This window comes from Neomonachus schauinslandi, chromosome 1 (assembly GCF_002201575.2).
Source record: "Neomonachus schauinslandi chromosome 1, ASM220157v2, whole genome shotgun sequence".
In the NCBI taxonomy this organism is placed as follows: Eukaryota; Metazoa; Chordata; class Mammalia; order Carnivora; family Phocidae; genus Neomonachus; species Neomonachus schauinslandi.
In genome coordinates, this window is record NC_058403.1 from 58,504,927 (window position 1) to 58,577,015 (window position 72,089).

At 42.3% G+C, this 72,089-nt stretch overlaps 1 protein-coding gene and 1 pseudogene across 2 annotated transcripts; both read right to left on the minus strand.

Annotated features, from left to right (window-relative positions):
• Nucleotides 1-6,403: 6,403 nt before the first annotated feature.
• On the minus strand, nt 6,404-38,268 carry DRD3 (dopamine receptor D3). 2 transcript variants are annotated; one of them, XM_021692553.1, is made up of 7 exons: nt 37,999-38,268; nt 27,690-27,802; nt 19,331-19,473; nt 12,030-12,226; nt 7,907-8,042; nt 7,760-7,807; nt 6,404-6,600 (listed from the first exon to the last, which is right to left on the minus strand). In XM_021692553.1, the coding sequence occupies exons 1-7, from the start codon at nt 38,266-38,268 to the stop codon at nt 6,404-6,406; spliced, it is 1,104 nt and encodes a 367-aa protein (XP_021548228.1). The 2 variants fall into 2 exon arrangements, with proteins under 2 accessions (XP_021548228.1, XP_021548227.1); XM_021692552.1 differs by having other exon boundaries at nt 7,760-8,042.
• On the minus strand, nt 31,078-31,249 carry LOC123326893 (annotated as a pseudogene).
• Nucleotides 38,269-72,089: the final 33,821 nt, after the last annotated feature.

Here is a 72,089-nt window from a genome sequence, read left to right on the forward strand (position 1 = left end):
TCAATATGGGCCCTATGAGTCTGTGTAATTTGTTGGGTCATTAAAAATGGAATATTCCAGTCATGCAGAAATGAGTCCACGGCACTCTGAACTGGTTAAACAAACAACATTTGGAAGATTATATTCTATCCGGGGCCTCGTATTTTAACAGAAACACTAACATGGCTATATCCAGAAGAAATCAACAAAGATGGAGAGTGTTAAGACAATGTTACTTGGAGTAGAGAAAGAGGAATTGAGACTTTGGCAAACTGTCTAAATCCCACAAAGGCTGTCATTGGGGATATGGAATAGAAGTTTCTATGCTGGAGGAGAGAATAGGGGGCACGAAGGTAGATTTTATAAGAAGGCAGATTTTGGCTAAAAGGAGGGAGGAATTTTCTAAAGGATAACCTGTTACATGTCTTGGGAAGAAGTGATCCAGCTTTTTAATACAGCTAGATGATGATCATGGGTCAGGGATATTAGAGAGAATTTCTGCAATGACTTGGAGACTGGGATAAAATCCCTTCTAGCTTTCAAATCCCATGATTTTAGGTTGTGATAAATTGCAAACTTTTCAAGGGTCTTTAATATGGAGTCTTATGGAATCTGCTCAAAACATAATGCAAGACTCCATTATGTAAGTTTTTCTTAAAGGCAAAACACCATCCTTCACCTTAGCCCATCCGGAGTGGTGCTACATGAAGTAGGAGAACTACATGTTATTCCCTCAGCTTTCCTCAGCTCCAATGAGTTTGCTGTTGAGTTTCTTTTTCTTTTCTTTTCTTTTTATTTTATTTTATTTATTTTTTAAGACAACTAAGGATGGTCTTTGAACAGTTTTGACTTTTATTAATAAGCATGCTTATAGGTTTTTAGGGCTCAGAAGATAATTTATGTCCTTCTAGAATTATTTTTAGCTTGTCTTATCATAGCTAGGAATTCAGACTTATCACTTTTATTGATAACAAAGTTGAGCGCCAGGAAGTTTGCACACTTGACTCAGGCCACTAAAAAGACTATATGCCAAGGCTGGAATCTGACCTCTTACGCTTCTGAATGACAGAACTTTTGTGCATTACCTCAAGTCATCCAAGTTCCAAGTCCTCTTGCCTTCCAAATTGCTTTCACCATATTTTATGGATTGATTTGTGTCCCCCCAAAAGATGTGTTGAAGTCCTAACCCCCAGAATCTGTAAATGTAAACCTATTTTTAAATAGAGTCTTTGCAGATGTACTGAAATTAAGATGAGGTCACATCAGATCAAAGCAGGTTTTAATTTGATGACTTATAAGAAGAGGGAAACTTGGACATACACACACACAGCGGGGGAATACCATGTGAAGATGGAGGAGAGATTGGAGTTATTGCGCCCCACTTAAGGGACACCAAAGATTGCTGGCAACCACCAGAAGCTAGAGAGAAGCAAAGAAAGATCTTCCCCTACAGCTTTCAGAGGGAGCATGGCCTTGCCAACACCTTGATTTGGGAACTGGAGCTTCCAGAACTATGAGAGAAGTCTCTGTTTGTTAAGCCACACAGTTTGTGGCCATTTGATATGGCAGCCCTAGGAAATGAATGCAGTATATCCAGTGCACTTCTCCCAGGAAGGAAGAGATGGAGCAAGAGGAAAGGTGTTAGGCTCAGACATCATGAGGAACAAAGACGGAAAGTCTTGAGGAGTATGTGCATTCTGCTCCTCATTCCCTGGCCAGGAGAGGAACAGAGACCCCCATGTCACCCTTAGCAAGCACGAGTCTGCCATCAGCCTGGCATCAGATCTTGCTATACTTGGGCACGTGGTTGGGGGAGCAGGGAAAGGGTGTGCTGTTAGGGACTAGCCATTTGCCTAACAACTTCACTACAAATTCAGCCAAGTATCCTGGGCACATGTAGGGAATAAAAGACAAGAGAAAAATCAGATTTCATGTGGGAGGCTGAACAGATTGTGCCTGATAACATGAGACAATTAGAGAATCAGCAAAGAGAAAGAAAGATGGGCTGTGAACCAGATAGGAATAAAAATAGCTGCTTAGGGGGGATGATGTTGGTGAGGATGATGATGATGATGATGATGATGATGATGATGAGACAGACTATCAATGATAACAATCTCTCACATTTGTTAGAACTTTATATTTGGCAAAGCACTTCTAATTCATGATGTTGTCTAATTTTTGGCTAATGAGGAAGGCTACTGGGGTGGGTGGGGCAACAGGTCCTGGGACTTGTGCTTGGCACCGACTCCCAGGTTCTGCCTCTGTCAGTGTGTGCAACAGAGTCGAGCTGACGTTGGCATCACCCTCCACTGAGTCTCCGTGTCAGGAGGTAGTCATGGAAACTCACTCTCTTCCTAAGCTGATGAGGAGAGAATTAGGTAGAAAGGAGGAATCAAGTTAATTGCCTGTCATCCCCTCTCTGCTCTTTGTGTGTTGATTTAAATTAAGCTTTTTCAGTTTTCTGATGTCAGCAGATACCAAAGGATGAGAGCACAGGCCTGGGAGTCAGGACCTGCAGGAAACAGCCAATTGTGAGCAAATCCCTGAGCCTTTCTGCTTCTCTGTTTAGTTCTGACCCAAGCATTCAGGAAAACAAATCTCTTTGCCTGACCCCCCCACCCCCCCACCCCACCCCTTGATTTCTGACCCAAACTCTCTGAACTGCCTTCATTTTAACCATCTCTGACTCTACATCCATTCAGCCAGCCATTCCTCCTCTTGCAGAGAAAAGAGCAAAGAATCCAAATTGAATTCTGCATTTATTGAACTTCACTGTAGCTCAGAGGGAAGTAAATAAGTCAGTTAAGTAAGTCATCTGTGATGTGTGTTGCCCACATGGAGGGAAATGGAGGAAAGATCTAGAGGTTTTCTGCAAGTGGTATCACCACTAGCTCAGTTGTCACCTGAACAGAGCTGGAGGAGGTCTCCAAAGATGAGGCCCTTTCCTTTCCTGTCCTATGGGCTCTTCTATACAGCCAGATGGAATTATTTGAGATTCCTTGCATGCTCCTTGCTTGTTTACATCTTCAGCTCTTCAAAGTTTTTCTCTGCCTGGAACACCCTTCCTACTTTTTAATTATGTCTTAACCCTGACAATACTTGTCTGGGAAGCCTTCTTAGGGCTGAATATAGGACTTCCAAAAACTACGAATTCCCTCTACTATAGACAAAAAGCAGGTCATCAGTGTACACACAAATGCGGCCTCCCCACTGTACTACAAGCTTTGGGGGCAGGGACCCTGTCTCCCTCGATGATGTTTCCCAGCACTAAGTACAATGCCTGGCACCTAGGAGATAGTAAATCAGTATTTATTGAATAAATGGTTGATTTAATAAATGGGCCATGAAAGGAATTTTAGAGGATGGTGTTCTGGAAGAAGGAAATAGTTACTTATGATCTAGAGTTGAATGTTGGTTGTAATCTCTCTGGATTTCCATGCTATTTGCATTTCACCCAAATACTATGGCCAGCTCTGAGGCTTCTTTAGACCCCAGAACAGGTTTGCCCCACGAACTCTGCCCTGCTTCATTCAGGCCAATGTCTCTCCTGGAAGTTTTGGCCATGCTGGCTCTGAAAGCAGCAAACTCTGAGGTTAAGTGCTGGTTCATGGTGGGAACTACAGAGGTAGAAGGGGTAGAATGAAGAATCCCAGGATGAAGAGGCTGAAGAGAGTGTTTGGAATTCCTCTAGAAGGCTCTTCCTGGATCAGAAGAAAATTCTGGGAAGGGGATGTTGTCTCAGATTAGGAATAAGAGGCCACTGGGCTAGGGGAAAAGATGCCTCTCAGTTTAAAGATGAAGGTAACAGGATGACTTTCTCCTTGTATCTATCTGGAGTTTATAGTTTTTATAGAAGAGTTCAGTATATTGGCATGCTCGTCTGTCGGGAGCGAATGGGGACAATAGTTCTGGACTTCGGTTTCCTTTTATATAGATAAAGGAGAGAGTAGAACCAAATGCTCTCTAAGGTCTGTTGCCTGATTTTATACAAACAGATTACGAATTTGCTGTGTGACTGTTTTAGAAGTTGAACTTGGCAGGAGAGTGAGAGCAGTGTGTTGGGCTGGCTGCTTCAGGGGCCAGTTTAGGGGCAGAGGTGGCTCAGGTAGGCTGAGGCTCTTCCAGCGACCCTGGGTCCATTTTTTTTCTCTCCATCTTTTTCTCCCACCCCTTTCCCTCTCTGGTGGAAGGCAGTGTGTCATGGTGCTTGGTTGGACGGGCTTGCCAATCAGGTAGACGTACACTCGAGTCCCAGCTCTGTCACTTACTGTGTATGACCTGGGCCAAATTTCTTGACCTCCCTTAGCCTGTTTCCTCACCTCCAAAAACTGAATTTATCTTTTTAAGGTCATCCTAAGGTTTTAATGGCTTGGTGGAAAGGAAGGATACACCATATTTGCCATCCTTCTTCCTCATAAATAAATTAATACTGACGCTATGTTTTTATTTTTAATTTTTTTAAAGATTTTATTTATTTGACAGAGACACAGCGAGAGATGGAACACAAGCAGGGGGAGTGGGAGAGGGAGAAGCAGGCTTCCCGTGGAGCAGGGAGCCCGATGCGGGGCTCAATCCCAGGACCCTGGGACCATGACCTGAGCCGAAGGCAGACGCTTAACGACTGAGCCACCCAGGCGCCCTGTTTTTATTTTTAGAACTCTCATTTTGACATGGAATTTTGTTAATTTTAACCCACTGTCCTATTTGTTTTCTGTTTATTTTGCATGGAAAAACCTAGGGATCATGTCCTCTTACTTCTTCAGATATGTAACAGTCTGAGTCCCCAGTTCTGCTTGCCACATAAACCTCTTGAGCTAGATGGCATGAGGTACAAGAACTAGTGGGCACACAGAATTTTCCCACTAGACTTACAATATGAATACTGTTTTAGGCAATAACATTTTAAAAATGCTGGCATTAAAAGCATTCAGGAGTAACAGGTGACTAAGTTGCTGGGGGTATATATTTGCTTCTTTTACACTTAAGGGTTAGAGGAATAAAGATGGGGCAAAGAAGCCTTGGATTCTTTGTTAAATTCTTGTGCACTTAAAAATTTTACCAGCATTACAGTGGGCATCTGTCACATCTATGCACTAACAGCCCTTCACAGTAAATTTACTGAAGTTCAGGATGATAACACCTCATAAATTATCCATAAATTGTATCTGGATTCTCTAGTCAATGAGAAATAGCTTCTGTACGTAAAAAGGGAAGTAGTGAGACTACTCAAGTTCCTTCTAAATGCAATTTGAATGACATCGACACATTATTCTATTATGTCTTTCATTTCAGTTGTTGGAGTGGTCCTGTTCAGGCTCTGCACTAGGCCTTTACAAAGACTGTCCATGTGATGTCTTTGGACAGCTACTCTGCCTGGTGCCCCCAGTTCTGAGGTCCTCTGACAGTCTAGGGGAGTCCCTACCACACTTACATGTAAATGAACAAACACAGGAGCTGTCTTCTTCATTGTCATCGATCCAGAGCCTGGGAGGTGAGTGGCACTTTGTAGACATTAAAAACTTAATGGGGTTTAGGGTCTGAGAGTATTGGGTCTCTGTTAAGCAGGAGATGAAGATGCCTTGGTAGGAAAACCCTATGGCGTTATGAAAAGCATATTGAAGGCATGTTATGAACCATATGGTTTAAACTGGTACTACAAGTGGGAGCCACCATTCCTTTTTCCCTTAACATCCTCATCCTGAATTACTCTGGAGTTGAGTCTCCGAGAATATGGGAATGGAGTCAGAGGGCCTTCTTAGTGAGAACTACAGTGCAGGGGTAGCAAGATTTGAAAGAAAGCCTGGGTCCCAATGTGGGACAATGTTTCACTCAGGGTGAGGAATTTCCCTCACCAATGACAGCCAGATTCTACAGAGAGGTAGAAGCACTGGCCGTCCCTTATAATTCAGCATACAGTGAACAAAAGGAATGACCAAATGGGCATGGGCCCACAACAGTACAAGGTCAGCCTGACAGTTTAATTAGAGGCTTGACAGAAGAGAGTGCGGTTATTCTGCAAGATGGTTTACTGGCTGAGATTTCAAGGACCCCTGGTGAGTTGACAATTATGAGATCTGTTCATTTTTTCTTCACTGTGATGAATCATGCCTCTGATGACATTTTTGTGTGTGTGTAGAGTCATGTTTTATCAGCTTCTTTCTGAATTATTGCTTGTCACTCGGGGACCTCCCAACCACTTGGAGATTGCCAGGATGAAGTCAGATTTTAGCTGGGGAGGTAGAACATTCTGTTTAGGAGGAAGCAGTTGGTTATACCTGCTACTCAGGGAGGTCCTGGCTCTGCGAGTCTTCTTCCTACCCCACGCCAGAGAACACAGCACAGTCTTTCTGAGCAGACCCTGGCCAGGGGCCCAATGGCCTGGCGGCTAAGAGTGGGCACAGGGAGCACGCTCTCCTCTCCTTCAGCAAGACAGGATCTTGAGGAAGGCTTTACGGAACTCGACATTGAAGGTGGTATAGATCACAGGGTTGAGGGCACTGTTCACGTAGCCCAGCCACGTGGTGGCGCTGTAAAGCTCTGGGGACACATGGCAGGCTTGGCAGTGGGTATTGAGAACGTGGGTCAAAAAGAAGGGCAGCCAGCAGACAATGAAGGCCCCTGGGTTGCAAAGGAAGAGAGAATCTGGGTCAGGGGTATGCTTACTCCTTTTGTTATAACATGAAAATGACTCATGTTTGTTTGCTTTGCGCCAGCCACCATGCTGGAATTTTACAGACCCATTTAATTTTTACACCAACCCTATGAAGTAGATGTGATGAGCCACTTCTTTTTTCTTTTTCTTTTTTTTTTTTTGGATGAGAAAGTTACATGCTTACATCTTTGATTCATCTCAGGCCTTTGTTCCTAAATCAATTTTCTAGTTTGATATTTAGGTAGCTCTTTACTAGTCTTTTCTACTTCTCAGTTCAGTTCAAATATTTATTTAATGTCTAGCCGTGTGAGACATGATCCTAGGCACCAATAGGGAAGAAGACCTTAAAGACCTGGCAGTTCCTGCTGTTGAGATTACATCCAGATGTTCTCATAAAGTCCCTGAGATATGAGAAAGTGAGGTTTGTCAGTGGCAGTGAACAGGATGAATTGCCTTCAGTAACTCTATATGCTATGTGTGACATCAATTTTTTTCTTTATTCAAATAAACTTTTTATTTTTTCTACTATAAAAATTAACCCTGATTTTGTACATCATGGAAAACTTGGTAAATATAGAGAAGTAGAAAGAAGAAAAATAACCACCCACCACTCAAAGACAATCACTTTTGACATCTTGGTGAATTAATTTTCATGTTTTTCTTTCTCTGTATTTGAAATAATCTAGATGTTATCACACCATATGACAGCAGTTTTTTGCATCCCTATTTTTTCACTTAATATTTTAGAATAAATAAGCCTTTATTAAATATCTAATATGTGCCAGACACTTTTGTTGAATTATTATCTTATTTATTATTTGATTTATCCATTATAATCTCACGTGATAGACAACAAACACAATGGATAAACACAGTTCAATTAGGTCACTTGCTCAATTTTGTATTTCATATTTTCAGCCCAGATCTGTTGACTTTTCCCCAGAGTTAACATTGATATGCAAACTCTTCTCAATTGTATCACAAACATTTATAAATATTACCGTTATTGGATTTCCATTTCTGACAAATGTGGTTCCTTAGTACCCTCTGCCAGCTCCACCAAACTCAACCTAACCCAACCAAATTCAACCCAACTCAACCCAACTCAACATGACCCAAACTCACCAAGCACAATGGCCAGCATCTGGGTTGCCTTCTTCTCCCGAAGTGGCACTCCACGAGGCTGCAAGGGCCCCAGCTTTAGAGATGTCGACAACCTGCCATTACTGAGTTTTCGAACCTCCAAGCTGAGCTTGGGTGCCATGGTGGGGCTGAGGGAGTTCTGAGTCCTCCCCTCCCTTTTCAACTCTCCGCCGGCTTCTTGGAAGCCTGATCGCCCCAAGGCAGTATCTTGGCAGATGCTGTAGTAGCGCTTCAGCTCCATGTGTGCCTGGCTAGGGGAGAGTGGCTGCAGGTGGGACAAGAGAGGGTCCTGACATTCCTGGGGATACTGTTTATCTTCTGAATGTTCCTGAAAAGGAAAGAGCATGCAAAGAAGTTAGAGGAAATCATCATTTTGTGAAACCTACTGAGGGCACATCTGAGAGTAGTGGGATCGTGAAAAGTTAAGGTACATGAAATCTGCTTCTGACTTCACAACTAAAAAACATCTACCAGATATAGAACATTTGAGAGTCACAGTAGTCCCTTGAGGAGGGTTGTATAGGACTATAGCCTGGCCTTTTTGAGTTAGAATGAGCTGGATATACAGAGGAACATGTGAAACGACGCTACTAAGATGTAAATCACAAAATCTGGAATGTGGGAAACTCTGTAAGACAAATGACTCAGGTTTTTTCAACAAATAAATCACAACAACAACAACAATCCCATTTACCAGTTGCAAAGTATGGGTCTTATTTGAATTTTGATTCAAATAAACCAGCTATGGAAAACTTACAAGACAATTAGGATAATGTGAACACTGATTGGATATTTAATGATATTAGGGAGTTATTTATTTGCTTAGGGTGATGTATTACAGTTATACATTTTATAAAGAATCTTCCTTAGAGAGTCTTACAGAAATATTTTTGCTGAAATGTTATGATGTTTGGGATTTGCTTCATAAGAATCCGATGGGCATGGGTGAGTGTAGGCGGGGAGTGCAGATGAAATGAAGTAAGATTGGCCATGAGTTAATTGCATGAGTTAATTGGCCATGGGTTAATTTTCTTTCTACTTTTTTATTTTTGAAAATTTCCATAATAAAAAGTAGAGAGAAAGAAAGAAAGAAAGAAAGAAAGAAAGAAAGAAAGAAAGAAAGAAAAAAAGAAAGGAAGGAAGGAAGGAAGAGAAAGAAAACCCAGGATTTTCACCTCAGCTTTCCTACTTATTTAGATGTATCCTTGGGCAAGTTAATTAAATGTCTTTGAGCCTCACTTGTAAAACAGGAAAGAAGTTGGGAAAAAATAGGTTTAGGATGAGTAGACCCTGAGAGTATGTGGACGTTTCTGGTATTTGGTGGGGATGTGTGTGTGTTCAACATCTGAACTTCCTTCCATGTTTGAAGAATCGGACAATGGAAAGTGTCAATCTCAAGTAGCAGAGCAGGACCCCTTAGCTCCCATTACTGAAAGCCATAAAAGCCATATATTCCTTCTCCGCACATCCCCACCAGTCATCTAGAGCTCTGGCACATAAACCAAGCCCAGCCCATTAGAGATTTGCACCTAAGACCTTGAACTGGAGCTGGTGAAGTAGGGAGACTTCAGAATTTGTCTAGCAGCGATGGCAGGCAGTGTCCAGTGTCCCAGGTCTTCCAACCTGATTCTTCCTTAGGCATGAATAGCATCGTCTGAAGTTATTCTCCAGCCTTCTCATTGAGTCTGAGCTACTTGGTATCCTTCCAGTAAATTTCTTTGTCTATATGTTAGTGTCAGCAACCAAGAATGCTCCCTACTCTCGCCTTAGTTCCAGGAATCACAGGGCTAGTGCACTGTACATACTCCGACACACTGCTGAATGAATCAGTGCAATGGACCTTTAAAACGATAGAGTGTTTTAAAAACTGTGCTCCACAGAGGTATTCACAGGGATTCCAGTATAATTTTAAAAATTTTGGTTTTCATTTTGATGGGGTTTTTAAATAATTAATATAAGCATATTGTGTGAATGGCCATTTATAACCAAGATTATGATTGTGCTGGCATCTACTAATCTTCTAAAAGTGATGATATTTAACATCAAATGCATTATTTCGGAAACTAAGGGACTGGGGACAAATTCTTGACTGTCCTTATGAAATCTCAGGTTTGAGGACATTGATCTAGCATAACTTGTCTCTATTTTACAGATGTGGAAATTCAGGCCTAAAGAAGAAAAGTGATCCTTCCCAGATTATATATCGGTGAGTGTATTTTTCAGCTCTCTGCAAACCCTCATCACTACCTCCATGACTGGCATGAAGAAACTCCGGATTTGTCTGGGCCTGGCTGGCAGAGCCCTCCACTCCCAGAATGTAGGACAGACCTATTTCTCCAAACTCTTGGCAATGCCAGCCTGTTGCCTCTCTATTCTCTCTTTAGTAGTCTCTTCTTTTGTCCTTTTGGCCTTGGAGCCTCCTCAGACCTTAGATCTGCTATAGGCAACTTGAAAATTCTTACCTATTAAAAAATCATTTACAGTAAGAATCTCTAACACATGAGGCCTGTCTAAAAAGTGGTTAATTAGCTGTACAGAGATGGCACAAAGCTCAGACCTTCATCATCATGAGTTCTTAAAATTTTATTCCTAATATTTACTTGGAGTTCAGGCAGAGGAATAGTGATCTTCTAACACCTCCATTCTTCACTCAGCTGGCTTGAGGAGGCAGGGCTGGCTTGAATTGAAAGGACAAGGATAAGGGTGACCATGAAATTGTCTTAGTTTTCCCCCATATGCAGTGGGAAATAGGACACTCGAAAGTCTCACATTAGCCTCTCTTCTCTGCTTTTCTTGGCTCTGCCCATGTGTGTTTCATTGACACCCTGTTCCCTCTAGGCAGGTGACTCTGGAGGGCATCCTCATCCCATGTCCAAGGGTCACAGGCTCCAGTCATTGGGATCTAGCTCAATAGTGATATGCTTTCTGCATATCACTTGGTGATTCCTATTCTAAAGCTCAAATCAGGATCTCATATCTGTTATATACAAAAGATACTAGTAAGGGATCGGGGCCATTGCATTTTGGGGTGGAAGTGGAAGCAAGTCAAGTCAGGGTGTTGAGAAAAGGTATCTTCTTTTTTCCCTCTAATCAAAGACATGGCTTACTTACCATTTGCCCCGTGGCATCTGATGTAAATCTGTCCCTTATTGAAAACTGCTGAATGGGGTGCAGCCTCAGACAGGAAGACTAGCAGTTTGAAGGAGAAACTGTTGTAGGTTAAGGTCTACGTGGATGAACCATATAGATGCCAATGTTTTGAATATCCTCAAGGTTTGTTCATATCCTCAGCTTCAGGTCCTTACCTCCTCTTTCACGGGAACAAATATTCTTGTTCTACCCAAACTGTGGGACTTCATCTTTGAGAGACTGACTCTCACTCAGGTCATTATAGGTTAATCTAGCCATCCAAATTGGACCTGCCTTCAAGATCAAATTCAGTTCTTACTCTCTCTGTGAAGCCTTTTCCTGAGCATTGACCTCTTCTCTATAGCCTCCTCGGCACTTCTATTTTGGTGCTTAATTGCCTTCATCTCATTTCGCAAACATCCCGGGGCTGTTAGTTAACTTCGGATAGAGGGTTGCTTTATCTGCTTGTCTAGATTCTAAGCTCCATGAAGGCAGAGGCTGTATAATATTCCTGCTGTCCCTTCCCTAGAAGATCGCAAGCATGTACCAGACACTGGGATGAGCAGACTTTCCAGCCCAAGCAAAGGGAAGATCAGTGCTGAGGCAGGTCTCCTTTTCAGAGCGTCAAAAAGCCCAATAACACACATCATCAGCTTTCCATTTCACAAGCTGGTCAGCACCTTGACACAGGGGCAGATCTAGTAAGGAAAAAAGCTTTCCATGGACCCCAGTGATTCTTGTAATAAGTGGTCTGCTCAAAAACCAATCCTCGGGACCTACCAGCAGTGCACGGTACAGAGGCCACCTTACAACGGCAGATCTGGTGTGACGTTTGTGCCATTGGCCATCTGGGGGCAATGGAAAACTTTGATGGAAAGCAGAAGAAGTCCAGAAACTATCCTATCACCTTGCTAAGCAATGTGAACTCTAGGGAAGACTCACAATGCCCTTTTTGGATTCGATTTCCTACTCTAAAGCGTAGCCAATACCAGCAGATTAGAAGGTGGGTGTGAGATGTGTGTCTCCAGTGGGGCAGCACGAGCAAAAGCAAGTGCTGCTGGACACAGGCTGGGAAGCTACAGGGCTGGGCAGTGTTCTCCCTCTGCCCCTCCGGGGTGCTTACTTGTTGAGGGAAGCCGGGTCTGACACTGATGCACTGACTGTTCTGTCGAGTGAGGATCCGTTTCCGTCTCCTCTGTCTCAACACCACGTAGATCCTGGCGTAGACGAGGACAGTCACTCCAAAGGGCAGGTAGAAGGACACCACTGAAGAGTAGATGACAAAGTCAGGGTTGGAGATGGAGCAGACAGTGGGGTCTCCTGTGAGAGAAAAGGGGAAAGCAAAGCAGTTTGCCAATATGAGACATCGGTGGGGAGCACACAATGTGGCCGCATACATGTGTGGTGTCTCCACCATTTAAGCCACACGGGGCTTTGGGAAGTAGGGGCTCCGGGCCCACCTCCCCTCTCACTGCCTCTCAGTTCACATGCTGCCTCATTGGTGGAGGCTTCCACCAGCTCCTTAGTCAGAAGTAACTCTTCCTTCCTCTGTGCCCCCCAGCCCTTGCCTTGCCTCTTCGGTGTTGTTAGCACACGCGGCTGCTTGTGAAGTTGTGGGGATGGGAGAGGTTATGTTGTCAGTTCCCTGAGGGGAGGAGGTCAATTCATCTTTGTGTTTCTCACAGTTCCCTTAAAAAGAAAATTACCCAGTGATTCCCTGCCCGACACTGCTCGGGCTGCAAACATGTCTGCCCTTGAAGGGCTCAGTCTGCACGGACGGCGATCTTCCTGAAGGCCGTGTTAAGTATCACAGAGGATTGTGGCCTGGGAGGCTGAGGGGAGTGTCACAGAGCAACAGGCCAGAGGCTCCTGGGGGCGAGGCAGCCCCCAGAAAAGGGCCTGCTGGTGTGGAGGCACTAAGGGGTTGTTGAAGGCAAAGAGAGGGAGGCTTCTTTGTTGAGAACGCCAAGCCTCCGATGTGAATCTGAGGTACAGGGCAGGTGGTGGCTGAATGCAGGCAATTCTGTTTATTGCGGAATCTCAGGACCCATCAGGGGTAGGATGGGGAGTGGGCTGTTAAGGATATTGTCACTGTGGACAATGTGAAATGAGGAGCAGCTTTGTCCCTGCTCTATGTCCTGAAATGCACCTGTCGCTGCACTTTAGAGAGTCCCTGTGGTTTTGCTGTTTTTGCTAGCAGATGTTGAAATTCCTCCAATGCCCAGAATAGGGCCTGTAACTCGCCTCATCTGGAAGAGAAAAGGGAAGAAAACTAATATCTTCCAGATGGTGTGCCAAGGCCTTTATACACATCATCTTACCTAACCACTGTGGCGACATTATGTGACGTAGGAGCCATCACTGACTCTGTCCTCACGCGAGCAGACTCAGGCTCAGAGAGGTTCAGTCAGTGGCCCAGCATCCCATAGCCTGAAAGGGGCAGAGCCTGGATAAGTTTCTCCGGTCATTCTGACCTTACAACCAGTGTTCTGTCTGTGATTTTGACTTGCTTCCCTCTACACTTTGGCTGCCCCGCCCCCACGCCCCCCCCCAGGAATGGCAAATTTACACTTCGCCCCGCACTGGTAGCAACTGCTGTTGGGATACCCAACCAATCTTTATAAAGGGTAGGGGATTCTCAACAACCCCAAATCTGGCCTCAGAAGGTAGAGTCACAGGTGTGAGCTAGTGGGGAGAGGGCTGTAGCCAGCCATCTGGGCCCCTCATTCTGCCTTCCGGTCTTCTGAGCTAGGCAGAGGCCAGGCCTGGGGTGGGAGACCCAGGTCTGCGATTTGCTAACTGTGAACTCGGGCACATTGCTTAACTATGCCAGGCCTCAGCTTCATTATCGGAAAAGAAGGATAAAAATAAGGTCTCATGAGACTAAATGAGGATAAATGGTAGCTATTATTATTACTACTTATTCTTTACTATTATTATTTATTATATACCTCCTCTGAGCTGTTTGAACTTAAAAGGCAAGGTATCATTTGGAGTGGAAACCTGTAGAGAGACTTATAAAGAACAATATCTGTGGAGGGGAGCAACAGCTCATAATTAGAACAAAAAGTGTACTCAGTTCTCAGCGAGGCCTTTTGATAGCACTGACATGAGGATCTTTAGGAGCTGCTCCCAAAGTTTTTGATTCTCTTGGGAGGAGGGTAAAATTCAGGAAAAATTAATGTCCTCTCACCAAGTCTGTGCCAACACCCTTTAGAGAATGGCTTACAAAACTTCGAGCAGTGGTCACCAAATGGGCATTTTCTGGTGTTCTGGGGGAGATGGGGTTGGAGGTAGGATAGGGTGGCCGCTGCTGGTCTTTCTGAATCTATAAGGAGTCATGTGGGCCGCGATCAGCCCTCTTCCTGAAATCAGCTCCCCTGTTGTCAGCATCTGACCACGGTTTAAACACCTCCTGTGAGGAGATGCCTGAGCACCTGGGCTAGTGAGAAGGGGGCCAGGACAGGGGCAGGGATAGATACCGTCCCGCTAATGGTTACCATTGCTGGTGTGCGGGGTATGCCCCATTCGTCCCTCCACCCTTTTCTACTCTCCTCTGGGTTCTGGGAAGCCGACCTCTAGATTTTATATACTAACTCCAACTTTTTTTTTCAAGTTTTTATTTAAATTCCAGTTAGTTAAGGTGCAGTGTAATATTAGTTTCAGGTGTAGAATTTAGTGATTCATCGCTGACAATATGACAGACACCCAGTGCTCATCACAACAAGGGCACTCCTTCATAGTAGGGTATTAACTCCTACTTTTAAGAAGCCAGGAGCAAAAGTGGGTGTGGTATGCTTCTATTTGTGTAAAAAGTGGAAACACATGTGTGTATGCATGTGTGTGTGTGTGTATACATACTTGTTTCAAGCATTATCTTTAAGATGATTAGTGTTTGCTTCTGGGCAGGGTCACAGGGCAGCTAACGATCTAGGGTAGAAGGGAGGCCTACATATATGTATGCCTATGTAACCCCTTATACCTTGTGTTTTATGGGCAAGTATTTATTTTTCCATTGAAATATTGAAAGCATACACACGAGAGAGTGAAGAGAGAACACAGAGCTATTTCAGAGTTGCCGGCCACCAAAGGCCCTCCATGTACGATCACTGAGCCCGCACAGTCATCCCTTTCTGCCTCTCTTATCTGACTAAACTGCTGCCCGTCCTTAGATTGAGCTCTGCGGCCTCTCCCACAATTTCTCCAGGCCTGTCAACGGGTAAAGTGACCCTGGAGGCTGGTGGCCAGTGAATGAGGCCCTGCCCCGGCTCCCACTGGGTCTGATCTGCATATGTGTTTTTGGAAGCAATTCTGGAAGCTTCTCTCTGCTGAGTTCCAGATGAGGTGGTGAGGGCAGTGAGCACCCCTCCACCCTGCCCCCCGGAGATGAGCTGCCTTCTCATGATTATTTAACCAAGACAGTACTGTGCTATTAGTTATTGGATGAATATGAGAGTGACAAATACATGAGTGAAGCGGACAAATGAGCCTTTTACATCAGCACATAAGCAGTCGCTGGCTGGAAGATAATGGGGAAAACCAGAGGGTTACGCCTCATTCTCTGAGATCGAGGGTGTTTACCCCAACTGATCTTAACATTTAAGGAAGAAAGGATGATAAGAAGAACTCATCGACTTACTCATTCAACAAGAGCTTATGGAGAACCTACTCTGTTCCAGGCACCATGATGGGCGACAAAAACACTAAATAGCTCCACAAAGGGGTGGAAGAGGCTTTTGTGGGCTAGCCTGGGAACTTGAGTCCCACAGTGATGTGAAGGGCAAGGCCAAAGCAGGTTGACTTGACAGGTTCATGAACTTAAAGCTCATGGAAGGATTTGTCTTCACCTTGTTCCCAAAGACAGGAGAGCCTGATGCACCTGAAGTCAGGATGAGCCTGTTATTCTTTTAACTATGTGTTTCTCAACCAGGCTTCCACTGGCTCCAGTGTTCTGAAAGCCAGGTGAGGGATTCTATGGCTCAAATCTAGATAGTATCTTCCATTTCCTTGTTTCAAAGGAAAATTAAGACCATTTAGTCTTGTACCTGTGAAATAGAGTATTGGGTTGTCCATTCAGGGATTCTTAGCGTTTCCTCTAGTACCAGTACTGCGTGCTGTCAGTGATGGGGTATTTAGCTAGACCACTGGGCCCCTGCTGGGAGCTGCCAGGCCCCCCCAACCTTGGAACTCTCTGTGACCGAAGATCCAGCCTTACGTGCATATCCACAAATGCATGTTGCATCTCGGACAATAAGAACAACGCCAAGATGAAGGAAACTGAAGTTCAACGTTTTTCTGCCTTAAGTCATCTGACAATTCGCAATCCCACATGGCAGCTGGTTTCATTAAAAAGAGCTCTGCCAGAAAGTTCCTTTGTGTTGCACTGCTTAGTGAAAATCCAGCCCCTTCCACTCTCGGGTGTCATTGGCGGTACCCTGCCCTTTCCTCCTCTACTTTTCACAGGGTGAGTAGAAACAAATGGCTGAGAGGAGTCATTTATATCGGGCTTTCGAATGAACTTGGGAGCTTCCTTATAGATGGAAGAGCTGCTAAGGAACCCACATCCATCAAGATAATGAAGCTGTACTGTGAAGGTCAGAGAGAGGCAGAGAAGGACAGCCGGGCTGCCTCGCCTTGAGTTCTGCTCACTAATTCCCTGAACTGTGTTCTAGGACGAGGTGACTGGCCTCCACAACCACCAGCAGAACTGCTGCTACTCAGATTTTCTTTGGAGCCGGTGCAGAGTTAAATTTGGACACACAGAACCCTTTTCTAACACACAGTAATCACAACAAGAGTGGTAGCTAATATCCACTGGGCCTTTACAACGGACCTGACACTTGGATGCTATATATGAATAAATGGAGGGCTTACTGTAGTCTTATTAATAAACTTAAAAGTAAGAGAGAGAGAGGTCCCTGGCTGGTTCAGTCAGAGGAATATGATCTTGGGGTGGTGAGTTCAAGCCCCACGTTGGGTGTAGAGATTACTGCAGTAAGTAAATAAATAAATGAACGACTTAAAAAAAGTTGCAATAGAATAAATCATGTACTTCTTTAAAGTAAGAGAGATTGAAAGAGATGAGAGAGAAGCGAGCATTTTTGCCTTCTCAGTGCTATATTTGAAAATCCTTTTGGAGAGACAGTTTTCTGAGTTTTGTTTCTGGAATAATAATGATCTCACTGGTGGCAACACCACTGCAATTAGCTCATCATTCATCTTCACTTTAGATGTTGACATTAACTGGGAACTCAGTCTACTGTCAGATGTTGAGACCGTTTTTAACTGTTACTAGGGTGTGTGTGTGCGTGCGCGCGCACGAGCGAGCGAGAGAGAGAGAGAGAGAGAGAGAGAATGAGTAAAACAGCTCTCCCCCCGCCCCGCCCACCTCCCAGAATGAGTAAGAGGAGCCACTCTGCGGACTGAATGTTGGTGGGGGTTTGCTGCTGACCAGGGGTAAGCAGTGCCGGGGTCTGCCAGTGGTACTGAGTTCCCATACTACACATTCTGACTTAGAATAATGTATTTTTGTGTAGAAACCTAAGATATAGAAGGTGGCTTAGTTAGCAGATGAATCCAAAAGTATATTTAACACCCATTAAAAATAGTATTTTAATGCCAGGCAGCCTCTCAGAGTTGTGTTAGGGAATGTTGCTTCAGGGAGTATGTGTGTGTCCACAGCCATGTTTGTGTGTATAAAGTGTCGTTCAATGAAAACAACAAAGTAACGAATGGTAAAGAGTAATGCAAACATGATAGTAACATCATATTTTAGGAACACCCTGAGTTAACCAGGCAAATATTCCTTGGATGACTCAACATGACATTGACTTAACCTTCAATGTAGCCGACAAAGAAACCTGACCTTGAGCGTATGGTGTGTGTTTGGCCGGTCTACATATGTTACTCCAATTTAATCCTCACTTAATTATAAAAAAGCTCTATGAAGCAAGTACAGTGGAATTATATCATATGTAGTGTCAGATTCTAAAGTCAGCGATTAAAGTGAACATTATCTAGCGCTGAAATTTACTTTGAAAAATCTCCTGAATCACATACGAAGATATACATGGTTTTATTACAGCCCCGGAGAGTAGTGAGTAAAGACATATGATACATACATTACTATGTCATATAAAGAGTTCAAACACAACATGCAGTTGTAGAAATGAAGTTGCTGGGCTTATGTGCAGGGGGGCCATATGAAAAAATAAATGCTGGAAACTTTCCAACTAAATATATGGACTCAGTCTATATATTTAAATTTGCTCAAGTGTATGCTTCAGTGTATTATTATCCCAAATTTATCAATAAGAAAACTTAGAAAAGCTAAATAGCTTGTTCAAGGAGCACAGCTGGTAAGTAGCAGAACTGAAGTTTGAATGCAGGTTTTTCTGACTCCAGAGCCTCTATCTGTCTTCCTAAATGTGTTTTGACTTTTAAATCACTGGCTAGCAAATGACTCTTTGATGACTATTCATAAGTTAGGATTTTCCTGTATTTATATGCAATGTGTTACCTATAATAACTGTATACGTATAAATACACAGCTATGTGACTTGTACATATACACCAGAAACTAATGAACCTGGAAGATAGTAGGAATTAAACAAATCCAAATGAACACTAGAACCTGACTCAATTAGTTCTCAGCAAATACTCAGTGTTTATTGTCAATACCTGTAACTTTATTATATGTGCTAGAGGTTTCATTCAACACATGAAATCCCTGAGGCTGAAAGATGTATATGGAATAGCCAAAGAAGGCATTGATCCATATGAGGTGTAAATTTGGATCGGTGTCTTACGTCTAAAAACCAAACATCTCAGATATTCACATTGTTAATCCATATGTCCATCCATCCACCCATCTGTCCGTCCATCCATCCGATAGAAGATGTACCATGTGCCAACCATCATGGCCAGAATTTTTGTATATTAAGATATGAAAATATACTCTCCAATAATTTAGGGATCTATACTAATTCCCAAACACCAGAAATGATTTTTGTTTAGTAGAAAATTAGAAATATATATCCCATTTGAGGGCCTTCATAGTGTTATTTTGCCTTGGAAGTCCATTATGAATTGTCATCTTTTCATTAGCAAATCTCACCTGAATTATTAATATAGTTTAATTTTTTAACTGATACATCGCTTCCCATGAATACAATGACATTTCTTTCAAAATAAAGATAGGCCAGAATTCTCACTAACTGGGGAAGAACTTTATGTGCCAATAATTGATGATGAGGTTCTGCTTTGTACTTGAATCAAAACCCAAAGCTTTGCAGCCTATGGCATCCTTATTTCATTCTGAAGTATGCTGATCAGGGTCAGAAACTTCCAGGCTCAGCGCCACTCACAGCCACTCAGGTGTGCCGTGAATCACATGGGTGTCGTGAGAGGGGCCATCATTGTTACCTGTGGTGTTGAAGCCAAAGAGGAGAGGGCAGGACACGGCAAAGGCCAGTACCCAGACGGCTGTAATCATGAGGGCCACGCGCCGACAGGAGCTCTGTCCGGTGCCATGTTGGTAGTGAACTGGCATGACCACCGCAGTGTACCTGTGAAAGGAAGCGGGGAGGGATGGCCATGATGAGAAGGGGTGGGGGAATCTTTCCAAAAGTGGACAGATGTTCCTAGAGAACTAATCTAGGTGATCCATGTGGCAGGAGCAAAAGAGTTTGGTTGGAGAAAGAAAGGGTATTTGAGTGAAAATGTAGAAAGGCTGAGCTAAGAGAGATGAAGAACTCCCTGAGCAGGGAAAGGGGGAAAGAAGAATAAAGTTAGTAAAGTAATGGACTGGGCCGCCGGCAGGCTCCTCCCAGCACACCTGAAACTTGTACTCGCATACCTGAACCCCCAAGACTCTGGGTGCTGGTCTGTGTGCCTTTACTTTCTCCCAGGGTTTTTCAGACAATGATAGAACTGTGCCCAAAGAGGATGTCTACCCCTGCTTGTATCCTAAGATAAATTCTAACCCTCCTAGTGACAACTATTCCAAGTGGTGGAGATTTTAAAAATAGAGGTGAGTAATATCTAGTGAAGGCTTATTTCAAAATCCAGTTTTCATGCTCTCTTAGTCCATTCAGGCAGCTCTATCAAAAATAGCAGAGACTCGGTGGCTTACACAACAAACATTTATTTCTCACAGTTCAGAAGGCTGCGAGGTCCAAGATCAAGACACTGGCAGATTCAATGTCTGGTGAGGCCCCCACTTCCTTGTTCATAGAGGACTATTTTCTCACTGTGTCTTCACATGACAGAAGGGGCTGGGATCTCCTTTCTAAGGGCACTGATCTCATTCATGAGGGCTCCACCCTCATAACCTTATTATCACCCAAAGGTCCCACCTCTTAATACCATCACTTTGGGGGGTAGAATATCAACATACGAACTTGGGGGAGCCACAAACTTTTGGTCTACAGCACACGCTTTTGCATGGTCAACACACAGTTCTTTGTGTTACGGACGTCATCTTTTCCGTGGCAACTCCTCTCACACATTTCTAGCTACTGAGCCCAAAAGATAGCTGATCCTGTACACTTACTTATGATGTCTTCCCCATTTATCAATGCATCTCTTTCCTACCAGCTGCTCTCTGTGATGGCCACAGCCTCTTGGCTGGTCCCTGCTGCCAGGCTCTAAAAGTAGATTTCATCATGTCCTCCCCATCCTGGATTCCCCAGATGGAAACTGCTTGAGAAAGGCAGAATTCTAAGATGGCCTCCAAGATGCCTGCCCTGTACAATCCCCCACACTGAATGGAGGCTGAACTTGAGAATACCATGTGATGTCACTGCTGTGATTAGATTACTAATCAACAGACTGAGTTAATCAAAAGGGTGGGCCTGGCTTAACCAGGTAAGCCCTTAAAAGGGACTGGGCAAGTTCAATAACGAGAAACTGCAATGCCTCATGGCTGGAGAGACATAGATGCCATACGATTTGTTACTTGATGACTCAAATTATGTTGTAGACTTGGTATTCCTCAGCGGTCCTTGCTGAACTTGAGAATACCATGTGATGTTACTGCTGTGATTAGATTACTAATCAACAGGCTGAGTTAATCAAAAGGGTGGGCCTGGCTTAACCAGGTAAGCCCTTAAAAGGGACTGGGCAAGTTCAATAACGAGAAACTGCAATGCCTCATGGCTGGAGAGACATAGATCCCATATGATTTGTTACTTGATTACTCAAATCATGTTGTAGACTTGGTATTCCTCAGCGGTCCTTGCACCAGGCAAGTAGTAAAAAGCTGTTGACTGCTTGCCTTGTGGCCAGTGTCTCTCCTGTGTGCCCCTCACCCTCTCAAGGCCACTGTCAAGTCTCTGAGGCCCGGTGGGGACGAGGGCTTCCTCAAGACAGCAGGCATTAAAGGGTGGTTTCTATCTGAGAGCACTCTGGATTCCCAGAATGTTCCCCAATTAATCTGAGTCTATTAATTACCTGAGAGGGAGGGGGTGGGTTGGGGGGGGTGTCCTGTTAAAATACAGATTCCCAGGCCACGCCCCTGGCTATTCTGATTAAGTACTTCCAGAGTGGAACCCAGAAATGTGCATTTTGAACAAGCCAGGGCATCTTACAATCGGGCAAATTTGAGAAAAATTTCTGCCTTAAGGGAAATTTCAGTCAGAAATTCTTGTTAACTTGGGTAACAAGTGAGAGATGAAACTACACTGATCACTGTTACGATTTTTTTTCGTATTGTTTCCCGAACACGATTAAACTCTTGGAATAAACGAGGCCCCCGAATTCGCCCGCAAGCGGGATTTTCCCCGCCAGGGAGTCAGCCGCGGGGTCAGAGACGCAGGTGCCGTTCCAGAACTAGCCAGCAGAGGGCGCCCTAATGCAGCGAGAGCCGCCGGCGCGGCCGGGTGAGAAGTTCACGCTCACCTGCTGGCTCCCCGGGCCTCGTGGGGAGGCAGGGCGGGAAGGCTCGGCCCGGCGGGGTCCCGGAGGCCTGCGGGGACCCTGAATCCCCACCCGGGCAGGCTGCTCCACCTCTGGTCTCCTCCCGAATGGGCCCCAGGTGCCGCCCTCAGGGAGGGCAGGGACGCGAGCGGGAGGTTGGCCTGGGCCGCCTGGGTCCCGCCGCGGCGCTCACCGCGCTGTTCCACTCTGCGCGCACCCCTCCCGTTCCCTCGCCTCCTCTCCCGGGAGCTCCTAGGTCACCGGGCTCTCTGGCGTGGCCAGAACCCTGGCAGCGTGCAAGGTGGTTAAGTCTGTGGCCGTTGGAAACTGACTGGTTAGTGTCTGAATCCCAGTTCTTCCATTTAACTGCGTGGCCTTGGGCCAGAATTTGGCTGCCCTGAGACTCAATTTCCTTATCTGTACATTGGGGGTAATGATGCAGCCAGATAGGGCTGTTAAGAACATTGAATAAGATTATCTCCGTGAAGGCTTTTAGCACGATGCCTGGTACCTATTAAGCATTAAAAAACAAACAGTATTATTATTATTATTATTATTGTCATATTATTGTGCTAGCCCAAGGGATCTGTGATTATCCTTATCAGTACGTTTATGGGTATCTGCCCCTTGTTCCTGGGAACATTAAAAGGAACATTAAATGTATTTATTTATCAAACAAACAAGTATATAACGCTTTCTGTATGCTAGCAGCTGTTTGAAGTGCTTTACAAATATTAACTCATTTCATCCTTGTGATAACTCTGTTGCTATGATCTTCACTAAACAGGTAAGGGAACTGAGGCCCAGAGAGGTTAACTGCCTTGCCGGAGGTCACATTGCTATCAGGTGGTAGAGCCGGGTGTTGTAGCCAGGCAGTGGGGGCTCCAGAGCTAGGGGCCCAGAGTGTGGAAGGTGCCCCTGCGTCAGGCAGCGTGCTACAGAAGGAGGAGGGTGACTGGATTCTTACTCCCGCATCTCCCGGCAGTGTTGTCTGGGCAGGCTACACAGTCTAGCCTCAGACTCTTCACTTGTAAAACGAGGTTAATACCCCTATCTTTCTGGGGCGCTGTGAGGGTTAGCAAGAATGAAAAGCTCTTAGCTTGGCCCATGGTACGTGCTACAGAAATGGTAGCTGTTTGATGGCTGCCACTTTTAGACTCACGCAAGTTCGGATTACCAAGGAGGAGCCAGGGCACCGAAGACATAGGAAGTACACTTCCTTTACTCCAAGGAAAGAGCCTCCATAGTGGTGGCTGCTGACGTGGCCGGGGGCCTCGCTCTTGGTGCCCCATCCCTCCTTCTACCATGGGGGGGTCAGAAGACTCCGGTTCTAGTCCCAGACCTGTCTCAGAGGCTGCGGGAGCCCCTACAGCATTAACACTTCTGCACAGATGAGTTAACTATAATGCCCCTCCGACTCCCAGTTCTATGACTGGGGGCTTGTAGGCTTGTCACTCTACTGGAAGTCTCAGGACCCTGGTGGTACGTGACCTCCACCTGAAGCCCTGTCCTAGGCTGGGAGGGGTGTGTGTGTGGGGGGGGGGACTGACATGGGTGCCCCCCTTGGGAAGCTGGCCGTGGGGGAGGAAAGAGGCTGGCCTGGGTGGGAGGGCTTGAGTCTAACTCCCTGCCTGGGTTTAATGAGCCCCAGGGCTCTGTGAGGGCTGCTTTTCACCACCTTTTATTTGGTCAGACAGGGGGCTCAATAAATCTTTAGTTCTGTGGACTCCGCTCGTGGAATTGTTGAAGGAGAAAGCTTTTTGCAAATGACTGGAAAGCCCTTTGCAAATATAAAGTGCTTATTTAGATGCAAACGAAAAATCCAAGGTGCCTGTGACTCATCTGGTACCTATTGTGCTTGCTTCAAAGAGCGGGGGCTCGCCTGTGTGACGGCTGCCGTTTGAGAGCCACTTAAAGAACTCTCTGGTGAATGAATTTGGTCGCATTATTCCCGGGCCCCTAGCGGAGGACTCGAATTCTCACCGCTCAGAACGTGTCCTCCTCCTCTGACACTTTCTCAGCCCTCTCCCCAAAGCTAGTTCTGACCCAGGATGCTGTGGGAGGGGGCTGGCCCCCTGGGGAGGCAAGGAGCCAAGGAGGGGGGTGGGGGGAGAAGGGGCTTGTGCTTTTTTAAAAAGAAAAGGCAGCATTAATCCAAGCATCCAGGGCTATGCCTAAGAATCTAATGACAATAGTATTACTTGCTTTCAAAACCTCTTTTTATCATTTCGTTTCCTTTCCTAGCTCTTACTACCCTGTTAGTACATACCAAGGCTTCACGGCCAAAAAAATGCTGAATCCATTTGGTCAAGTTTGTCAGACTGGTGAGTAGCATTGTGTGCAGACCAAAGGTCTGCATGAATGACTGCATTTTTAATGAGTTGACCAGCTATTTGGCATCCCATGAACAGAATTTAATGCTGTGTACTGCACACGGCCCTGAAGGATGATGGAGACAGCTTTTCCAAGGCCGATTTTCGTTCCTAGAACAGAGGAGAGCCTCCATCTTGAGGTTTGGTGAGGATGGGTTCATGTCGACACAAAAGGCAAGAAGAAAGCATCCTTCTCCACTGGGGTCTAAGGCATGGCTTGGTTCCTGAGTTCAGGTAGTGAGGGCAATGCATTCTGGGGCTTTTCCTCTAGGGCACAGAAGCCAATTCAGGGTTTAGTCTTTTGGTTGTGGTGGAAGGTGGAAGTGTATGTCAAGCATGGACGCCGCCAGTGAAAGGATGCTCTTGTGCAGTTGGAAAGAGGCACCCCCTCCTGGCCAACTCCAGGTTTGCAGAGAAAGGCTGGCTGAATTCAGTTCCCAGATGCTTGTGCAGGGCACAACCTCACCTGCCAGCCCCCCACATGTGGATGTGTGTGGGTAGAGTGTGTAGGCACCCTCTCAAGAGGATAGAGAGGAGAGCCGGGGACCAGGAGGCAAGGAGGGGGCTGCCCCAGAGCCTCTCCTAGTAGCTCTTTGTATAGTTCCCGGCTCCCTGCTCCAAGGCTGATCTTCACCCCCTGGCTCATGTTCTTTCTGAAGGTGCGTATTTGTACTATAAACAGTGGCTACCTTCAGATAAGGACCACTCAGTTCCGTGTAATATTCTTTGTTCAACTTCTGTAACAGGCACAGCAGGGAGACTCACAGGTGATAAGGAGCTAGGACTACTGTACTGGTTTGGGTGGTAGAGGTGATGATAAGCAAACCAGAGGCAGTCTGCTTCTTATATCACTTATGTATTTAGGTACTAAGTGTCCAGAAATCACACAAAAGGCTTACATGTTCTAAGCAGAGTTCTATTCTCAAAGAGCGAAATATATTATAAAATCCCTAACTATCCCTTCATTTTAAAACAGCTTTATCAAGATACAATTCACATATCACACAATTCATTCACTTAAAGTGTATAATTCAATGTTTTGGGGTGTATTTATAGAATCGTGTGACTATCTCCCTTTATTTTTAAACACATTTTTTAATGGTATGTGTCCCAGCCTTATGAACACATTCTTTAATTCTCCTTCTCAGTTGGAGAGCCAATTCAAGTGGTAAAAAGTCAAAAGACTTTCTGGTTGACTGATTGGTCTGCAGTATCACTAGAGGGTGGGGGTTTCGGATCCATTTTTTGGTTATTGTTCAAGATTTCCATCTCAGCACGTGAAAGGGAGTTTAGGCTGCTGATAGAGAGGGTACAACCCCGGGTCATGCAAACGTCAAACATCAGGAAATGAGGAGGACCTGCTTTAGGACCTGGAGATGCCTTGAGATAGTTAAAGAGAAAGCACTATGAGAGTTCAGGGGTGACCGCACCAAGTTGTAGAAATTTGCAAGGGCTTCGTGGGACAGGGGGCAGGTGTGGTAGACCTTGAAGCAAGAGATGAATGTGGGGCAACCCGGAAAGGGATGAGATTGAGAAGATAGACTGAGGCCGTAGTGCAGAAAACTTTGACTCTTGGGCTGGGAAGGTAATTCTGATATTTACTCCGCAGGCCAAGGAGACGCTGAAGGGTTTGGGGGAGGGCAATGGACATTTGAACTTTATTGCCGGGGGATTGATTCACGATTAATATTAACTGATTCGGAGAGTGGCGTGTAGGACCAGTTAGGAGGCTGTGGCAGAAGTCTGGTGACAGGTCATAGGAACCTAAAATAAGCAGGCACAGTAAGAAAGGAAAGATGGGGCAAATCTGGGGGCAAAATGGCAAAAAATGGAGTCTATAAGCCTTGACTGCTTAGATGTGGGAGATGAGGAAGAGGAAGGGGACAAAACCTGAGACTGTAAGGCAATGATGCTGCCAACAAGGGATGATCCAGGCAAGATGGTTTGGTGCTTTGATCGTTTGGTCTTTAATGTTTCAAGGAGGCAGTGAGCTATCTAGGTGGTAATATGGTTTGAAACTCAGGGGAGATCTTAGGGGTGTAGCTGGAGATTTGAGGGGGCTTAGCACAAAGCCCAAGATTATGAATTTGGAGTCAGATAGACATGAATTCCAATGCTGGTACTGCTCCATACAAGGGGTGTGACTTTAGGCCAACTCCTTAATACCCCTGAGAAATGGAAATGAAGGTAATAGTAGCAGCTGAGTTGTTGTGAAGACGGAATGAGGGAGTGCCTGTCAAAGCCTTAGCACAGTAGGTAGGTTCTCAATGATTGGCAGACCTTGTTTGGGTCCCCGTTCAAGCTAAGGAGAGGGTGGATGGTACTGCTGGGAAAAAGGGTGGAGGAGAGAGAAGAGGTGGACAGTGGATGAGGAGGGAGGCAGGAGGGGACTCAGAGAAGGGAAGGGTGGAGGCTCTTGAGTAGCAAGAGAGGCCTCAGACTGGAGGGCAAACTTCTTTCCCCAGGGCTCTCTGTGGGCCTGGAAATGTCCAGGGGAGCCATGGGCGCGTCCAAGGCCCAGGCAGGGGAAAGGGGGAAAGAGGTGAGGAAACCAAAGAGGAGAAGCGAGCAACAGAGGCGCCCAGGGCCAGGGCAGCCCGCTCTTGGGGATGGAAAGAGATACCCCTCAGATGGAACATCCACAGATTTGAGTCACAGTCACAGAGATCCACTCCAGCAACTGAAAAGCAATTCTAAAGAGACATCATTGTTTACTTGTTTGCCTTAAACTCTATGAAGGAAATAAATAAATAGATCACAGCCATACTTCCTAAAATTACCCTTCTCCCCATCCACTTCTGTCTTCTCTCCCTTCCTTGCAAATCCTCCCAAGCTTTTCTCTCTCCTCTCCCTCTTCCTCTTTTCCCTCCCTTCTTAAAAAAACAACAAAATAATAACAGGAAGTTTTCCTCCCAACTCTTGTCAGCTCCCCTTCTGTCCTTGTCCCCCTCCCCCTTTGCTCCCAGTTAGGAATCACAAAAGCCCCCAAAGGCAAACCCAGAATCCTCTCTAGGGCTCTGGGAGGAAGGAAAGGCTAGGAAAGTTTATGGGATGATTGTTTTTCTCCTGCCACAGGGGTTTCTTCTCTACCGCAAACCATAGTTTAAAAGATAAAGAAGAAGAGGGCGCCTGGGTGGCTCAGTTGGTTAAGCGACTGCCTTCGGCTCAGGTCATGATCCTGGAGTCCCTGGATCGAGTCCCGCATCGGGCTCCCTGCTCGGCAGGGAGTCTGCTTTGCCCTCTGACCCTCCCCCCTCTCATGTGCTCTCTCTCATTCTCTCTCAGATAAATAAATAAAATCTTAAAAAAAAAAAAAAAGAAAAAGAAAAAGAAGAAGAGGAAGATGTCCTAGGGGTTAAGCTCCACTTGGTGGAGACCCCAGTGCCCTCAAACGCAAAGCCTGGGTGCCCCAAACAGCAGAAGCAGCTTCCCCAGGCTGGTTTCCCACACCGCCTGGCAGCCAACACCTGCTGGCAGGGGAATCCCAGCCCTACCTGTCGATGCTGATGGCACAGAGGTTCAGGATGCTGGCTGTACACATCATGACGTCCAGGGTGACGAAAACATCGCAGCAAACGCGGCTGAAGTTCCAGACTCCACCTGTCACCTGAGAGGCAGAGACAAGGCGGTCAGTGTTTCCCCCCCACGTTCCAGTCAACTCTGCTGCCTTCCCGAGGCTCCCCTGCACATGCGGACGTGCCCTCCCTGTGGTTGGCACTGTTGCTGCCAAGGACAGGCAGACGCTGAGGGCGTGCTGGGCGGCTCAACATGGTCACCCCAGAGAGGACAAATTCATGGAATGTGAGAACATCAGAGCTGGAATTCGTCCAGTGTTTCTCAAAGTGGGGTCGACAGTGGGGTTTAGAGATGCACATTTCTGAACCCTTCCCTAGGCCTACTGAGTCAGAATCTCTGAATCTGGAGCCGATGCATTTTCATTTTTAAATACCCCCTCCAGTCCTCCCCTGCCCCCACGCCCGTACACCAGGGTTTGAGAATAACCCATCTAGGTCAAACTCAGGAGGCAACTAAAGCTCATTGCGGTTAAGTGATGGGCCCATAGATGTCCAGCTGGTAGTAAAAGAGCTTGGGTGAGAGCCAGATGTGTGCCCTGGGCCCAAACCGCCTTTCTGAAGCCCTCTGCACAGTGGAGAGCTCACCGTGTACCCAGGGAATAAGCGGAAGACAGATTCTCCATGAAACTTACCTCTAAAATGAAAATCTCTCTGGCTTCTGGTTTTAAAGCTGGGGAGCATTCTGGAATAATATCTGTAAGAACCTATGCGAAATGAGTCTGTGGCAGCCTGCCTGCCTTGGACACCCCGGTTTCAGTCCCCAGGAGGTGGGGTGAAAGGTGGGTGCAGGGCATTGGAAAGGGGCGCGGGTCCTCTCTCCCACTCCCAGCACCAGGGAAGACAGTCCTGACCTCACGCATTTACATGTGGGTTCCAAGCTCTGAAACTTCCTCCTGCTAATGTAATTTAATTTGATTCTAACACATTTCTATATTGTTTTAAATGCTTTTTTACGTAACCTAATCAAACCAGAGAGGTGTGTCAGAGTTGTCACTTTCAGAGTGTCCATAGACTCCGTCTTTGGGCCCCAAGGCTTTGGGCATTTGCCCCTTCCGCTCCATGGGGACCATGGTTCTCAAGGAGAAACTCCGTGAAGCTTGGTGCCCCAGCGGCAGCTGCGTGTGCATGATATCCCTGCTGGGCAAGCCCGGTGGCTGTTTAAGGGGAAGGGGAGTGAAAAGTAGGTACAGTAGCCTCTAAAGTAGCTTCTCAAGGGAAAATGGGAGAGCGCGTAAAGATGGTGCAGTTGCTCTGATTCGTTTTCGTCACCCAAGATTCTTGTTACCTGTCCGGGTCCCTTTCCTGTTCATTCCTGATTTATCCCACTAAAGAAAGGTTCAGAGAGCCTCTCTCCCCTAATCACTTCTTTCCCCTTCGATTTATTTCTTTTCAGCATCCAATTTTATCCCTGTATTTGGTCATCTCCAGGCTATTTTGAGAAACCCTGACCAAAGATATTTTGTCTGAAAGCAACAAGGCAAAGTTCAAACTAGTAAAGAAGTAATTGTTTTTGTTCATTAGGTTGTGGATTTACTTTCTTTCAGCTCAACCATTTGGCTTTATAGAAATAAGGCCTAATATGAATTTATAAGAATTCTGAGAATGAGAAACTTGTAAAAAGGGAGGTGTGCAGTCAAAACAGCACACTGATTTACAGGAGCCAGGAGAATAAAGGACGGTTTTCTCAGTACACAGGATGGTCGTATGCTGTAAAGGCTTCTTGCAGAAGCACTGAATATAAAAACCCGGCAGGTTTTTATATTAAATCTCATTTTAACATATGTCTACTATGCAATATATGTCTTAAATTGGATAAAACCCACTTTTTGTTCTGTAAAATTGTGAATGCCTGTTTGTGTCTGTAAGCTGGGGTGAAAATGTAGGTGCGAGAGGATAGTTGCAACAACAGCAAACTCCAGTGCTTGCTGGGTGTTTATTTGTTCATTCATTCATTCATAAAGCAAGTAGTTGTGAAGCCCTTAATACTTAGTTCATAGAAGGAGGGTTTGTTATGTGTTTTAAGAGGTTTTAAAAATGTACTTCGGACCCTGTCCTTGAAGAACTGATATGGTAACTGAGGAGCAAGGCATTCTTAAATAAAATAACCAGAGATCATCATGAGGGCCGAACATTGTTAATACAATCTAATGTTTATTGAAAACTTACTTTACATGTGTCACTGGCCCACATAACCTGTTTTTGGGAATTTCTACAGCTTTGAAACTTTAGGTTCTGAAAACTGAATTTGTTTTTTACTGTGTGTGCTCTTAAAGCTTTTTGGGGACAAATTATACACTTATTTTATAGGAAAGTAAATGACTGTTACCTAATTCTGTAGGAGCAGGGACTCTGACTTGTTTGCTGCTGCATCCCCGGCTCCTAGAGCAGGGCCCAGCACGCAGGTATATTCTGGAAGAGTGAATGGTCTCTGACCTAATCTATATTAATAGTAATAGCTAACATTTATTGAATGCTTACTAAGTCTTGATGTTCTTCAAAGCACTTTACATACATGGCCTCTTGGCTCCTTCTCATCCTGTGAGGGGTGGCTACTGTTTTCACGGCAGAGAAAGGGCCAAAAACTGGGAGAGGGTCAGCACCCCACCCAGGGTAGCACAGCCAGCAGAAGCAGACAGCCCACGGGAATGTAGGTCACGACCTGCCCTGCTCCAAGGCAGCGTCAGGTCAGGAGGGGGCAGGTGCTGGAAAAGGATGGGGATGGGCAGACACAAGGGGAAGGGAGAAAGCCATGTGCTCAGCAAGGATTTTTGTGTGACAAACGGCATCACCTCCCTTCTAGGAAATGAGGCACCCTCTTTCTGATCGCCTCTATCACAGGGTTCCAAAAATAGTGCAAAGGACAGGGGTGGCTGTTGGCCTTGGGGTCTAATGAAAGCACACACCCAGCAGGTTTTTTGCTACCCTGCTTCTTAAGCCCCTCGCGGCCAAAGCCCTTCAAGCCTCCCCCTGGCTTCTCCTGTGCACCCTCCCCCCCATTCTGGCTGTCCTCGTCTTCCGTCTCTAATTCCGCCATGAAAATCCCCATTCTCCTTGATCTCAGTGAAGTGTCAAAAAGAAAACAGCCTGATCAGCAGATTGAAGTAACTCCCACTAAGGTGCATCACTTAGCCTTCCCTGGAGCTTACTCCTTAAAATAAGTCTCTTAACTGGTGGATGTATAGTGAAAATACTTATTTTGTTTTTTTTTAGTCGAGTCCTCCACATGGAGTAAATAAGAGTGAGCAATCAATAGAGCTGCAAAGGGCCATGACCATGCCCAAGTAACTCTCAAAGCTGTCTCAGAGCAACCCGATGAGGCAAATATTATTTTCAATTTATCGGTAAAGAAATGGAGACTGAGAATGGTTGTGTGCTTTGCCCAAGGACACATAGCTAGTAAAAGAAGCTGGTATTTCAATTAGCAATAATTGCACCTCGGATAAACCTCATTGGCTACGATACTGCCACTGCGCAAAGCTGAAGCTGGCATTTCAAACCCTTAATATTAATGATTGCTCTATTTTGCCTCTCCAGGTTAGCGCCCTGCTGTACCCCTGCTGGGAAGCCTACAGGTTCACTGCATTCTGCCATCATAGGAAGGAGGGGAGCTGGTGCTGGCCCATCCATCCACCACACAGCCAATATGTTTTGAGGGCCTGGTACTTTGCTTAGGTGAGTATACTGAAATAAGTGAAACCTGTTTTTGTCCCCAGGGCCTCAGCATACAGTGTGAGCACGTAAAGGGGACTCATATATGAGTGGGTGTGGGTGAACTGAGGGCCCAGGAGAGAGACACCAAGAGAATAACTATGATACAATGGGAAAAGTGCTGATGGTGAGGTAAGGACAAAGTGTGGGGGAACATAAAAGGGAAAGGGTGGGGGCGCCTGGGTTGCTCAGTCGTTAAACATCTGCCTTCGGCTCAGGTCATGATCCCAGGGTCCTGGGATCAAGTCCCGCATCGGGCTCCCCGCTCAGCTGGAAGCTTGCTTCTCCCTCTGAGTCTCTCCCCTTTCACGCTCTCTCTCAAGCTCTCTCTCTCTCAGATAAATAAATAAAATCTTTTAAAAAAAAAAAGGGGGGGGAGAGAGTTTTGAAATTAAAGCAAAAAAAAAAAAAAAGCAAAACCAAAATCTGATGGATTTAAGGCTCGTTAGAGACATGATTCTACCTTTCTCCTAAATTCTAATGAATAACTCACTACAGAATTCTGCAGCAGCCAGGTGGTGTTACTCTCACTTGCTAATGAATATAACTAACTCCCTTTGGCAATGCAGAAGGTGGGAGTAAGCAAGAAAGTGTCTTCAGGTACTGAAGTTGGCTATTGATTTCCAACAGACACAGCCTAAGGCAGCATTTCCCAAATTTACTGATTATAAGGCAGCGTTTCCCAAATCACCTGAGGCTCTTGTTAAACAAAATGATTTTCAGGACCCACTCAGAATAATAAATCCCTCCAGTGATTATTCTACTGCCTGGGAGGTTTGGGAAATGCTGGTCTGAGGATGTGGGGGTCAAGGTAGTGGGCATGACATTGTCTTCAGAAATGGTCATCCCTAAAAGCAGGGTTCCTTGACCATTCTGTGTTCCACGGATCCCTTTGGTCTCATGGTTCCCTTCTCAGAAGAATATTTTTAAGTGCATACAATAAAATACAGTGGATCACAAAGAATACCAATTATACTGAAATACAGTTACCAAAGTATTTTAATATATGTGCTTCTTTAATAATGCATTAAATAACAAAGCCTGGCAGCAGGTCCAAAATCCCTGTAATTTCAAAGTACTCGTGAGTGTAGATGGTATTTCAAGGTGTCCACAACAACTCTAATGGGATTTGAAAATATAAATATCTGTGATTTCTATTGGGGACACTAAGGATTGCTTCTGCCGTGGGTTGATGCCTACATTCATAATTGAAGAAAATGCTAAGTTTCAGTTTAGTGAAAATAAAGAAGTAATTTTATTTACATCCAAGTTGATGGACTCCCCTGATGAAGAATTCCTGCTCTAAGGATGGATTTTTAGTTGTTTGGGGAGATGTCTAAGGGGCAAAAATGGAGTTACTTCTCTAGCCTCTTCATTCCATTTATGTTTGCCACATTTGGAATCTTTTTGGGGTGCAGGGGGATTGTTGTGAGGCAAGATAGGGGATCCAGTTATCTGAATCCCAGTTTCCTAATCTGTGAAATGGGGGCCAGTTTACAGATTAGTGGTTCCTAAATGTCAGTTTGTAGCAGGTGGCCAGCTGCTTGCATAAATTACCTAGGGTAGGAGTGGGGCTGGGGCAGGGGGGCTGGTACAATTACTATAGACTTCCAGAGCCATCCCTGGAAATTCTGGTTTGGTAGATCTGGGGTAGACCCAGTAATTTGTGTTTTGAACAAGCAGTTCTCTGTAATAAAGATTTAGCTCAGAACTGCTCAAAGTTTAGATGCATAAGAGTCATGGAAGAACCCATTGAAAATGCAGATTCTCCTTTATTTTTACAATCAGTGTCCTTACAAGGGTCAAAGTTTCCTCTCTCCCAAAACAGTTTTGTTCTTTCCCATCATTATCTGACCTTGATCAGTGTCTGTGGTGGGTTTCCCTGCCTCAATGCTACCCCCCTGCTCTTTTTTGCTTGGTGTACAGTACTCAGTTCTCACGTCGTTTTTCCTGTCCACACTGGGACCCAAGTGGTCTGAGTTTAGTATTCTAAAGGTTCCTCCGGCTGCTTACGTTGCCTTTCTGCCCTGATATAAGTGCATTAAACATCACAAAAGGTGCTTAACCGAGTGGAACAAAATGGGATGTTTGTGCTTGGAGAGGGAGCTCCACACAGACTGCAGCTTCTAAAGCAGGAAATTAAAAACTTGAGAGGGAATCAGAGAGAGAACTATTTGTTATGGAACAGAAAAGAGTTTTCGAGAAAATGCTGCAAACTGAATTAAAGAGACAGCCAGGCCAGAGTCCGCTGAGATATAACCTACTCTGAGATCACCTGCATGATTTTTATCCTGAACTTCTCTGCTAGGCCTGAGGACAAAGAAAACTGAAGGTCAGTGAGTAGCCCCTGCTAGTCCCCCTGCCCAAGCCCAGGCTCCCGTGTGTCTTAATGAAGAGGATGGTGCCGTGAAAACCACTGTGGTGTGTCCATGCTGGCTGTCCTCTGCCTTCGTTCCGATAGTCCTTGGATTCCACTGGGAAACCATGAAATTCCTGAGCAGGTCTTTGATGTGTGCCATGGAAGGAACACATCATCTCTGCTAAACCAACTCTTCTTTCCAGTGATTAGTTCAGAGAAAATCATGGGCCAGAAGCCAGTCTAATCGAAGTATACCTTAGCACTTATACTAGAAATTCTGGGACACAGATTTTCTCTCTTGGTGTGAATAGTGTGGTATACACATGTGAGGCCTCTAACTTACCCTATGCTGTGGATAAGGCCAATACAGAGATGAGAGCTGAGAGAGTTGTGGAGAAATGGAGCTGGAGCCCTGTTCAAACTGTGCCTGCGGCCCACCCTACCACAGGACTTTTAAAGTCCCTGGTGTGAAAGAAAAATGCATTCTGTTTATTGCTTAAGTGAGTTGGAACTAAGTTTTCTTTTACTTACTACTAAAAGTGTCTTAACTGAGATATTTATAGTTCACACCTTTGAGTTATCAAAGCACTTTCGAGGTTGATGACAGTTGAGCCTAACATCAAGCCTATGAGATAGGAAAAGTATTCCTGTCACCTCCATTTTATTCACTTGATTCCTGGTCTTCTGACTTCCAGTTCTGAGTCTTTCTCATAGCATAACCCTATGCAATCCCAGTGAATTCTAGAAGCACAGTGTTCTGTGACATTTTATTTGCCCATCTCACATCAATTCCTCATACCACATCCTCTTTTTAAATAAAACCCACATTTTTACTTTCTTTTCTATCCTCCCCTGTATCCTTCCCTTATGATCCAATTTTGGCTAATTAAACTTAAGGGAAGTCCTTTAGGAGATGCTTTGAGGTGCTCCAGGGAAAGGGCTTTTTTCCCCCTTTCTCTCTCTTTCTTTCTCTGCTGTCCCCATCCATCCTATTTTTGAATACGGCCATGATGCTGAGGGCCATGGCAGCCATCCTGTGAGCAGCATGAGGAAGTAAGCCAGTTTGCCAAGGATGGAAGAGATTGGTCCTTGATGACACCATGGGGCAGCTGAATCAACACCAACAATCCCCTTCCTCCAGAATTCTGGTTCTGTGAGAAAAGTAACGCCTATTTGTTTAAGCCACAGTGAGTAAAGTTTTCCAATATTTACAGCATACATACTGGTGCCTGGAAAAATTAGGCAATTTTCCTTCGAAGGAAGGTATCTGGCCAGTATGAGCCAATATTTCCTTCAAAGAAGATAGATGTATTCAAATCAAAGCATAGGAAGCTGTGAATTTGGCAGCTAATTTGGCCACTGCATGGTGTTCTTCTCATTTCTGTGCTGTTCTCTTGGGGGCCCTCAAGCCTTACAGCAGTCTTTATGCTATGGTCAACACTGCATCCTTTCCTCTTTCCAAGGGAGCCCTTAGGTATAATCATGTAATTACTAGACCAGTTACTCAAACTGTACCACCATTAGGACAAGTTAGTGTGAGTAATGCTTTGCTCTTCTCTGAGACACATGGACTTATACATCCACAGTCCTTTTAAGGGCTCAAGGTACTCTCTTCTCTCATTGAGATACCCTGTTTGTTTCTGAGGTCCACAGAAAGCAGGCAGGTATTGAAGATGAAAAAAAGCATATACTGTGGTGGGTTAGGGAGACCCACTCCTTTGGAATAGAACCTTCCTAATATCTTAACTGGTTGTCTGTTAATTATGGTTGCTTTAAGTCATATTCTTTTATTGATAGAGACCCTTAGTGGACTATTGGCGAAAGTGGTACAGAAATATTAAGTAGCATTGACTAGAGCTTTAAAGCAAGTACGGAAGACCAAAAAGAGGTCCCAAAGCCCATTTCCCAGTGGAGAGATGTCTCCCAAATCTTCTTTATGTGATTGCAGACTTATTTGACCATGCTCTTGATTACTGAACACTTGCACCAAATAACCTGTTGGACAGAATGCGTATTCATTTTTATGATGGGGAATCAAGAGCTTCACCAGAGCTCATAGGAGAAAACTCATAAATCCACCCTGCAGAGAGTCCAGCAAGCCTTTGGTAACATTTCATGCTGGCTCTCTGTGGGCTCAGTTGCTCTTCTATGCTCAGCAGAAGGGGGACATCATCAGTTTTGGCAGGTGTGGCTAGCAGGGGATGCCATGGGTGTCTAGCATGGAAAAATCACAATGTCAATATCCTACACCAGTATCTACAGAGATTTTCCAATGTGGTCTATCCAGAGTCCTGGAAGCAACCCCAAATGGACAGTTGAAGAGGGACCTTGAGTGGCTTTGTTATAGATACCAAAAGACTGGTTTTATTTCAGAGGCAATTAAATTAAAATGTTTATTAGAGTGAAGGTCTTCATCCTGTATTTCTTTCTGGCATTCAGTCTTCTGAAAGACTTAAGAAACCTTGTAATGTATCAGGGGTGGACAGAAACACTTTGAGGTGTGGGATGGTGGTGTTATGAATCATTAACTAATCCATACTGGTTTGTAGCACTTTAAATCTGCCTTATTCTCGAGGAGAAATATCACACGTTATCTAACTCCTTTTCAGTCTCATTATTATTGAATGTAAAAAAAATAAACAGTTCATTGAAACAATAGATATAGCTGCAAATGGTATAAGCAGGAATTGCCCATCTAATGCATACATTACAGAAAAGATTCATTTAATCATTCATATAGCAAATATTTATTTAGCACGTATTATGTGCCAGGTAGTGTGTTTAGACTATAGGAAAAAAAAAAAAGAACAAAGACATAGCTTCTGACTTCAAGGTTGTCTCAGTTTGGGTTGACAGAAAAGTCAAGATAATTACAAGATCTTTTGCCATCAAGATTATCCTAACAAGGAAAAATTAATGCTTGGTTTTTTTCTCCAACTCTTCCCTTAGCCTTTACATCTATCCCAATCAGCCTAGATGTTTTTCTGCTTTTCCTTTCCTTTTCTATTTTCTTGATTTCTTTCCTTTATGTTTTCCCTTTGAGATCATAAGTCTAATTTTAGTTCCCAGTCATTCTTTAATAGGAGTAGCAGCCTAGGCGGTCTATGTTTGAGGTTTTTGCTCTCCTGTGATATGTCATACTTAATTAACTGTCACCTTCACTATTAATATTAACTGAGATATTAATTTGATGAATTTTAATTTCTCTTAATCATAGCATCATTTTGATCCTTCATTGGATACCTCTTTAAAACGATACATGATACACAGTGCAGGAGGGACATATTAATAGTACATTAAAGTGTTTTGAAAAAACTCCTTAGTAATTGCATGTTTTCCTGGTAAGAATATCTGTTTCTTGAACAGGTGTAGGCACCCTGATTCCTTTGTTAGTAAATGGATGTTTTGTCTTGATCACCTCCTGACTCTGTTTTGCACTTTCAAATGAAAATACTTTCAAATTGAAGAAATGTTTCTCTCCAGAAGAATTCTCCAGGGTCTGCTGCATTATCTGACTGGCGAGGGCTCTGTACTATTAATGGAGGCATCAAAAATATAAATGTGAAGGTTTGGTCTGTTTGGTAGCAGAGTCTGTAGAGAGCTGGTACCCAGGGGGAAAGAGCTGAGTCTAAGGGTAACTAAACTATCAAAAGAAGTCTGATCTATTTGCAGACTGTTTTTTCTCTCTTTTCCTCTTATTCATTAAAAAAATTTTTTTTTGTTTTTCTGTAATTCCGTCTGCACCCCCTTCCACCCTCACTGTTGTCCTGCATCCGTCCAGCAGTTCCCCATCCCTCTATGTACATTGAAACACTGATGAAGATGCCCACGGACTGCCTCCCTCAACCCCCCACATCCCTGAGACATGATTGGCACAGAGATTAAACCTGATGCATTTTTAGGATGAGTAGCATCACTCAAGCCCAGTCACCTGGATGCTGGAGACCCAGGAACACAATCATTCCTGGCTCCTTGGTTCTGATGTGGGCAAGTGATGTCAGATAATGGCTGTTCTCAGGCCGTCAGTTCCCTTAGGAAAGGGAGAATGATCCTAGTCCCAGGATCGTGGCAGGGAGCATTTTGAGCCCAGAAGGCCAGGAACTCAGGGAAGACAAAGACAAGTATGGTCACACAGGCAGCCTGCAGCTGGGGCTCACTCACCTCCAGGTACACCACCCAGGGCATCACCAAGGTGGCCACCAGCAGGTCTGCCACAGCCAGGCTCACCACCAGGTAGTTGGTGGTGGTCTGCAAAGCCCGTTCCTTCAGCACTGCCACACACACTAGACCATTGCCGAAGACGATGGCCAGGATGAGCGCACAGTAGGAGAGTGCATAGTAGGCGTGTGGGCGGCCCCGGCTGGCCCCTGTGGAGTTCTCTGCCCCACAGGTGGAGTTGATCTGGCTGCTCAGCTGGCTCAGAGGCGCCATAGCCCAGAGGGAGAAGAGTGACCCCAGTGGATTTCCTGGAAGGAGACAGAAAACAATGTGGTAAAACTGGACTCTTTGGAGCTTGGCTGCTTAGGTACATTTTTATGTATTGTTTCAACAAATATTTATGGAGCACTTCCTATATGCTTGGTACTGTTTTATGCACTGGAAATACAGCAATGAAAAAAAAATTCCTGCCCTCATGTTGGGGCCCACTGGGGGAGGAGAATACAGTAAGAAGTAAGATAAATAAAGGATATAGTATGGAGGAGAATACAGTAAGAAATGAGATAAATGAAGGATGTAGTATGTTCGTTAATGACATGCATTTTGGAGAATGATAAATCAGAGAAGGAGGTAAGGAGATGGGCAGGATTTTGTGTGTGTGCCTAGGGTATCTGAGGGAAATTTTTAATCAGGGTAATCAGGAAGCCCTTGTGGAGAGGGTGACAACTGAGTCAAGACCTGGAGGACATGAGGAAGCCAACCATACAGATATCTGCAGGAAGAGTGGTCCAAGCAAAAGGGATAGCAGGTACAAAGGCAGGACAGGCTGGTGTGTGGAAGGCAGAAGGGAGACCAGAGTGGCTGGAGCCAAGTGGGATGGAGAGGTTGTGCAGGACCATTGAAAGAGCTATGCTTGGACTCTGAGTGAGATGGAGAGCTGTTGCAGGATGAGAATCCCAGCTCTGCCACTTCCTAGTGCTGGGCCTTGGGCATGTTACTGCACCTCTCTGAGCTTCATTTTCCTCCTCTGTAGAGTGGAGGAAACAATGTAATCCATCCCATAAGTTTTTTTTGTGAGGATTAAGTGAGCTATTAAATATGTAAGACATTGAAAGCTATGATACCTAGAAAGCTATTTTCTCTTACCTGTCTGTTTCTCTGAGCTTCCCATCCCCCTTTCCTTGTTTTCTCTCTACCCTCCTCTGTGGCCCCCATTTGCCTTTTCCCCTGCCTCCCTCTGTCTCTGCCTTTAGTTTCCCATATCTCTCTTGTATCTTGTGTGGGGCGTGGTAGGTGTGGGATGCTGGCTTGTGGGAGAAAAACTCAAGAGTCATGGAGTATAGAGGCAGTGCAGTGGTTTTTATACTTAGGGAAAAATCCATGTGTGGAGTTTTACTTGAAACCTCCTAATTTTAAAAGATTGGTTACTAATTCAAAAAATGTTTAACCCCTATGAAGTCTCTTCTCCTCCAACCCCAAAATCCCATGTCCATGGGCCAATGACCCATGATCATAAATTTTCAACTTCTGATGTGGTTCAAAGCCCTCACTTTTCAAACAGAGAAATTGAGACCCAGAGAGATGAATATCTTAAGTCATAAAGCTTATTAGAGCCAGAACTAGCATGCAGGCCTTCTGATTCTTCAAAAACTCTCCTTTGGCATCTGAAAGCCATAACAACGGACCTGTCAGCATCCCACTGGGATGAACAAATCCTCAAACTGTGGGGACTTTGGACTTAGGGTAGGAAAGGTATCAGAACCCATCAGCTTCCCCTGTCACACCAGCCTCTTGGGGCCAGCCCTGAACAAGGGACTCTGGGCTCTCACAGCCGGGTTTGTGTGTGTCTGGGGCTGGGGTGGGGGTGGGGAGGGAAGGCGACAAAAATCACCATGTCCTGTAGAAAAATATGGAAATGCCTGTGCATTAAAGCCTTGTGTGCTGGAAGAGGGACTCCTGCCATGGGATCTGTGCTTTAGAGGGTCCCCCTCTGGGCCCCCTCTGTCATGTCCTCCCCACGGGATGAGGTCATGCCCTCCCACAGCACTGAGGAGCAGGTCCACCAAGAGTCTACTCTCTATTCTAAACCACACTCTGGGCACCAAGATCACATAATTCTCTGTCCAAACTGCATGGAGCCTGTTTCTAAAACACAGGCCCTATTCTGGATCTGTCAACCTGAGGGTAGACTGTGTCATGTATATTTGGGGCCCCTGAGCTCAAGAGGTAGCTCACTGGGGGAGCTCAGATGAATAGCCTAGGTACAGCCTGAAGTGGGGAGAGAGGAGGATGGAGTCCCTGGGGCAGGATTTGGGGGGGAAGGCAGCTTCTCCTGCCCTCTCACATTTTGTTTTGAACTCTTAAGGACCTAGGAATCCTAAATTCAAACCTGGCCTTCCAGATGGTTACAGAGGTATATTTTTCAAGGCAGGAGTATTAAACATTTTATTCACTGGTCTGTTGGTTATAACTAAAATACTTAGACAAGGAGTATATGGGCCTCCATGGAAACACTTGCTCTAGGCCCTGGCAGAGGTAGGGGCTGCCTTGGTGGCCAGGCTTTGCTCTCAATCCTGGGATCTGCAGCTCCCCTGTCGACGAGGGAATTGGCCTAATCATGTATGTCATTTTGTGCCTCATTTTGAAATGTTTCATCCTGGAATGTGTAAGTGTTAAAATGAACAAATGATTGTAAGGGGCCGACTTGGAATGAATTCAGAGAATTGTTTTAAAGAAAATTGTTCTTTATCTTGGCACACTGTTTGTACTCAATAAATTTTAAAACATAATAATAGTTTTTGATAATAATTATAATTTTCTCATTATTTGGAAAGGGCAGCTGCTACCCTGGAGATAGCAACACTGCTGCCAAGAGCTTTTTGAAAAATACAATGCTTTCTGATTGTTTGCGGATATTTCTACCTTTGAGGCCAGCTCAGACCCAGAACACCTTTCCTTCTGCAACTGGACCAGTTGGGAAAACAGTGGCCAGAAATCAGTGTTCCGTGGGGTCTGTAGTTGGCTAATGATGTCTTAGCCTGATCTTGCCTGATGGGTAAGATGGAAGCACAAAACCTTGGGGATGTTTGTTACCATCTTGGACTTTTTACTCTGTTGAGGTTTGACAGCTACTTAAAGATCGTACAGCTGACTGTCAATGGCTTATTAAACAAAAGGAAACCCTTAACTCTGAAAATCGATTGTGAGCCTGATGTTGGAATCATATTTGCATGGATTTCCCATTTATTATTATTTTTGCATTGTATTGTCGCTGGTCTTAGGTTTGGTGTAGTACTAGGTGGGTGTAAGCCTTGGTTGTCCAGGCAGTTCCTGATAAGTTGCTGTGGCGGACGGAAACAGAAAGTGAGTGAAAGGCTGGATTACTCCCCGCCTCTCAGCTAATTGTTTCAACTCTCTCCCTCCTTAGAGCTTTCTTTCGTCTTTTTTTTTTTTTTTTTAAACCAGCATTGCTTATATAACACAGAGCTGGGTTGGGCTTTTTCCTTTCTTTTTCCCTCTGATAAATATATTACCAGGTAGCAAACTGGTTTCAGGTAGGGAGAAGCAGGAAGCCTGAAGAATTTGTTAACTTAATAATCACTCTTTAAGTAATTCATACTGATAGCCTGGTCTCCTCGTCAGCAAAATGTGGATATCATACCCACTCCATGGAGTTATTGTGAAGATCAAATAATATTATATATGCAAAGTCTTGGCACTACTGACAATTGGGGCTGGATAATTTTTTTTGGAGGGGGACGTTGTCTTGTGCATTATAGGATGTTTAGCAGTATCCCTGACTTGTACATACTACAGTAGCACTCCCCTTCACCCAGGTTGTGACAGCCAAAACTGTCTCCAGACATTGTCAAATGTCTCTTGGGGGACAAAATTGTTCTTCCAATTGAGAATCATGGCTTTAACATAATGCTGGCACAAGTGCTTGAAGTACTGTGGCTTTTATTGTTAAAGGGGAAGTGGGAATAAGTGCAGGGGTCAAGTAAGCTACAATTGCAGAGTGGCTAATGGACTTGGAAATTAGGAGATTACTGGTGACCTGAGCAAAGAGTGTTAGTAGTTAAGGATGGTCGAGAGGTGAGAAAGTGGAGAAGGCAAGGACTAGAAGATTATGGCTGGTCTTACTCTTTTAAGATTCATTATATATAACACTATTCACAAATTTTAATGAGCCTTTGAACTTCTTACAAAGTATTGATTTATCTTGCTCTTTATAGTTTATTCTAGCATCTCTGAAAGTGAGTGCATAATTTATTTTGTGAAAAGCAGAGGGACAGAAAGTAGTCAGATCCCCATCAGCTATGACATACATCTGGCCTCACTGATATTCAGTCCCTCAGTGCTGAGCTACATTCTGCCTGGAATGTTTGTGGGGTGCCTCTTTGGCACTCAGTTCCACACCAGGCACGTTAGGAAGATACTCATTAAGGATTACCAGGTTTTAATTATTTGTTCCCTTTCCTTAAGAATATTGAATTAGGCAAAAACGAAACACAAAAAAACAACCTCCTTCTGAAGACAGTGGTCACCATCTCTTCTGTTTACTACCTTGTGCAGGGTACTAGTACTTTACACATATTATCTCATTTTAATATTTACAGCAGCCCTGAAGTTGGATATTGATATCCCTTTTTTATAGATTAAAAAACTGAGTCAAAGAGAGGTTCAGTAACTTTCTCAAGATTATATAATGTGTAGGGGGCTGTATTGAGCCTAGCTTTGATCTTGGGAATCCTTAAATATCAAATTCACAACTTATTTAATGTGTCTATGCTGGGGGTAGACATTGATGTATGGAGTCATTTCCAGTTAGAGAAGGTTTTTCCTAAACCCAGAACAGAACACCTTAAAAGCAGGGTTCTGTGACCAGCTCTTCACTTGCATCAGATCCCTGTCTTCTGCCATCAGTTACATCCTGACCTAGTCTACAAAGCTTTTCTTGTTCTGGGCTTCAATATAGACTTTCTATATTGTCTGAAAAAGTTAATAATTATAGCTAAAATTTATAATCATTATCATATTTAAACCTCACAACAACCTGATAAAGGAAGTAGGTGCTATTATTACCCCCATTTTGCAGATGAAGAAAGTAAGTAATAGAAAGGTTAATTATCTTGCTGGGGTTGTACAACAATAAATGATGGAGCTGATTCAACCCAAGATCTACCTGTTTCTAGGCTTTACGTTCCTAACTACTCCACTATTAAGGTGAAGGAGACAAAGTTGAAATGGAGACTCATTTTAAAACCTTGCTTTTTCAGAGCACCTGACCAAGCTCCGTGAAGTCAATGCAGGTGCACACTGCACATAGAAACAGTGGGAGGTACATTGTCATTATTATTAGAGGTAGTCTTTAGCATTTCTATGGCACTTTATTCTTGAAAATTGCTGTCTAGTTTACTTTCCTAATGAAGATTCACAAAGGCATTAAAATATATAGCATATTTATATATTTGGGCATATTTACATTGTTGGCAAATGTATAGAGAAAAACCATAGCTGGCCAATGAGATCCAATAGCTAAGGTTATATACATTTTTTCCCCTCAAATTAAACCTGCCCCATAAAACAGAGAATTCCCACTTTCCATAACAACTTTGAATCACCAAGCATTTTATCATTTTAAGCAGAGATAAAATGGGAACTCAATGGATCAATCAATAAGCAAATATTAATCAGTGGCAAACTTCAGTGCATTAGATATTGAATTTAATAATGGGTAAGATCTATTTGATATTTGCTTTAATTCATATTCCATAATAAGCAGCCTTCTGTATAGATGCTTTAATATCAGGCATTCATTTGGATACTGTCAGTATTTTCCTTGCTTGACACGCCTGCTCACTGCTAGCCATGCAGACCTTTGAAAATGTTCAACTAAAAATAAACAAGTGTCTGGGCAAGGATCTTTTTCATATGATATTTGCTTCTCTTTGGCTACAAGAGATCCAATGGTGTGTCAAGCAGCGATTCTTCACTAATACCCAAGGACAGACATCTTACTGACCTTTTAGCATCAGTAAGCAAAGGGCTTCCCCTATAAAGTGCAAACAGACATGCAGAATGAGTTTAGAATCCAAGTTCCACTTTGCTATTGCTGCTTTATTATTTGTGTGTGCATTTTGATAGTATTCGATTAAACTAAATGCATGAACTGGAAAAATGCCTAATTGCAATGACTTCCGTTGACCCAATAAGCTACAATAAGTAATGAAAGTCCAACAATTAAAAAACAACAATATCCTCAAAATCATATGCTATCATTAAAGAAAACATACACAATCATCATCTCAAGTACTGCATATCTCTGTTGGGAATAATTGGATTATGACTTGGAAACAGCCTGTCTTTAAATAGACCATTGAAAACAGTGCCTCTCCAAACCCTCAGCCCTGGACTACCAGGATGCTAAATTGGGGAGTTTAAAATAACAGACCCTTACCATTAAGTAAGACCCTTAAGGGGAATACAATCAACTTCCATTCAAATCCCAGGGATAGTAACAGCTTTTATTTTCCATCTTTTAATTCTGCCTTGATATAGTTTCTAGAGCCCATGAGGATCTAATTTTGGGGGAAAAAGAGAAAGAGAACAGGTTTCTATTGTCAAAAAATGAGGAAAAAATGAAAACAGTTTCCTTAGGGCTTCAGGTTTTTAAATAAGAGAGGGTACAGAGTTTTAATGCATATTCTTAGAGAACCACAGAACCCCAAGCTGGTTAAATAACCTTCCAGGAAAATGCTGTGTATTAAATTGGAAACAAAAAGAAAAATTACTTACCCTGAAAATTTCTTCTGATTTCTGGAGACTGTGGAGTTTAGCACCTCAGCTCCTGCAGTCACTTACTGACAGCAGACATGGCCAAGCAAAGCAAACTTTGCCTTTCCAAGGACACAGAAACTGTGGAGATGAACAAAAAGAAAATCACCCATTTTTGCCTCTAAGGTGAAATCACTTGTGGGCTGCTCTTACAGCTTTCCTATTAGACCTTACTGCATGCTTCATAGCTGCTTTCAAATTCATGCGTTTTCTCTAGAGGATTTGGGAGGGACCCTTAAACTAATCAGTGCTTGGGTCAGCCCTTCAGAGGCTCTGTCCTTGGTGCTGAAAGCGAGGTGTAACAGGCAGAAGCAGGATCCGTTTTCTATCTCGCTCTCCTCTTTTCCCTCTGAGCCTCTATCTGCTGCGTGCTATGCTTTTTTAGTACATGTGTGTTTCCCCCCCAGTGCTCTTTTTATCCCAGTCATTCCACTGTCTTTCCTTCTATGCTTTAATTTCTCTTGAATAATTCTAACCTTCCTCAGCTTAATTGCCAGGGCAGCTTTTGGTGGGTGTAAAGATGATTGGTACAGAAGAAGCAACAGATCAACAAATTGATACCAAGTGGTTAATATAAATCAGTACAATTTAAAACACAATTGACAGAATAATTGAACTTGGAGGTGTAAGCCTGTCTGGGAAAAGAAGGTTAAAGGAAATATATTACAGTGGAAGCAGAACTGAGGCATGGAATATAACTGGTGATAAAAAGATGAGATAAGCTTAATACTGTGAGAAATGTTAAATATTTGTTTAGCATCACTCCTTGCATTCAGAGAACTCTGCAAAAACATTTGCCGATTCATTCTCGCTGCTTTTCTGAGGCATATGTGAGTAAGTTTTCTTAACTCAACTTTAGAACTAGCTAAAGTGGGATGCAATTAAGGGCAATGTCAGTAAGTCTCTGAAGCAGCACTAGAACTTAATCTTACTATGGTCACCTGTTCATATAGCATCCTACCATGGAATCTTAGCTATTCCCTGTTCTCTTGCTCTTCTTCCTTCAGACAGGGTGGCAATTCTTTCACTCCTTTCTCTGCCAACCTTGGATGTGCTTGGCAGCTGCAGTGTACACTGTCATGGGGAAGCTAGTCCTAGTTTGACTATGATGGAGACCTCTGCTGGCTGAGAAAGAAGGAGCAGCCGCAGCAAGTTTTAAATATGGCTATTACTAACAACCACATTAATTGAGCATATACTATTAATCAGTCATTCTGATGCACTCTCTCTTTTAATCCTTTCAACAACCCCAAAAGGTAGGTATTATTTTTATATCCCTAATTTACAGATGGGAAAACTGAGGCTTAGAGAGGTTAAAATAATTTCTGAAAGTCACAGAGCTGACAAATAGTGGAGCCTGGATTTGGATCCAGACATCTTAATTCTGGAGCGTGTTCTCTTAACCACTGTGCTATAATTCTTCAAAAGGTGAAAAATTCAGATTTCCCAGGGGACTGACAATATGTCATAGAGAATAGTAATTATAATGACAAAATGATGATATCAATGATACAGTATTTGTATGGTGACATAATTTATAAAGCATTTTCTCAATCATGTTCTTGCCTGCCCCATCTTACATTAATCCTCATGATGCCCATTTTTACAGAGGCTGTTATGGATTGAATTGTATCCCTCCACTCCCCCATTCCCACCCCAAATTCATATATTAAAATCCTTAACTTCAGAACATGACTATATTTAGAGATAAAATCTTAAAAGAGGTGACTAAGTTAAAATGGTGTCCTTACTCCAATCTGACTGGTGTCCTTATAAGAAGCCAAAGAGATACCAGGGAGTGACATACAGAGAAAAGGCCATATGAGGACACAGCAAGAAGGCAGCCATCTGTAAGCCAAGGAAAGAGACCTCAGGAGAAACCAAACCTGCTGACATGTTGAATTTGGACTTCTAGCCTCCAGAACTGTGAAAAAGTTAATTTGTGTTGTTAAGCCACCCAATCTGAGGTATTGTGCTATGTTATCTCTAGGAAACGAATACAGAGGCTTAGAGAGAGTAGGCACCATATCGAAGGTTGCTTATGATTTATAGGGCACACATACATTGTTATGTGGCATAACAATATTGAATGTGCCCTAAAACTGGAACTCCCAGCTTGAATGTGAACCCTGAGTTTCTTCTTCTGTGGGTTAGGGGATCAAGAGAATCTGTACTATCCAGGGTTGGCATGTCTGATACGTAAAATCAGAGAGTGTGCGAGTAAATTGAAGCAGTGGTGTACTAAAAGTTCAAGGTCTTGGGCACCTGGATGGCTCAGTTAGTTAGACATCTAACTTCTGCTCAGGTCATGATCTTGGGGTCCTGGGATCAAATCCCGCATTGGGCTCCCTGCTCAGTGGGGAGTCTGCTTGTCCCTCTGTCTCTTTCCCTCTGCCCCTCGCCCCACTCATGCTCACTCCTTTTCTCTCTTTCTCAAATAAATACATAAAATCATTTTTTAAAAAAAGTTTAAGGTCTAAACTGCTCATTTTTAGTACCATGGTTCCACCTTCGAGTATCCTTTGTTTATTTTCTTTAACATTTAAAATATTGTGTCTAATGATAATGCTGCTCTGATAATGCCTGAAGGTAGTAGGGAAGGCCACATTTCTAAACTTCCTGTGTTGGGATCCCATGTTGTATCCTCACAGGGCAGCGATAAATGTTGCTGGCAAAAATTTCCTCAACATTTTTGTGATGCCTTTTTTTAGGCAAAGTTCAAAGGAAGATAAGGGGGGACAAACATTCTTATTCTAATTCTATATAGGAGCAACAGATAGAGGAGTTAACTGCCATGCCCAAAGTCACATATCTAGGCAGTCATCTCAGGCTGGATCAGGTGGCTCGCTGGTAGACTCCCTGACCGCCTTGGTGAAGAGAAGGGGATTGATGTAGGAAATGAAAGGGGATGGTGAGTGAGGCAGTCCTTTCTCTCAGGACAAATATGTAGGTGAAGATCAGCAATTGCTCCTTTTAATCTGGCACTTTTCACTCATACAACATTGAACAAGTTTAATTATGTTAAGTAAATGGAACTCTTCTTCATGATTGGCATTGAAGATTTTGAGATCTGCCTTCTGGGAAGAACTCCAGGACGCCTACAGAACAGACATGCTTGGGCAAAAATCAAGAAGAATGCAGATCATTTTCCTCATCTTCCTTCCAGGAACCCATCTCAATAGCATGACTGGAACTTTCTCACATACCAGCCAACAGTGCTTCATGAGGGAAGTCTTTATCTCTTGAACCTGCAATGGGAGGTTTAAAGCAAGAGTTAAGAGGCGTTGGGTTTCTGATACATAGGTGTGCTCAGTGGTTTTGTTTCAAAGGGAATTGTGAAATTTGCGGTAGAAATATTCCCTTCTCATTTTTGCAGTGTTGTTTCAGGGTAGCAATTGTTTGGTTTCATCATTGGAATCTTACTTTCAGCACCAAAGATTGAGGGCAACATGCCTTTTTTTGCACCACTTTAAACTTGCACAGAGATCACACCCAGCAAGATAGTGTGGAGACCAAATGTGGAGGTGTGGGGAGCCAATTTAGAAGGCCTTGCATGAACAGAAGAATATTTTGTTTCCTTGTCTCATCACAAGTAGCATTTCTCAGTGTGAACTGGAAGATTCGATTATGATGATCTTCAACTGCATGAGTACCGATCTAGCCCCTTGGTGTGTTTTTCACTGGAATCAGACCTCATGTTGTAGAGTGCAAATGTAAGTTGGCAAATGCAGTAAGTGGTCCGGACAGTATGGTTGCTTCTTTCTGATCCCAGCCCCTATTCCTCTCCAATGACACTGTGGTCTTGCCATAGATGAGAACTGTCTGAGAAAGCTTAGGTCTTATGTTTGAATTCACTCTGCTGCTATCATAAATTTTTCAAAAGAGAAAAATAGCTCAATTCATTTATTATTGGCCAGTACTAGGCTCCAATCTTGATTCCTTCCTACCAGAGAATGGCAGTAAGTAACATATTCGGCTTCCCAACCAATCAGGTTAGTATCCACTCCACTCTTTTACAGGTAGCAGAGTGAGGGTAGGGAAGAAAGTGATAGTTGTTTTTATATTCAGATCTACTGTTCTATGGGCTTGCATCCTATGTCCTTTTTTTTATATCTACACCCTTCTTCACTTTTCCAACTATTTTCTTCCTGTTTTTTCCTACCCTATATCAGATAATCTCTTATTCTTCTAGCTTTTCCTCAATTTCTTCCAATATGCTCTATATTTCTTTTCTTCTTCCCCAAAATACATATAAATCGGAATGGTGTTGGGCTAGAATTAGAGAATTTGTATCATGATTAACTTATTATTTGTTCAAAAAGGATTTTGGGTTGGTGAGTATGGCAGATTATATTTCCCAAAGATGACCACAATTGTATCTCCCATCCCTCATGCTCTTCTGGAATTTTGTCACTTCACCATCAAGAGGTGGAGTCTCATGTCTCTCTTCTTGAACCTGGCAGGCCTTTGTAACTGTCTCAACTAATAAAGAATGGCAAAAGGGACATTATATTATTTCTGAGGCCAGGCCATGAAAATGCCATGTACTTCCATTTTGTTTTCCTGAGATACTTGCTTTTAGAACTCAGTCATCATGCTATGAGAAAGCCCAAGCAGCCCAGGGAGGGGTCTACATGGAGAGGAACCAAGATGGTTGTCCCACAGACCTGGCTGAGCTTCCAGATGAAAACCAGCACCAACCTGCCACCCATGAGTGAGTCATTTTGAAAGTGTCTCCTCCAAACTCCAACTAAACTGTCCCAGTTGAGGGCATGTGGAACAGAGACAAGTTGTCATGGCAAAGCTCTGCCCAAATTTCAGATTCATGAGCAAAATAAATGTCTGATATTGTTTTAAGTTAATAATTTTATTGTGTAGCAACAGATAATAGATACACTGAGACTCAATCTTTCCAGAACTTGTTGTATTCAGTGTTCAGAAAAGCATGTCTCAAATTCTATCAAATCCCATCACATTTTGAAACAATTACCATTTTGTTATTTAGTGTGTTTTGTTTGAGTCTCAAATGCTGTTTCTCTTAGAAGTTTTATAAAACCTTGTTATTCAAAGTATGGACCACGGACCGGGACCAGCAGCATCAGCTTCACTTTGGAAGCTGCTAGAAATGGAGAATCTTGGGTCCCACACCAGACTTACTGAATCGAGAATCAGAATCTTAATAAGATGCCTAGGATATTCATTAAAGTTTGAGAAACAATGGTATAAAGAACAAGCTTGTAAAACAGGTTGCAGGTATAGACACTAGACAATTTATTATTTGCTTTTATTGCCACCCTAACTGTATGTGTGGGGGGTTGGGGGGTGAAGGAGATGGAGGACAAATGTTACAACAGAAGTAGAAATGGCTGGGGAAGTGAGGACCTGGGAGCCCAAAATGGGCCTTGAGACTCTAGACTGTGTGAGGTATGTTTCAATTGTTTTACTCTTGGGGGTTTGGGACATTATGGAGAATAGGATGGAGAGATAGTAGAGGTACTTTACTTTTTTCATAATTGACAATATTCTATTATAGAATAGACTGTGCTTGTCTTGAAAATAATATATATGTTTATTTTGTAAAAATAGTTTTAAAACCATTTAGGAATTCCCAGGAGGAAATGTTCTCTGAGATCAGAAATAAACTATTATTATTGTTGCCATAAGTTGGGGTTTGAGTGTTCACACACCATGCCTTTCTTGGGTAAGTGACTTTATAATGGTTTGATCCCTGCCCTAGAGTACAAAGGAGCCCTTTTATCTTCATATCTGATTTTTCAAGATCCTCAGCATGTATGAAGTATATCTATAGTCCATTCTCTACAGGTTACATTTTCTAATCCTCAAAAGTTTAGTTCTCACCAGCAGACATGACTTGTAGAATTTTGTATGTTAATGACAATAATTTCCCATTCAGTGGTAGCGTTTGTTCCCTCCACAGCTCCTTAGCAAACTTGTCATTGATGTCCAGATACTGCATTGCTCTGATTGAAATATGGTCACTTTCAGAGAAAAATGACAGACAATTAAAAATTGTCTGGTTTGAAAAAGGTCAAATGCAACCATCAAAACAAGGGTATTTGTTGTTGTTAGAGCTCTTGAGGGAGTTAAAAACTCAAATTTATTGGGATGGTATCCTTATTCCTGGAAATGGCTATTTCTTCTTCTTTCCTGTCTTATTTTCTCTTAAGAGAAGATTTTTCTCTCTCAAACTGGTTTCAACTCTTTTTGTGTTTAATATGCCATATAAAAGGGCTGATGGTCATTAAACTCTAATTATATTAGGGTAATTAGTAGAACTATAACTGGTAGCTTAGGGAAGTGGATTGTGCTTATATCCATCCTGACCACACTTCTGAAATGAGACACTAGACCATATCAATATAGTCATGCTGCCTATGCCTTAGGAATAGAAAAGGAGAGGAAAATATGTGAGTATATTCCCCTGATCATAAAGGTATCCAAGTGTGCTTTCCAATATACAAAGGGAAGAATCAAGTTTATTATTTTGGCTGGAGCTTTGGCAATTAACAGAAAATCCCCCTTCTCAGCTGAACTAAATGATAAGTTAATTATCTTACAGAAGTTCAGAGGTAGGTGACTTCACACTAATTCATCAGGAATCATTTCTTTCCTTCTGTTGCTAATCTTAGCATATAGATGTCCTCAGACTGGCTTGCCGCATGGTCACAAGATGGCTGCATCAGCTCTAGGTCTTCATATTCTTGCACAAGAGGTAGAGAAAGAGACCTGCTTATAAGACTGAAGAAGCCTTGAGACACCTGGGTGGCTCAGTCAGCTAAGCGTCCGACATTTGATTTCAGCTCAGGTCATAATCTCAGGGTTGTGAGATCGAGCCAGTGTCTGGCTCTGTGCTGGGTGTAGAGCCTGCTTAAGATTCTCCCTCTCCCTCTGCCCCTCCCCACACTGCGCTCACTCTCTCTCTCTCTCAAATCTCTCAATAAATAAATAAATAAATATTAAAAAAAAAAAAGATTGAGGAAGCCCTGTCCCAAAGCCCCTCAGCAAATTCTCTTTGTGTTTCATTTGTCAGATTTACATCACATGCCCATGTTTGAACAAATTACTAGCAAAGAGATGAGAACACTGTTATTGACATTTATCAGGACATTCCTGAGTCACAGGGGAAAGACTGGGTACCTGAACAAAATATGAAGTTTTGTTAGCAAACAAAAGGGTAGGATGTGGTGAATGGCTACCCTTGAAATTAAAATGGACCCCCAGCACTGTTGTTAAGGAGAATCACCTGTAGTAGCATTAAAATGATTTTAAAAAGAACAACAATCATGCCACTCTTAATTAATTTTATTATGCAAATTTCGTTCTAGTCTTTGTCCGCATGTTGTATACTTTTACATAGTTGAAATCTTAATTTTATAGTCTATGTTTACCATGCAAATTATTGTGAATAATATTTGTACACATTTTACATTATTGTTATCACCTTTAATGACTAAATTCTCTTTTATTGAGTTGATTTTAATCCAGCCTCTATCATTTGAACATTTTACTATCATTAATACAACTTCCAGAAACCTTTATAAGGGATATTTGTATTAAATGAACATGAAGCATGAGGTTTTTATCAGCACATTAGGAAGAGCAAGGGCAAGTAGCCGAGAGATCATCAGACTTGAAGTCTGAGATAAGAGTTTTGTCTTAACCCTGCTACAAGCTGGCTGTGTTCCTTTTGACTGGCTTATTAATTTTGTGGGCCTCAGTTTCCTTTCTTGGAAAAAATGAATTTGGAATAAATAACATCTAAGATCACTTCCAGCTCCTATTGTCCATAATTTTATGAATTCTAAGCTCCTCTGAAAAGCCTGAGTGCTTGGGCCTCAGGCTAGAATACTGACTTATTAGAGGCATCAAGATTGAACACTGGTGGCCACATTATGCCTGTAGAAAACTTGGGTTTAGCCAGCTCATTTTTATGTAAAGTGAATGCAAGTACTTTTTAGATAGAACATGCACTATCCATTTAGACTGCAGTGTTATCTGCTGTTGTTTTACATAAGGATGCTTCATAGTCTCATAGTCCTTGTCTTGCCCCTGAAGGCCTTTGAGTTTGCAACCCCTGGAAGAAGGTGAGACTGGTGATTCAGTGAGTCACCCACCTGCACTCAGCACCTAGCTTTCCATGGAAGTTTTCCTTTGGAGTATTGTTGAAAGGCAGCCTTATTTGTTCGCAAGATCCAGTGATGGTTTCCATGTTATGCACATAAACACCTTGTCAGGCACCAGAGACAGGTTGGAGAGGATGATTGATGGGAGTGGGCTTGTGAAATCACACCTGCTGTCACAGCAGATGGGGAAAAAAGCCGGAGTAACCTGTGGAATTGCTGATCCTTTTTGAAAATTCACTCCTAAAAACATTATTTTCGTTCTTTTACATACTTTAGAAAGAGCCAGTATCACAAACCGGGCTCTAGGGGAGTGACTACTCTATGAGTTTTCAGGAGTATAATTTCAATAAAATAACAAGAAGCCTTCAACACCAGGTGAACTGGTGTTTGAACTCTGAGGCGGTGAGGCAACTCTTTCTTTGCCAGGCAAAAAAAAAAATGTCATTCAAACTGCAATTTCTGGCTGGCTGCCCACAGGGCATATAAGCCTATCCTCAGTGAATGTTATCCCAGTCCACCCATAGCACTTCCTTTGGAGCACAGAATGCATCTTAGAGAGAGAGAGAGAGAGAGAGAGCAGCGAAAGAGATGAAATTGACTTTGTACAGAGCAAACCAATGAATGGGCAATGTGAAACATGGCTATTTATACCAACAGGGAATCCATGTGGACCCACGGAAGTGCTCTGAGGCCACCGTTTCAACTTCATTTATTGTTGGCTCTGTCCTGCACAACTTAGCATTATGTTATCCTAATGTTACCTGATAGGCATTAAAAAAATTTATCCAACAAACTAGTTGTGTCTCCACTATATTTACTACACTGTTTTATAGAAGGTGCAAAGAAGTATGTTTGGGTAGGGAGAATATGCCCGTGTGCTGAGTTAAGAAGCAGGGGATGAGTTTAACAGGACTAGGCAGCAGGCTACAAGGGAGAGGCATCAAGGTAGGATATGATTAAATCCAAAGGAATCCTACAGACAGAGCTGTATATGAAGAGGGACAGGCACATCTTCTGAGTGGAATAAGACTTTCCAAGAAGCTGGGAATTGATCTGAGTGTTACAGAGCCCAGGAGTAAGGTTTGAGCTAGGGTGCAGTAAGGGAGAAAAGTTTCACATACCAGAGTCCAAAGTCTCAGGAAGTTCAATTATTCCCTTCCTCAGTCCTGCATGCATGCATTCATTCATTTGTTCAACAAATACTCACTGAGCATCAGTTCAATGCCAGGCCTGTTTTAGGATGGGGGGATACAGTGGGTAATCGTGACAGACAAATCCCTGCTCTGATAAGGGAGACCGAGAATAAAACCAACAAACAAAGGAAAAGTTTCAGGTAGTGATTAGCATTATGCAGAGGGAGGTAGAATTGGGTGATGTGACAGTGATTGGGTGACCACAACAGAGTAGGTGCTTTCTTTGCTTCTCTGAAGATATGATGGCTAAGCAACGATCTGAATGACAGAAAGCAGCCAGCCATGCAAAGGTGAGGGGGAAGGAGCATTCTTGGCAGAGAACAGCTGTTGCAGAGGCCTTTAGGTGGGAACATGTTTCGCACATTTGAGGAGGCCAGTGTCACCGGAGTGTAGTGGATGACAGGAGGGGTGGCACAAGGTGGGACTGGAGAGGGAATATGCCAGATGGCTATAGTTTGGATTTTATTCTAAGTGGGATGGAAGACATTTGAGGGCTTAAACAGAGAAATGATATATTTAATATGCAGAGCCCTCTGGCTGCTATATATGAGAATGGGTCACAAGAGGAGCAAGAGAGGAAGCAGTGGTCAGTGAAGGGGCCAGTGTGGCAATCCAGAAGCACATTGGAGTTCCTTGGACTCCAGTGGTGGTACTGGAGATGGGGGAGAAGTGATTACATTTGGGTTATGTCTTGGATATAGAGTTGACAGGACTTAACGATAGATTGGATGTGGCCGTGAGGGAAATGGAGTTGCCAAGATAGTGACAGAATTGGACTCACTTATTAAGAATGTGCTGGTTTCTCTGAAATGCTTTTGGAAGCTCTATCACAGCATTGAGCTCTCCAAACAAAAGTAAATATATTGTGGAAATAAAGACCAACCAAATGAGAAAACCAAAGATTATTTATTCAGAGCTCTCTAATAGCCATGGAGTCAGCCATTGTCACTAGTGTTGTGGCAGAGATTCAAAGGCAGGCAGCTTTATAGTGAAAAAAGGGAAGGCTTTAGGTGTGCCCAGATAGGAGGCTGTTGGTCTAGAGAAGCTCTATATGGGCTGGAGTGGGGTGTCCTGTGTGATTGGTTAGGGATGCGTATTTGGCTATCTGTGGTTGGTCCTAAATTGGAAGTGGGGAAAATCATTAGGGAAGTTGAGAGGCCAGTACTAAAATAACTGGAATGAAAAGAGAAATAAAGAGGATAACAAACAGTTAATGCTTCCATGTAGGGTTGGAGACTGGCTGAGTGGACTGAGGAGCGGCTACTTCTCCAGCCTGGAAGGCTCCTTCTCCCTTCCTCTCAGAAGCATTCCTGAGTCAACCAAGCCTACACTGGGTTTCTGTTTCTCAAACTCTACCGACACAGAGCATCCCTACTGTGTTTGAGAGCCTCTTCTGGCTTGGCGGGCAGAAGTGGGGTGGGGGAGCCGGGAGGAGAGGAACACTAACTGGAATCTATCTCAAACACTTGCACCTTCTGTTCTTGGAGTTTGTGTGTATCTAATCCTTGGAGTCCTTTACACAAGACATAGAGGGATACAATATCAAAGTCTAGGAAAAAAAATCCTAAAATATGCGTCTTAAATTTTATTCAGTTTTTCTGTGGATAAATGAATATACACACATAGTTTGAATGTTTGAACAAGGCTCAGTTAGCTTTTTTGTTGAGTTCACTAAGTACATATAACTTAGATTGTCTTATTGCCCTATTCCTCTTGCTACCATACTCTCAGTCAGTTCTAATTTAAAATATTCTATCCCATAAGTAAATTCATATCTGTCAGATCATGTATTCTGATTTTTGATTTATAGAATATGGTCAAGGTGTCAATCAGCTTCTATCCCTGTTCACCTCAGTGACAGAGTTTGCATGCCCTAAATGATATCCCAATATGACACAGTGTGACTTTCTGTTCTGCTCCAAGTCAGTGTTTTAGACTAAGTTTCCTCATTGTATTCCCATCCAAATGGTGGTTTTCCCATCGAGTTGTGTTTCAGAAAGCATGCCCTGGCAGGTTCCCCTGAATCCTGAATCCATTGTACTTTATGTCCTCCAAACCTCTGAAGACATGTCAGGAATGCCAGGATTTCTGATCTTACAAAACCATGGTGCATTCTGTCATCAGCTTTCCAAGGGATGACCTTGGAGAGACTGAACCTGCTTTTCTCTGTTCTTTTGAAGGAAAGCATGTTGTGTTGTTTCACAAAAGTCACTTCTTACCTTGCCTCCTTCTACAGAAAAGACTAATGTAGTCTTGGAACTACATTATTTGCAAAGATTTTTTTTTTCTTTTGAATGTGTGTGTGTGTTTAAGTGGGCTTGGAGCCCAGTGCAGGGCTTGAACTCATGACCCCGAGACAAAGACCTGAGCTGAGATCAAGAGTCAGATGCTCGGGCGCCTGGGTGGCTCAGTTGGTTAAGCGACTGCTTTCGGCTCAGGTCATGATCCTGGAGTCCCGGGATCAAGTCCCGCATCGGGCTCCCTGCTCGGCGGAGAGCCTGCTTCTCCCTCCGACCCTCCCCCCCTCTCATGTGCTCTCTCTCTCTCTCTCCTTCTCTCTGGCTCAAATAAATAAATAAAATCTTTAAAAAAAAAAAAGAGTCAGATGCTCGATAGACTGAGCCACCCGGGCGCCCCCGCCCCTGCTTTTTTTCTTTTGAAATCACTCAAGTGAAACAAAATCTCCTCTTGCTTTCAAGTCATTTGCCACTAATGTTCAGAGCAAAATCTGCTTCTTGAAGGAGGAACAACTTTCCTAAGAAAAGCGTGTCTGCTCTCAATTCTTAGGAAATTCCCCCAGGCAGGTATCTCCAATCAGCTCTAATCTACTCATCAGTGATTTTTCTTCTAAAGGAACCTACTCATCAGTGATTTTTCTTCTAAAGGAACCACTTGAGGCCGAGCCAGAGGCTTGTCAAGTGCTTTAGGCCTTTTGGGGAGCATGGAGGAAGGGAAAGAGGGTGGGTGAAGAAGGGGGGCGGTGGAGGGGTTTATAAATCTGCTACTAAATACCAGTAAAGCCTTTTCTGGAGAAAACTCCCTGAATTCTAAGAAGGAGAATGTTATTTCATGTAAGTTACTTTTGTTTTATTCTTGTCTTATTTTCAATAACTGGGAGATATTTTCAGAAATCTCTGTAAAATGAAGGCCAAGTACATACAGCCCTAGTCTAGTTAAGGGATGCCAAGCTGACATGTCCAAGGATGATGATGCACCCTAGTAAAAACATGAACATCAAAATGAGGTAGTGTTAAATGTTTGCAATCACATAGTCAATAAAATGTACAACATTATGGAAAGACTTCCATTATTCACAAGTTGGCTAACCAAAGTAACTAAGTTCCATACCAGTCTTTATAACAGAAACTGGCAAAAAGAGACAATAAGACATAAAGTACTTTTAAAAGTTATTGGTCTTGGGCGCCTGGGTGGCCCAGTCGTTAAGCGTCTGCCTTCGGCTCAGGTCATGATCCCGGAGTCCTGGGATCGAGTCCCACATCGGGCTCCCTGCTCTGCAGGAAGCCTGCTTCTCCCTCTCCCACTCCCCCTGCTTGTGTTCCTGCTCTCGCTATGTCTCTCTCTGTCAAAAAAATAAATAAAATCTTTAAAAAAAAAAAAAAAGTTATTGGTCTTGTGATTGAAAATCTAGATAGTTTTGCTTTCCAGTTTGAAGTTAATTCAAAGTGGGGAGGGGTAGCTAGTATATTGCAATGTTGGTTATTGCAATTAAGATTCAAAGAGTTAAATAGAAAGCATTTCTATTTATACTATAAAACAGTTTAAAATAATAAAATATCTTAGTTGTATATAAAATATCAATTTATCTAAGTAGAACATCTGACTTGATGATACTTATGGGACTAAGACTTTTTGGAGAATGGTTGATTGGATCTTAAATTGAAAAAGATTTAGCAGTCTGATTAAAGTAAAGGAAATGTCCACAAAACTTCAAAACTACGTGACCTTAGGCTGTATAAGGAAAAGTTTACACAACCAGGAAGAGAATGTTCTCTTTGTGCTCCGGATTGTCCAGGTAACCTTTGGAATGTGAAACAAGAGCACATTTTGAGCAAGATGGTCCTGTTGGTGGGGGTATTCATGCCGCCATGAATGACTCACACAGTGTCTCTCACACTCACTGTGCTTCGTGATCACCCCTAAATATTTTTTAATTGGAGTACAATTGACAAACTGCCCATATTTGAAGTATGCAATTTGATAAGTTTTAACATAAGTGTGGCACCCCTGCAAACATCACTATGATCAAGATAGTGAACAAGTTCATCACCCACAGGAGTTTCTTTGTGCCCATTTGTAATTCCTCCCAACTATCCCCTTCTGTATTCAACCTCCATTTCCAGGCAAACAGTTCTATGCTTTCTATCACTACAAATTAGCTTGCATTGTTAAGAATTTTCTTTAAATAGAATCATACAGCATGCATTCTTTTTTGCCTTTCACTTGGCATAGTTATTTTGTACTCATGTTGTGTGTGTATGAATAATTCATTTCTTTTTAACACCAGGTAGTATCCCATTGTTTATCCATTTCCAGTTTTTGATTATTACAAACAAAACAGCTTTGATCATATACATACAAGTCTTTGTGTGGATATGTGCTTTATTTCTCATGGACAAATACCTAGGAAGAGTAGAATGGCTGGATTGTGTGATAAGTGTAAAAGAGTACCACACTGTTTCTAAAGTGGTGGTACTATTTTATATTCCCATGACAGCATATGAAATTTCTAAGTTCTGCTGTATCCTTACTGATCCTTGTATGGCCAGTCTTTTTATTTCAGTCATATCAGTAGATGTGAGGTGATAGCTCATTGTGTTTCCTAATGAATAATGATGTTGATATGATAACTTGTGTTTTCCTAATGAATAATGATGTTGAGCATGTTTTCATGTACTTATTTACCATCTGTATTTCTTTTTTTGTTTTTATCTTTTTTAAGATTTTACTTATTTATTTATTTGAGAGAGAATGAGTGAGAAACAGCATGAGAGGGGAGAGGGTCAGAGGGAGAAGCAGACTCCCCACTGAGCCAGGAGCCTGATGCGGGGCTCCATCCCAGGACCTTGGAATCATGACCTGAGCCGAAGGCAGTTGCTTAACCAACTGAGCCAACCAGGTGCCCCACCATCTGTATTTCTTCATATCAGTGAAGTGTCCCTTCAAATCTTTTCTTCATTTTATACTTTTTATTTTCTGATTATTGAGTTTTGAAAGTTCATTATACATTCTGGATACAAGTATTTTACCTGATATTTGCTTTGCTAATATATTTTTCCAGTCTGTATCTATTTTTTATTTTTTTAATACTGTCTTTTGAAGAGCAAAAGTTAAAAATTTTGATGAAGTCCAATTTATCAATATTTTCTTTTCAGTGGATTGTATTTTGGTGTCTTATATAAGAAATTTTGCCTAACCCAGGTCACAGAGATTTTCTTTTTTCTTTTCTAGAAGTTTCATAATATTAGGTTGTATAGTTAGGTCTATGATACATTTTGAGTTAGTTTTTGTTTATGGTACAAGACATGGATTGGAGTTCATATTTTTTTTCTACTACCAGTTGTTGAAAAAGCTATTTTTTTCTTTTTTTTTTAAAGACTTTTAAAAAAGATTTTATTTATTTATTTGACAGAGAGAGACACAGTGAGAGAGGGAACACAAGCAGGGGGAGTGGGAGAAGGAGAAGCAGGCTTCCCACGGAGCAGGGAGCCCGATGGGGGACTCAATCCCAGGGCCCTGGGATCAGGACCTGAGCCAAAGGCAGACGCTTAACGACTGAGCCACCCAGGCGCCCCGAAAAAGCTATTTTTTTCTCCACTGATTTGCTCTTGCCCCTTTGTCAAAAATGAGTGTCCTAATAATGTATAGGTGTGTTTCTGGATTCTCTGTAATTCCACTGATCTACTTGTTTATCCTTGACACCAGGACCACACTGTCTTGATTACTGTAGCTGTATAAGGCTTGAGATCAGGTCATGGCAGACCTCTCTGACTGCTCTTAGTTTTTAAAGTTGTTTGGCTATTCTAGGTACTTTGCATTTCCATACAAAGTTTAAAACCAGCTTTTACTTTTTACCAGAAAAGTCTGCAGGGATTTTGATTGGAATTACAAGTACTCCATAGATCAATTTGAGGTCTTCCTTACAAATCAATATTGAAATTTTCAACACATGAATAAAGATATATCTTCATTTATTTAGGTCTTAGTTTATAACAGCAATATTTTGTAGTCTTTAATGTATATATCTTTCATTTTGTCAGATGTATCTCTAAGTATTTTATATTCTTAATGCTATTGGCAATGATATTCTATAATTTCAATTTCCAGTTGTTTGTTGGTAGTATATAGAAATACAGTTGTTGTTTTTTTTAAGATTTTTATTTACTTGTTTGTTTGACAGAGAGAGACACAGAGAGAGAGGGAACACAAGCAGGGGGAATGGGAGAAGGAGAAGCAGGCTTCCCGCGGAGCAGGGAGCCTGATGCGGGGCTCGATTCCAGGACCCTGGGATCATGACCTGAGCTGAAGGCAGACGCTTAATGACTGAGCCACCCAGGAGCCCCCAGTTGTTTTTTATATATTGATCTTGTATCCTGCAACCTTGAACTTACTAGGTCTAGTACTTTTTAAATATAGATTCATTTGGATTTAATAAATAGTGATTGTGTCATTTGAAAATAATGACAGTTTTGTTTTTTTCCAATCTGGCTGACTTTTATTTCTCTCTCTTTCTAAATAAATAAATAAATAAATAAATAAATAAATAAATAAATAAATATTTGTACTGTGTTTCATTTTTGATAGTTTCTGTTTTTAATGTCAAGTTTACTAATCTTTTCTTCTGTGATGTCTAACCTGCCATTAATCCCATTCAATACATTTTTTTATCTCCCAAATTGTAGTTTTCATGTCTAGAAATTCAATTTTTTTCCTTTGCATGCCTGTACTTTCTGAATATCAAGAATGCAGTTGTAATAATGATTTTAATGTCCTTATCTGCCAAATTTAATATCTGGATCAGTTCTGGGTCATTTTTGATTGATTTTCCCCTCCTTCATTATAGGGAGTTAATAACTATTGGAACTAACCCCTGAGTGACATTTAAAAATTTCTTGGTTTAACAACTGATTAGCAGGCCAAAAATTAAACAGTCCAAATTATAATGTAAATCAGAAGAGCCATGGAGAATGTCTTTAAAGAGAGGCATATACATTATGAATTGTTAGGAACCTGGAAGTACAAAGTACGTTACTGATGAGAAGAAGGTGATGAATGAGACCTGACAAGAGCAGCGACAGAGAAATACAATTAGAAATTCAGAGAAAACTAAGTGCACATGAGAAAGTCATGTTATAACAATGAAGTAAATTACACTGTATGATTTGAGCAATTGATGGAAATGGAAAAGCAGCGTTTTCTGAAATAATGAAGCAAAATCTCAGATATTTCAGGAAGATGAAGAGGATCAACTGATGTTTTGTATTCACGTGTAGTTTCTTTGGGCTTGTCATAATTACTAGATTTAATAATATTGCTATAATGTGTTTAGTTTTCCCTCTTGAAACTAATTTGTCTTTTTTATAAGCTATGTTTTCTTTCAGAGAAACATGTTCCTATTAATTTCCTCCAAAGTTTCAAGCTTTGTTCTCTTTTTAAATAAAAAAATATTTTTGTTCTTGCTGTTTAATACTAGCGGTATCTTCAGATGCTTAAGAGGCATTTGATGAAGTGTTACTTCTTGGAAACTTAAACTCATGCTCATTAAGAAACACATATTGAAAAACTCACACAACCACTTAACCCTCTTAATGTTTTTTCTTAAATTTTTTTTAACATCGAAGAAAACATTTTTGGATGGAATAGTTCTTGTTTTAAAGAAATTGTTTTCTGAAGGTCAGTGATACCTAAGGTTTCCTTTTAGGTCATATTTTTCTGTCACATTGAAATAAAATTATATCTCAGGCTTTTATTTAAGAAGAAAAGACATATATATTGGCAACCTTTGTGTTAGGTGAGAAATTTATCATTCTTTTGTTTCTTTCCTGTCTCCTCTCCCAAGTCCTAGATTTTATTAATAAAATTGGACATCTTATATTCAGATTATTTTTGTTATCTTTTAGATTATTTATTATATTTCTGACTAAAGAATTACATTTGGAATTACTATTACTTCTAAAAACAGCGAATAGCAATTCTTTTTTATTAGACAGTACTGTAGGTGGTTTTCTCTGGGAAGCAGACATGGAGATATGGTACAGTTCAACTTGTACCTCTGCCCAATCCTGCTTTTCAGGACCCTTGTTCCTAGAAAGGATTTCCTACATCTTCCCTTTTATGCTTCTCCTCCAGATGCCACACATTGCTGTTTCTTGTGATTGAAATGTTTTCAATTTTGTCCTTCAGCTTTCTGCAGTATTCAATCTGCTATTCATTGGTTTTTTGACTGTTTTTAATTCGCACAATAATGGCTTGCTTGTTTTAAGTCTCCATGAAATATTTCCTTCTTTTATATCGCTTTCTCTTTATTATTAATGGTTTTAGTTTCATAAATAAAATGTTCTTTCTCAAGAATTCAAGAACATTTGGGGGAAATTTCTCCTTCAAAGAAGACATTTTTTCGCCTTCCATTTGAGTGATCTTCTTCTTTGGGATTATTTATATATGTTTTAGAATTGCATTTTCATTTTTTTTATTGGCTTTTAGCCATATGTATTTGGTTTGCATTTTATTGGTTGCTATAGGGTTTATAATATACATCTATAACTTTTCATTGTCTGTCCACAATTAATATTAACATGAATAATATTCACTTCACATGAAATGTAAAAATATTTCAACCATAAAGGTCCATTTATTCCCACTCGTGTTCCATAGGCTATGTTTGTTATATGTATTTCATTTATATGCATTATAAACTCCAACAAGATAATGCTATTGTTTTTGCTTTAAACAATTTGATGCATTTTAAGGAAATGAGAGGAATAAGTAGTCCTATATATTTACCAGGTATTAACAACTTCTAAAGCTCTTCATTCCTTGCTGAAGATTTTTATTTCCATTTGGTTTCATTTTTCCTTTAGCCTGAAGAACTTCTTTATATTTTCTGATAGCTCACCTCTACTGCAGATTAATTCTTTTAACTTTCTTTATTTTGTCTTCCTTTTTGAAGGATATTTTTGCTGGATATAGAATCTTGGATTGACTTTTTTTTTTTCCCTTTCAGTACTTTGAAGTGATTGATTCTCTGTTTATCTTTGATATTCAGCAGTTTGATTATAATACTGCTACCTATGGTTTTCCTTGTGTTTATTCTGCTTAGAGTTGAATGTGCCTAAAGTTGTGTTTGTAAATTTACATTTTCATTAACAGTGGGAAACTTTAGGTCATTATTTTTTCAAATATTTTTTATTATCCCTTTTCACACTTTTCTCCTTCAGAGACACTAATTATATGTGTGTTAGACCTTTTGATATTGTCCTATGGGTCTCTGAAAGCTGTTATTTTTTTCTTCCAATACTTCTTCTTACGTCTTCAGATAGAGTAATTTCTATTGACTTACCTTTATTTTTCCCTTTGTCATCTCCATTCTATTGTGGGTCCATGCAGTGATTTTTTAAAAACATGTTTTAATTTTTCATTTCTTAAATTTACATTTGATTTTTAAAATATAGTTTCTATATATCTGGTGAGAGTTCCTCTCATTTTTTTTTCATTGCAAGCATGATTTTATTTAACTCATCAAGCATAGTTATCATAGCTGCTAATCCAACATTTGGGTCATTTTATAGTTGTTCTTCATTTATTTTTCTCTTGAGAATAAGTCACATTTTCCTGGTTCTATGTGTTTTGAGTAATTTCATCCTTGACATTGTGAACGGTAGGTATGGATTCTGTCACATTCTTCTACAAATTTATTTTGCTGGTATCGTTTAGTTAGGCAAGTGACCTGATTGTACTAAAATTGCAAATTCTGTCTTTTAGGTGGCAACTCAAATCTTAATTCATTTTTTTTATCTTTAGTTGGAGTTTGCCCCACACATGTGTGGTTCAGGAGTGAACCAGAGATTTAGACTGAATTTATGTACAGACTTTGGGGTTTTTCCACTCTGGTTCCTTTTTTTCTGGGATTCATCCCTCAATTTCTAGTGGCTGTGGTTCTCCAACACTGTCATCTGGTTCTTCAGACCAGACAGATTATGAATTTCTATTGGGGTTTTAGCTGCTCTGAGCAGTTACTCACTGCAGTCCGCCTTCAAGTTAAATACCATCAAAAGGAGAACTTTGACATGTGCTCATTCTTTTTACACTCCTTTAACACTCCTCCGGGATCTGACTGCTTTTGTTCATTCTCTGGTGCCTTCAGATAGTTTACCCTTTGTATTTTGTGCAAAGTTTATAGCTGCCATCTGCAAGAGAATCAGTCTGGTTGGAACTTACTTTGTCATAACCAGAATTGGAACCAAATTCTTTTCTTTTGAATCACAGAATCTTTATAAAGACAGTAATTTTCCTGTGCTCACTCATCTTTAGGAAGTCAATTTATGCTTGACATTTATTAGCTTACTGTAAAGCAAGAGTTGGAATGGCTTCTTTAAGAGGTTGATGTGGTCAGTTTCTCAGCCCTAAGTGCAAAATGAAGAAAAAAGTATAAAGTGAAAGTTTACTTATTTTGTAAATCTGTGTTATTACTGTAGAGATGCTGAAGGCTTAAGGGAGTGAAGAGGTAGCTGGAGCCAGGAGCAAACTCTACAGGGAATTTTGCCTCTGTGACAAAGGGTTTCTCTTTTGTGTTTGGTATGGGATAACCTTAGCAGTGTTTCTGATTTTTTGCCTGGCAGGGCAACCTGTACCAGATATTATGTTGGAACTTAAGCCTCACCTATTCTCAGCTCAGTATATGAATTAACTTTCTAGCAATTAGAGCTTGCCAATACTGAGTTTGATCTCACATACATAGTGAGTTTTTATCATTAGAATCATTCAAATGGAAGCTTGATGATCACCCATACTTTCTTATTATTACCTCTACTTTTATTATGAGAGGTGGTGGGAGAATATGTTACTGCGTTCTCCCTGGCACATAGGCATTGAATAACTAAAGGCTGCATAAACAAATATTTATTGAATTCATTGTATGAATGAATTAGCAGAGACTTTTTTCCCCCTGCAATATGGGTAGGTATTTTACAAGAGCAAGGATTGAAGAATTAGGGTAAACATTGTCTAATGTCTTTAGAATATTCTGGTGGAAGGAGGCATGAATAGGGTATTAGAACATTTTTTTTAAAAAAGCAAGTATTTGATTACAATCAGTTATTTGAAACAATCAGCATATGAAACTGAAAATACCTGTTTTAAAATAATTTGAAATTATCCCTGTAGGAGAAATTTGAACTGTGATGGGGTGGCTCATGGCATGCTTTCAGAACCTAGAAGCGTTCATATGTTCAACTCTTCATCTATCTTTTGCTAGTTCTTTATGTTCTTAAAGGAAAAGCTGTCTGTTGGAGTGTTACACAATTTGAACACTCAAACAGGTGTTCCTTGCCTTCTGGTCTAGCTATCAGATAATCATCATAAACAGTACCAAAATGAGTCCTATTTCCTATCAAGAAAGGTTAGAACAGACTTGATGTTCATAATTAGTCATACTCAGGAAGCAGTCTGCTTTATCTAAAGATGTTGGCACAGTCATATTGACTTTTTAAAAACATTTGTAAGCATGAGGTGATTTGGACACTAGAAACTACCTGGAGGCTTTTAATTGCTTTGGGGATTTCATCTAATTCTTACAGTTACTCCAGTCATGGCTATTATTCAATTCGTACCTCCCTCCCTTCCTTGCCCCCACTTCATTAGTTGAACAAAGCAAGATTGCATGATAGTACAATAGAATACCATTCACATAGTAAGTGTCCATTAAATATTTGCATGGAGAAATGAATGGTCTATTTTATTCATCAGGTACCTGGAAACTAAAGTTAAATAATTCTTCCCTCATTTAAAGTTGCACAGACAGATGTTTATAAACTTTGGTAGGAAAGTAATAGTGCTGGAGCGCCTGGGTGGCTCAGTTGTTAAGCGTCTGCCTTCGGGTCAGGTCATGATCCCAGGGTCCTGGGATCAAGCCCCACATCAGGCTCTCTGCTCCGCGGGAAGCCTGCTTCTCCCTCTCCCACGCCCCCTGCTTGTGTTCCCTCTCTCGCTGTGTCTCTCTCTGTCAAATAAATTTAAAAAAATCTTAAAAAAAAAAAGAAAGTAATAGTGCTCTAAAATAATCTTAGCTGTCATTTAATGTACACTTTGTATGTGCCAGGCCCCTTCCTAAATAATTTATATGCATAATTTCATTTATACTTTATAATACCTTATGAGATAGGCATTGTTATCCTCATTTTACAGAGAAAGAGACTGAAGCATTAGAGAGATTGGGTAACCAGCTCATGATCACTCTCTCAAGAAGCAGGAGAGCCAGGGTTTGAACCCCAGGACACCTGGCTTCAAGTTTGAGCCCTTAACCACTGATTTAGATTGCCATAAGAAAGTAGCCATTATAACTGAGCAACTTTAGAACACTGTGGAATCACTTCAAATCCTGAGGGAAACTGAGATGAAAAGAGGATGATCTAATGAAAGCAAATTTGTTTTTGTATAAATTTTACCTATCCCCTAAGTTATTGTAGGCAATATGGTAGTCTCTCCCTTAATTCCTTCCCCAATTATTAGAGCTAAGAATTTGTGGAAAATATAGTCCTCCAAAAATGGCAACCAAGGGAGTAGCTGTTGGTGGAAGCAAATCTGCCCTCCCCCTTACAACCTCTTTCACATCGCAGATCCAGCAGGACCATAGTCCAAGGTATCCATACTATTGCCTGTATGGCCTCTGCTAATGGTTAAGTATTTAATTCTATAATTTGTTGAGCAGCTACTGTACTATGCTATATTTTTTCTTAAGTTGTGGTAAAATAGATATAACATAAAATTTGTCATTTTAATCATTTTCAAGTGTACAATTCAATGGTTTTAATTACATTCATAATGCCATGCAACCATCACTACTCTCTGTTTCTAACAACACTTTCATCATCCCACACAGTAACTCAGTGCCCCTTGAGCAATAAGTCCCCATTCCTCCCTTCCCCCAGTCCCTGGTAACCTTGAATATACTTTCTGTCTCTATGAATTTGCCTATTCTGTACAAAGGTTCCAATTTCTCCACATCCTTACCAACACTTATTTCACTTTTTAAAAAATGATAGCCAGCTTAGTAGGTATGAAATGGTATCTCATTTTGGTTTTGATTTGCATTTCCCTGATGACTAATGATGTTGAGCATCTTTTTGTGTGCTTAGTGGCCATTTGTGTATCTTCTTTGGAGAAATACTTAGTCAAGTGCTTTTGCCCATTTTTTAATGGAGTTGTCATCTTTTGGTTGTTTAGCTATAGGAGTTACATTCAGTATCTTTAATCTTCATCACACCCCTGCAAATGAGACATTATTACTCTAACTTCAAAAAGGAGAAAACCAAGGCTGAGAGAGCTTGGGTTTTTGCCTGAGATCCTACAATAAGTGGCAGAGCCAGAATTTGAACCCATATGTGGTAGGCAGTCTCTAAGATGGCTCCCCATGATGTCTTCCTCCTGGTATTCATGCCCTTGTGTAATCCCTTCCCCTTGAGTGTGGGCTGATGTTAATGGCTCATTTATACTGGATAGAATACAGCAGAAGAGATGGGATGTCATTTCTGAGATTAGGTTGCAGAAAAGTGTGACTTCCATCTTCTCTTTCATTCTCTTGCTTGTTTGCTCTGAGGGAAGCTAATTGCCATGTTGTGAGCTATGTGATACAGAGACTTATATGGCAAGGAGCTGAGGGATGCCTCTGGCCAATAGGCAGTGAGGAGGTGAGGCCTACAGCCCAGAATACTGTGAGAACTGAATTCTGACAACAATCGTGTGAAGTGCTTAGAAGTGGATCTTCCTTCAGTCAAGCCTTCAGATGAGACTGTAGTCCTAGCCAGCACCTTAATTGTAGCCTTGTGAGAGACCTTGAGATACAGGCTTCTGGATAATCTGTGCCCAAATTCTTTTTTTTTTTTAAGATTTTATTTATTTATTTGACAGAGAGAAAGAGAGAAAGAGAGAGCATGCACAAGTAGGGGGAGTGGCAGGCAGAGGGAGAGAGAGAAGCAGGCCCCCTGCAGAGCAGGGAGCCCAATGCAGGACTCAATCCCAGAATCCTGGGATCATGACCTGAACTGAAGGCAGATGCTTAACTGACTGAGCCACCCAGGTGCCCCTGTGCACACATTCTTGAGCCACAAAAACTATGAGATAATAAATGTTTGTTGTTTTAAGCTGCCAAGTTTTGGAGTAATTACTTATACAGCAACCTATAACTAACATACCATGCTTACAGCCCTTTTGGTAAGGACCTGAAATTGGTTTAAATGCCAGGCAAAGACACTTTAAAGAAAATAATGAAGCAAGTAATCTCTGTGGAGCTGTTTGGGCACAATATCCAGGGCCAGCCTAAAGAAGAGCTAAACTGGGAAGTGGGAGTAGTTGAGCTCTCCATGGTTGTGAATAGTATACAGAAAATGTATTTGTGTATTGATCTCTAGATAGTTCAGGTTCAGCCTACACTCTAGTCTCCCTAGGAGCACAGAAGAGCTATTTTCTGATATATCTTTACCTACTTCTCTGGCTTCTCTTTGTTTTACCATTGGGTGGAAGGGTACTAAGGAGAGGGATAAGACGGTTATGATTTCTTTCTACTTAAGAACTTGTTGGATAGTAACCACAATGTTTATTCTTCACTAGAGTTGTTCAGGCTTTGGGAAGAAAGTCAATCCATCAGCAGCAGCAGCAGCAGCTGCTGCAGCAGCATCAGTAACAACTATTGATGGTGATTTGTAATATGAACCTGTAGTTCTTGAATGAACTATAGGGGGTTCAAAGAAGCCCTTGAAATTATAAGCATGATGGTGTATGCTTGTGCAAATGTACATTTTTCTACAGAGAGGGGCCATAACTTTCATAGATTCTCAAAGGGGTACGTGATCCTGAAATAGTGAAGAACCACTGCTTGAGTTTCTTATTGGCATGCTTACTCCTGTCTTGAATCTCAGATCAGGGTGGACATTTTATGCTGTCTAGAGCCTCCTGTTGTTGTTTTTCAGATCACCAGACGGGACCGTTTGAATACTGACAGCAACTCACCTTGGCCCAAAGTAGCCACAACTCTCAAGATACTGTGCCTGGGATGGCTAGACACCTCCTAAGAGGACCTCTGTTCCAGCCAGTGGAGTCTAAATCCTCCCTGCTGTGAGTCTCCTCAGTGTTGTTGCTTCTCTCTTTCAAAGTAATTTACTCTTAAACATTCCTGATAATCCCAAGAAGAGACTGGCAAATTTGAATCTTTTGTCTAGTGTCAGAATGATAAACAACATTGAATGTAGAAGGTCTCTAGTTCAACATCTCTATTATCTTATCACAGTCTCCTTGACACTCTCCAGTGTTGAGGAGTTTCTATCACCAGTGGAAAAAGCCTATTCCATTGTTGGGCAACTTTTGTTGGAAATACCTTTTTTTTAACTTTCAGATTCTCTGTGTTTTCTGTGACTTACACCCATTGGTCTTTGTTCTCTCCCTAGGACAATCCTAGGGTTGTTATCTTTCTTCTCCCACATTGGGAACCATTCTAATAATTGAAGAAAGCTCTCAAGCTACTTTAAAAATTTGTGTCATGTTTTTGAGCTCCCTCATCTCATCCAGTCTGAGAGCAACTGATTATCTACAGTTAAGGAGAGTGTTTTTCTTCTCACTTAACACTTCTTGAAATGAGATGCATCCATTAAGTCTACCTTTCTATCAGTTTGTACTGTGATTTGTCAGTGATGGGCTTTAGATGCTGGAGAAGATATTGCTAATGTTATGTTTACACATATGTGTATATGTTTATATATGTTATGTTTATGCATGCACATATGTATACCATTACCAACAAGTGTTAACATCTAATTTCCCCACCCTGTAAAGAGAAGCCAGCACTGTGGTAAAGTCTTACTCTACCATCTTCACTGTGGGAGTGGTGGCAGAGAGAGTAAAGAACATAGTACATAATTGATCTGAGGGTATCAGAAGGCAATGTCTATGCTGGGAGTTGATCAGGGTACCCCCAAACTGAGTGAAAGTAAACCCCCGGCCAGTGAAAGCTTGGAATAGAATGTATGACTAAAGAAATAAGGAGTTATAACATTATTTAACAACTGGGTGCTGTGGAGTACTTTATACCACCATTTATGATTATTTAGTTGTATCTTTGTTTGTGGAAGTTTTCTATTATATTGTCCAATTGGAGTTTTGACTCTATACCAAGGAGCTTGTCCATTTCAGGAACGTGTTTAAACAGCAATGATCTGTTTGAGACAGTGTACATTCTGTATTTCTGCAGCTCTTCCCAGCTTATGAAACATTATTTTCTGTTTTCTCCAATATTCTTATAGCATAGGCAGGGATCGTTACCCTCTATTTTACAGATGAAGAAGCAGAGCCTAAGAGCGATCAAGGGACTTTCCAAAAGTCATAGACTTGGTGAGTGGTGGTAGAGGCTGGTGGCGGGGGCTTCTGATGCAGGCTTTAGACTCCAAGTCCCAGGTGCCATCTACCATTGCACATAGTGGGGTATAGTGAGCCAGGAATGGAACTTCTGGGGCTGCCCTTTTCCAGCTGGTACCAGAAAGGTAAGTTGGAGATAAGGAGTATTAAAATTGCCCCTATATTGGATTCCTGTAAGAGAAACTGAATAGCTTTTTTATAATGAAAGTATAATTTACATACAGTGAAATGCACAGACACTAAATGTACAATTTGATCAGTTTTGACAAATGCAGATACTCATATAACCCATACACAATCAAGATGTGGAACATTTCCATCATTCCAGAAACATTTCCATCACTTCATATCCTTCTCGATCAATCTCCCCCTCCTTCTCCACCAGTCCCCTCGGTCACATCCTCCTGCCAAATAACCTCAGTTCTGATTCCTGTCCCATAGATTTGGAGAACTGGTTTATGGTGGTTCTGTTTGGGTCAACTCTGGGAAGAGTTGGACAGGTAGCAGTGACTGTGTCATCTCTTCTGGTTGCCATGGTCAACCTGAATCCAGGCCACATGTGAGCCACTTGGATTGGTCTGCCAACTTTATCACTGAACAGAGGCATTGTCTCTGTGACAGCAACTCCCTTCTGCATTCACTAGGCAGTGAGTGACATTTAAACAGCTTTGAGACCTTGCCTGAGGCTTTCGTTGGCTCACATATAACATACTACTGGAATCCAGTTAATGTTGAGACCAGATAAAATATTACCCCCATCCTATTCCATCTGTGGGGAAAGTGGGCTATAAGCACATAGATATCTACTCTGGGGTTCCTCTTTGAGGCACAGACTCTCCCCTGCATATGGGGATGGGAAGATGAGTTACTCCTTAGTGTCCATTAGCCATTATCATCATCTTCAATGGCAACCACCACTACCCCCATTTATTAGTGGTGACCCTGGCGATTCTGTCTCGGGTGACATGCATGGGGGGGCCCTCCCTTTTGGGGAGGGAAATAGGTCTGAGAAATTGGACAATAGCCAGAAAGTGGCAGGTAATTGACTGGACCAGACTTAGGAGGTGCTTCTCAGGAGAGATGCCTGGCTTCCCAGTACAGTGTCCCTTACATCAGGCCCATTTCTAGCCAGGGAAGCTCATTCGGGGGTAGGGTCAGCCAGGATGTTTTCCCTCCACCCCAAAACTGTCTTTCATGCCAATTCCTTGAAAGGATATTCTTTGCTTCCTTCACCCACACAGCTAGAGTGAGGCCATTTTGTACTTGGAGCAAGATCCAGCTC

What these genes read in the sequence shown, in the direction of transcription:
- DRD3 (XM_021692552.1), bottom strand. Translation starts at nt 38,268, where the DNA reads ATGGCGCCTCTGAGCCAGCTGAGCAGCCAGATCAACTCCACCTGTGGG. An exon ending in CTTTGGCTTCAACACCACAG is followed by an intron (nt 12,227 to 19,330) that starts GTAACAATGATG and finishes TTTCTCTCACAG; the next exon opens with GAGACCCCACTGTCTGCTCC. An exon ending in GACCCGGCTTCCCTCAACAA is followed by an intron (nt 8,043 to 12,029) that starts GTAAGCACCCCG and finishes TCCCACCTGCAG; the next exon opens with CCACTCTCCCCTAGCCAGGC.